The 60,948-nt window shown below is 49.7% G+C and overlaps 3 protein-coding genes and 1 pseudogene across 3 annotated transcripts; 3 read left to right on the plus strand and 1 right to left on the minus strand.

The window, feature by feature from the left end:
• The first annotated feature begins 32,554 nt into the window (after positions 1 to 32,554).
• On the plus strand, positions 32,555 to 33,531 carry LOC123181397 (probable glutathione S-transferase GSTU6). Its single transcript, XM_044593657.1, has one exon. It carries the CDS (start codon positions 32,597 to 32,599, stop codon positions 33,302 to 33,304), a length of 708 nt encoding a protein of 235 aa, XP_044449592.1. The 5' UTR covers positions 32,555 to 32,596; the 3' UTR covers positions 33,305 to 33,531.
• A 13,457-nt stretch (positions 33,532 to 46,988) lies between these two features.
• LOC123181394 (glutathione S-transferase U17) lies at positions 46,989 to 48,066 on the minus strand. Its single transcript, XM_044593653.1, has 2 exons — positions 47,684 to 48,066; positions 46,989 to 47,561 (listed from the first exon to the last, which is right to left on the minus strand). Exons 1-2 carry the CDS (start codon positions 48,005 to 48,007, stop codon positions 47,172 to 47,174), a joined length of 714 nt encoding a protein of 237 aa, XP_044449588.1. The 5' UTR covers positions 48,008 to 48,066; the 3' UTR covers positions 46,989 to 47,171.
• A 676-nt stretch (positions 48,067 to 48,742) lies between these two features.
• Positions 48,743 to 49,814, plus strand: LOC123181398 (oleosin H1-like; annotated as a pseudogene).
• A 5,290-nt stretch (positions 49,815 to 55,104) lies between these two features.
• Positions 55,105 to 56,255, plus strand: LOC123181399 (probable glutathione S-transferase GSTU6). Its single transcript, XM_044593658.1, has 2 exons — positions 55,105 to 55,474; positions 55,558 to 56,255. The coding sequence occupies exons 1-2, from the start codon at positions 55,151 to 55,153 to the stop codon at positions 55,942 to 55,944; spliced, it is 711 nt and encodes a 236-aa protein (XP_044449593.1). The 5' UTR covers positions 55,105 to 55,150; the 3' UTR covers positions 55,945 to 56,255.
• The last annotated feature ends 4,693 nt before the right edge of the window (positions 56,256 to 60,948 follow it).

The raw sequence follows: 60,948 nt of genomic DNA on the forward strand, positions 1-60,948 counted from the left end.
ATTTTTCCTTCGCACTGGTTTCTTTTTACAGGCCTGCTGCCCAGCTGTGTTTTTCTTCGTACAGGGTACCCCCAACTGGCCCAGCCCATTTTGCCCAGTAAAAATAACGAAATAGTAAAAAAAAAGCTGAGGTTACCATAGATCGAACTAGGGACTGCAACTTACCTGCGCTCCCCACTAACCAGTTGACATGTGTAGATTACGTGTCCCAAATGGAACGACAACATTAGGAAATCATCAACAGCGACAAATTAGAGACCGGTTTTTGAAACTTCAAAATATGTTTTTTTTTCTTTAGAAAAGTGAGTATTTTTAAAACACGGACCTTTTTTTAATTGTAAATACTTTGTAAAACCTCAGACATTTCATGAAAATGCAAACCTATATTATTATTATTATTATTAAATGGGAACATTTTTTTAAACATGAACATTTTTTAGAAGCATGAACATCTTTTAAAACTCCGAACAAAATTTTAAAAATACGAACATTATTGAATTTGTGTAAAAAAATAGAACCATGAACATGAACATGAGTTTTTTCCAAAATTTGCGTACATTTTCAAAACACAAGCATTTCAAAAATTGAAAACAGAAACATTTTCGTATGGATGGGTGGCTGTTTGTTTTGAGTCCTCAATGAGAGAGCCATGCTAATCTCTATCATGGTTGCACAAAAAATCATTTTACTTTCCAATAATTTGTATCAATGATTGTCTTGGAGAGAAATAAAAAAGGTTAAACTTAATATGGAGATCAAAGAGTTAGTTGCGAGTCGATGGTTGACTTGCAACTGGGACCCTCCAAACATTTGTCACCTAGTTGCGAGTCGATGGTTGACTTGCAACTGGGCCCTACAAACATTTGACCCCTAGTTGCGAGTCGATGGTTGACTTACAACTGGGCCCCTACAAACATTTGCCCCCCTAGTTGCGAGTGAATGGTTGACTTGCAACTGGGCCCCTACAAAAATATACGCCCCTCGCCCTAGTTGCGAGTCGATCATTGACTTGCAACTGGGTAACTCCAAAAAAGTGCGATGCATTCTAGTTGCAAACCGACGGTTAACTTGCAACTGGGCCCCTACAAACATACGCCCCCTTCCTACTTGCGAGTCGATAGTTGACATGCAACTAGGGCCATTACAAAAAAGTACAATGCGTCATGTGCAAGTCGATGGTTGACTTGCAACTGGGGCAACTACAAAAAAGTATGACACGTCCTAATTGCGAGTCGATGATGAACTTGCAACTAGGCCCCACAAACACACACCCCCTAGTTGTGTGTCGATGGTTGACATGCAACTGGGGCTACTACAAGAAACACTACAAAAAAATACACTTTCGTGATGATACGTGTTTGTCACAGTAGGTCGCGTTTTTTGTCATGCATGTACATCCATGACAAATTTATGACAGAATCAAGATAGTCATACCTGTGCTGTCGTAGAAGTGTTCCATGACATTACCAAAATTATCATCACGAAAGTGTCCACTTCCATGACGATAAATCGCGCGTCATAGAAGTGCTTTCGTCAAGGGTGACCGACACGTGGCATCCATCGTAACGGAACGCCGTTAAGCTATCGGGTCGGGTTTTGGATCCGATAACCCGTTAACAGCCCCGACCAATGGGGATTTTCCACGTGTAAAATCATCATTGGCTGGAGGAGACACCTGTCAGGTCCGCGTTGGCACAGGTGTCACTCATCCAATGGGTGAGACGCGCCTATGGTATGTTGACACGTGGACCGGCCCATCAAGTTTAAATGGGCCGGCCCAACTGAAGGCCCACAAGATTTTGTGGACCATAATGGGCCGGCCCAGCTAAAGGCCCACGAGATTTTGCGGACCATAATGGGCTGGCCCAGCTAAAGGCCCACAAGATTTTGCGGGCCATAATGGGCTGGCCCAGATAAAGGCCCACAAGATTTTGCGGGCCATAATGGGCCGGCCCAGGTAAAGGCTCACAAGATTTTTGTGTGCCATAATGGGCCGGCCCAGGTAAAGGCCCACAAGATTCTTGCGGATCATAATGGGCTGGCGCAGCTAAAGGCCCATGAGATTTCGCCGACATTAATGGGCCGGCCCAGCTGTAGGCCCACAAGATTTTGAGGACCCTAGTAGGCCGGCCCATTAACTGGCTGCCATGTTTTGGGCCAAATACCGGCCCATATTTGATCCGGTCCATTAATGGCCTGCCACGCTCCGGGCCTAATAGTGGCCCATATGAGATCCGGCCCGTTAAAAGCCTACCATGTTCTGGGCCAAATTACGGCCCAGAACAGGTCCGACCCTTTAAGAGGCTTTGGGCTCAATTATGGCCCATATCGGATTTGGCCCGTCAACTGGACACTATGCTTTTGGGCCCACTTGCTAAAGGCCCACTTAGTAATTCGGCCTGATATTAGTTTTGGCCTGTTAAGGGCCCGTTTAACATTTCGGCCCTATATTAATTTCGGCCTGTTAAAAGCCCATCATATAGTTGGGCCTAACTACGGCCCGGTTTGCATCCGACCTGCTCGCAGCCGATATCTGATTGGGCCAAACAAGGACCGAGACAATTTTGGCCTGTTAAAAGCCCGTGATTTGATTCGCACAATCATGGGCCGGGGTTCATTTCGGGCTGCTGCCGGCCCGTGAGCTGTTCGGCACGTTTCAGGCCCAACCTACATCGTGATTGCATGACGGCCCGATTATGTACCGTAATTTTACGGTTTGGCCGGTTTACTGCGAAGACAGGATATATATACAGTAAAATAACTGCAGCATCGTGAATAAGAAAAAACCTAGACTATACAATAAAGAAATTACGGCATATTACATCCACTGGGCATCAAAGTTCGCCACTATGATAATAAAGCACAAGCAGACAGCAGATTACATACACTGGGCATCAAAGATCGCCACCAGTGCAAATAAACACGCCGACAAAATAATATACAAAACCGACAGCACTTCAATAGAGTTCAAGAAAGGTTAGCCCTGCTGGGGAGCTGCAGCGCAAGCAGCTGAGCAAGATGATGAGACTGCGCTTGTTCAACACTTATATCTTCCTCACTCTGAAAGATAAACAAGCAGACAGATGACAGGTTTTGCACATAAAAGTATCAGTGCTGACAATTCATCACATTTCTTACTGACGAATAAAGTGACACAGTTTAAAATTGCATTAACACAATATGGTATTGTTCAGGTCAAGACATGGCAGGAAATGACATTGTGAAGGAGTTGGCAGCTTCACGACACCACTGGATTACAGATCAAGAACTCATAAGTATCAATGGTTAGTGTGCTGTCAATTTATACCATTTCAGATTGGCAAATAAAGAGACGGTTTAAATAATAGTAGAATGATATGACATTGTTCATAGTTAAGACATTGCAGAATATGACATTGTGCTGTAGTGGGTAGGTTCACCACACCACTGGATTACGGATGAAGAACAGAAGCATACATGCAGTGCAAAAGAAGATCACTTGCTCTGTATAGTTTAATTTACATGGTATGAAGAAGGAACTTGGTTGTACAACTGAAAACTTAAATTGAGAAAGGACAAACTTTTGTTTATGAACTACATAATAAACTTTAAACAAGCAATTTGATGCAAACACCAAAAATAAACAGCTGTTGCAGTCATGCCTAACCAAATATATACAACAAAGTTTGAAGGCTTGAGATGGACAAACTTACATTATTGGTGAAGACAGGCTCTATAAAGGCCTTGTCCATGCTGATGGGGGTGCAATTCAAGAAGTTTACCACAGAATCTTCTTCAAAAGCATTGCCTTTATTCTACATTTTGTTAAGAGTAAATATAGATGTGATAATATACGAAAAAATGGAGAATATTTAAGATAAGATGAAGAGTGATGCTACATAACCAAGTAGCTATAAATGTAAGTGCAGCGATACAGGCAAAAGGTACAGCCAAGAGCAATGCACAGCTAAACTTCTTCAGTACCAACCTTATGGTAAGAGTAAATATAGATCTGATGTGTAGAAAATGGAGGGCAAAGGAAAATAAGCTGCAGAGTGATGGTACATGAACAACTACCTGTCATTATAAGTACACTGATAAAGGACAGCATGTACTTACAAGAACAATGCAGAGCTAAAAAAACATTGGCATTGGATATATTCTACACTAATGTAACCATTCATACAGATCAGATAATTTGGAGCGAACAATTGATAAGCAAGCTATCATGCATACTGCTGTCACATAATGAACCAGGTATGTATGCAAGTACAGTGATACAGGACAACAGGTACTAACAAGAGCAAAGCAGCGGGCAGCATATTTGCGATATCCTGTCGTTCTTGTCAAACCGGAATTCTTCTTCGAGCAGATTTCCTGCAAAAAAGATCCGTAAGGCACATGCGGAAAAGTAGAAGTTCAAATTGTCATGTGATTTCATAGACAGTACCTCATCCTGGGAACGAGACCAGTGCATAACAAGGTTTTTCCATTCAATGTCTTCTAAATTTAGCACAGGAGACTTCACCGGAAATTCGTTTATAGACTTGCCATCAAAGTGAAGGTGCGGTACTGTTAATATCAGTGTAACTCTCAAAGGCGACACAGCTCCCCGCATTTCCTTGCTATTCTTATAGGATTCAAGTGGGCAGGCCACTACAAATCCTATTCCTATGTTTACAAGATCCTACGAATCAAAGAGGCTCAAAGTGTCCATCACAACCGACCGTATAGACCTCTACACTGCAAAATGTCCCCGCTCATCTTCAGTACAAGGAACATACTGTACTACTATCATACTCCCTCCGTTCCAAAATATAAGTCTTGGTAGAGATTTCCACTATGGATCACATACAGATGTATCCAGATACATTTTAGAGTGTAGATTCACTCATTTTGCTCCATATGTAGTCCATGGTGGAATCTATACAAAGACTTGTATTTAGGAACGGAGAGAGTACATATTAAAGAAGAACGGAAGAGGAACATGGTAAAGAAGAGCAAGCAGATTTTGGATAATAAAATGTTGGTTGCGCAGTGCCCACACATGATGAACCAGAGCGCATTAAGAATGCAACTCCCAGCTGTCTCTCGACCATTTCAGGCGGTTGGATGAAGATCCTACGTCTCCTAACCCTTCTTCTTCCTCGTCTCTGATTCTTCCCATACAGAACACCGCACGGGCCGCCGGCCGGACCACCGGCCCCCACCGCCTGTGTTCCTCCGCCACCCCACCCCCACCCCCGCCCCAACCCCCACCCGCGTCGAGTTTTCTTCGTTCGGCGAGGCCCCACAACCACCCGAGCCCCTTCGATCGCACCGGCGAACTCCGGCGAGCTCTGAAAAATCGACTGACCCAATTTTGAAATTTAGTCTACTGTGATTTAACTAGTGTGGAATATAAAAGGGGAAAACCATAAGCATTGGGAGTATAGTGTTGAGCGTGCCATGGCGGATCTGAAGGTGCAAACCGGACAAAGGCAACTTCGCAACCAAGACAAGAAATCAGAGTAAAGCAGTGGCGATCTATTTTCTTGCTGCGATAAATAAGTTGAGCAGATACGAAAGAGTACCGCCTCTGGTGCGGCGCCGTGTACGCATCTGCTGAGAATTTGACGGTGCTGCGGTAGCGATGGCTGTCGGCGGCGTGGAAGCAGATCTAGGAGGGTAGACGGTGGCGGCGGGGCGCGGTGGACGAGACGGTCGTAGGAGCGGCGCCGGCAAGGTGGACGACGGCGGGGATGAAGCGAGAGGACGGGATGCAAGGATCCCGGTCCGAAGCCGTGGATGAGAGAGGTCGATCTCTTGTAATGGACGGCGGCGTCGGGGTATCAGCTCCGGCATGGTGGAGGAGGACGGCGGTGGATGGGGTGGCGGACGGCGGCGGACGGAGGAGGGTGGGGTGGAGAGGGTGTTTTGGCGCCCACGGAGTACGAATGGGGAAAAGGGAGGTAGAGAGGAAGGGGGGAACCATGTATTCAGGGCGCGCTTGTCTCAAATGCGAGGAAATTTACAAACTTAGCCCCCGTTTCAAATTTCTACTACATCACAGCAACATTAGTCGGTTGGGGATAGGACGGTAATCTCGCATACACCGAATATTTGCCGACGAGAGTTTGTTTTTGGCGCCCACCGTGTATGAATATGAATCGGGGAGGGAGTCGATTTCGGCCGAGGACACACTGTGTTTTGGCGCCCACCGTGTATGAATCCGGGTGAGAGGCGGTTACGTCACGTTTGGGTGAAATTACAAACCTACCCCTATCGAAACCTATAGAAATCCAGCAGATAGGCTTTGCGTGGCAGGGATAGGCAGTAGTGATTTCCATCTCGCAGATTTTGGTTTCGGGCGGTTACTGCGACTTTCCCCGCTTCGTTCAAATTTTGCAGAGTGCACGTTTACCGTGCCAACTCAATTCGAATCCCGTTTGTATTCTATTTTTTTCGGGCGGGATCCATTTTCAATTGGAATTACATTCTATATACATCATTTTTTATATATACTTTCAAAAGCACAACACCATTTATACATAAATATGGTTTACAAATGGCATGATCTCAGATTCATAAGGTTGTATCCATCAATTTGGATTTTCAAATATTTGAAACCACTTTATGTTGAAATCCAATGTATGCATTCCTCGCTAACTGTCTCCAATTAATGTGTGTTTCATGCGGGTTTTTTTACTTCTCAAACATGTATAATGTGTTTCACACACGCAACATATAGTGTAATCCCGTTTAGACATTAATTGCATATAAACCATGCATTGTTTGTAATTGAAGAATCTATGGATCACCAATATTGATAAACTATATAACATTACACGTGTGCCCAAATTCAAATGAATATGCATGTTTGATACACCAATTTGCGTTATGATATTATCGATGTCGTGATCTCCAGTTTAAATATTTGAATCCCCTTTAATCCAGATATTCGTCTCATATAGCTATCACTCATGCTTATATAGGACTATCTCTCTGGACCTATACGCGTTCATCGTCTCTCAGGTATCTCTCGTGCTACCTGTATGTCGACAATGATCTTTTATCTTCGTAACACACTGACGGTACTCTCTCCCTCGACCTTCATCACTCTATCTCTCTCTAAGTATATCTCGCTCCCTGCTATGTGTCTCTAACTATGATTCTCCATGTGGAATCTCTTTCTCTCACACAAACACAAAACTTTGTCTCCCGGGGTCTCATTTCTCTCTACTATTCCCATGTGTGCCACTCGCACACCCCTCATACAGAGATGTCTTTCGCTCCTTAGATATGAGAACCTACGACTCTTCCTCTTCAATATCTCTTTCTCACACACAAACACAAACTCTGTCTCCCAGGGTCTCATATTTCTCCATTGTTCTCTTGTATGTCGCTCACACACACCCTCTCTCCCTAGAGATATCTTGCGTTCCCTCGTATGTCTCTCTAGCTATCACTCTCGTTGTGAAATATCTTTCTCTCTCGCAGACACAAAACTCCGTCTCTCTGGATCTCATTTCTCTCTGATATCTGTTTGTATGTGACTCACATGCACCCTCTCTCTATCTCTCTCACACCCACACACATAACCCAGCCTTCTGATCCACTCGACTCCTATCTCTAACGCACACTAGCTAGCATCTTTATCTTTCTATTTATCTGTTTCTCCATCAACCTTCTTTCTCGCCCTCACTCTTGATTCCTATCACGCACACTACATATGTTTCTCTCTACATGCAGTCAAGTGCCCTCTCACACACATATATAACTTCACCCTTTGAACCACCCGACGGTCATCTCCAACACCCAAACTAGCGGATGTCCCTCTAGCTAGCATCTCCATCTCTGTATCTATCTGTAGTTTCTCCGTCAACATTTCTTTCTCGCACGGAGTCTTGCTTCCTATCACCCACACTATATATGTCTCTCCATACATATGCATTTATAGGTTGGTCTCTTTTGCACAATCGTTGCGCCTCACTCCCTCTGCTCGCCATAGATGCATGCTCCAGCCCACGCCACTATCTCTTAAAGACAAAAACACATGCTCAATTGTCGGGCCTTCTTCCCTGCATTCTCACATGCATGCATATTGTCATACCGATCCGTCTCTCCCATGTCGTTGATCTTATGACTTATGTCTTCTTTCTTTTATCTCGATCATGCGCGCGCGCACACACACATCCCACGTATACATGTATACCTCTCACACATGCACGTTCAAGGTCTCTATGTCTCCATACGTAGTTAATTACCCTCAATCCTAACGCCACATCGAATCGTTCTCCTCTTTTGTGCACATAACTTCCGCCTGGATGGGTAAAACACACACTCACACTTAACAATCTCCTTCTAGCTACCCCCCCCCCCGCCTCTCACTCTTCCCCTATATCCCCGAAACCAATAAGACCATCCCTTTGTTTAATTCCCGCCTACATGCACCATCGATATATAGTAGTCTTCCTCGGTGTCTCTCGAACAAACACGTTCTCTCGATGTCGACTCCTCTCACGCGCACACACCTTCTCTTCCCTCTCTACGGGCATTTTCTCTCTCGCACCCCATCGTTGGTGGCCTCTGCCATACACATCACCTCTCTATGATGAAGCCATGCACACTTAAATTACATCCGCCACAGAGGACCCCGCGACACACACACACGCACACACACACACGCACGCACGCACCCCCCCACACACACACTAAGACTCCATCTCTCTCTCTCACACACACACAAACACACACACACACACGCACGCACGCACACCCCCCCCACACACACTAAGACTCCATCTCTCTCTCTCACACACACACACAAACTAAGACTCCATCTCTCTCTCTCTCTCTCACACACACACCCCACACACACACTAAGACTCCATCTCACACACACATGCTCTAGGCGGAGCATTTGTTCCTACCACCCTTCATCCAACCTTACCCGTATGATAAACAATCACCTTTATTTACTTGCATAACATGGACAAATTCCACTTTACTTTAGTAGTCAGCAAACTTATCATCTGTACCCTTATAAAAAAACGAGTTGGCGGTGATGGTGTGCCTGCCATCTTGTAATACAGACCGTATGATCTATATCTGAGGATAGAAAGCAAACTATGATAATTTTACAAAAGATACCCGCACCTCTCTCCACATCATTATCTCCCGCAACCTCATTGCTCAGCAATTAAAAAAGGAATAAGTCTCTGGAACAATCTAGCATGCATGGTGGCCGCTGCCGCCTGCCGGCGCCGTCCATCCCCATGCCTCCGCCCATTCCGACCACCAGTCACCACCACGCTCCACTCCTCCTCGCCTTATCTCTCATCTTTCATTTTTTCGATGACATTCTCGAGATACCAGTTTTCCGATAAAATTCTCGAGATATCATTAGTTTTTACACATGGGATTACTCCTGCATGGGTCAATCACAACAGGTGTTCTGTAAAAAAATGCATATTGATGTTCCGTGCAATGCACGAGAATCTTGCTTGTAATTATATAACGCAAATCACGAGCAGGAAGTGACATTTTTTTGACACAACCACGTTAACATGGCCACGTAAATCACTAGCTAAAGTAAATACCATTATACTTATATCCCGATGCAAAAGGTTGAGTACATGTCCGAAGAGTAGAGTCGCACACACGCACTCTGTCTCTCAGAATCTCTCTCACACACACACCAGTTACGTGACGCCCACTTAAGCAGACACGTATGTTACAATTTGTGCACCCGCGGGTACACGTGATGCTGCGCATTTATTTAAGCCGGAAGGCAAACCCAAACAGTAGCTGCATTCATTCCCCTCCCGCCGCCTCTTCTCTGGTCGCCGTCGCCCGGTAGCCACGGGCCAGCCGAAGGTAACAACATACGCCATACTCCCGCCGGAGCGGCGCTTTAATATGGAAATTTTAGTGGTCATGCATGCATCTTTTTGTGCTAGCACTCCTATATAAGGGTTGACCGGTCGCTTCCCGCGGACGTGCGCGGGCGGTGGAAGAGGAAGGAGAAGGGAAGCGGGCTGTGGAGTAACGTTTTTACCACAATTTCTTAGGAAACTGAGTGCAATAATTGAGTAGTTTTGCAAACTACCAGTACTACACCTGAAACGGTTCAAAACCTATACTCCCTTGCCAGCGCGCGCTTCCCGCGTGAAACGGTCAGCGTCGCCCTGGAGCGTCAGTGCCGCATTAATGCCCGGCCAGAGCGGAGGCGACCTCTCACTGGCGCCGGCTTTGAAGTGGCGCGACGGCCGAGAGAGCGCCGCTTCCCGGTGCACGCGACTGCTCCGCGTCGAGACTGGCCATAGGCCCTGTTTGGATCCATGGGTTAGAGTTAGTTTGAGCTAGTTGGGGCTCAAATAGCCCTAAAGTATCCAAGCATGAGGGTTTAAATTGGAGCAAGTTGCACCGAACCCACCAAAAAAAACTATCCCACCCAAGAGGTGCTAACTGGAGATAGTTCTCATTGGGACCACTGAAAAATCACTTTTCTCTCTCCATGAAGTGCATTTATTGTCAATCTAACCCTGTCACCCAAACACCTCTTTGGCTACAGTTAGTTCAGGGTTAGTCATGAGTTAGTCTAACCTCTAGCTAAGTTAGAGTATCAAACAGGAGCAGTATAGGACATGCAAGTTGCTCAAAGCATACAGGCAAATTCGTACGTGAAAGGATTTTTTTCTTTTTGAAAACGGAACGTGAAAGGAATTTTTTTTAGAATGCTCTTGGCATGTCGCTAACATGTGATAGTTAACCGACCTCAATAGACGGCAGAAACGCCAGCCCGCCGCACTTTGATAGAGACGAGGAGGGAGAAGCGATACAGGCTGCTGGATTACTAGAGATAGGTGTCGCACGGAAGCCAAGAAATATGGTGATAGCGTGGGTTAGCCATGTACTAGTATGATGTAACTACACTGGGCTGCCGTGTTTCGTACTCTTCCAGTCCACTGTGGAGATGATTGGTTAATTTTATATCGCTGAATAATATTAAATATTATGAGTGCAGACGCTCCACCACGAGGTTCCTTGCTCCTTCTCGGTCGTCCGGAATCTATGTTCTTCCACTCTATTTTTTTACGTGAGCTTTGTTCATCCTTTTGCCAACACGCGAGACATCTAGCATCAAGGTGCACGTGTTATGCAAGGATCGTTCCATCTATATGAAGAACACGTGGGACTGGAACTACGAGACGGACATGTACCCAGGAGTGGACGTACGAACCTGAGTAATGTAGCGCAGTAAGTGAAGTAGAAAGGCACAAATGGTATGAACATGCGTGGCATATAGGGTGTGTTTGGTTGCGTTCTCGTCTCAGCATAGTTGTTCCCTCTTCATGCATGCTCAACTCAACACCCCTCTTCATGCATGCTCTTCATGCATGCTTCTAGTGTATTTGTGCTAAACTAGTGTGGACTCATGCACCCTCCATACACTCTACCAAACACCCAAAAGTAGGTCGAGAAGGGAACTCTTGGGCGGCATTTGTCTCTTACTACGTACTACCACTAAATGTTGTACGTGCAATGCACGGTGATGTTATGGAGTACGTGCCTAAGTACTCTACTACTACTATATTAGTTGGAGGCACATATTAACTTTTATATTTGTTTACGTGTATGCCCCGAGACCTTCCAACTAGACGTGTCTTTCTCTCCAGGTCGCACTTTGTATCGTTCATACCACTAAGTACTACTACGTGTGGTCTCCGACCCAGAAGTGGAAGAAGTGGAGACGCTCTACCACGCTGTTTTTTTACGCTGGGCTCTACCACGCTGTTCATGTCCCACTCCTTTCGCTGACGTGTGGGACATCCAGCACGTGCCGTGTTTGGCACCCTTCGTCGTAAGAGTTGAAACGCTAGCATTCATCAGAAATAAAAAATAATTATAAATCGGCAGTGATACTATTTTTTTGCGAACCAATCAGCAGTGATACTATACCACGCGGTTTCCTTGCTCCTCGATATCGGAAAGAATACTTCCGTTCGCCAACATGTGGGACGTCGACCATCCTGGTCCACTTGCCATGCACGCAGAACTCCAAGGGAGAGTCACCCAGGTCGTCGCGCCGCAGTAACAATGACTAATGAGCCGTCAAATCACAGGCCCACTTCCCACTTTGAAGTTGCTCGGACGAAGGAACCATCATGACTTCGTTGAATTCCGCTTCTTGAAGAAAACTACTGTACCAGCAGTACTGCTAGCTACAGTAGTTACTCCAACAGAGGCCTCCTTTCGTTCATAGGATAGGAATATGAAAATCATAGGAAGTGAGATGACATGCATCTCAATTCCTATAGAGAAAGAGATGCCATTTGATGCTTAGGATAGGAATTTTTCCATTTAGTCTAGGCTAATGTACTGGTAATTTGCTCTAAAAACTACAGTAGTAACTAGTAGTATTGGTACATGCTCGTACTCAGACACAGACACACACACTAACTACTAGTACTACTACTTCTCACATGCTGGCCAGACGCCGTCGTTCTCCTTCCCGGCTTTGTCGGCGACACCCCACCGTGCTTGGATCTCCGCCGACCTCTCCGCAGCAGCGCGTGCGTCCTTTTCTTTCTTGCGGCGGCGGGCCTCTCTTTTCTTGAGTGCTTTCTGACTTTTCCGCTCCCTCTGTGCGGCTTTGGCCGCCTCTTGCTCTACCGCCCATTCGGCCTTGGCATCTTCAAATTCCTCCCACATAGTTGTGAGGTCGCGAGCGGCGATGAACTCGGCACGGCGGGATGCCATCGCTTCCCTACCATTTTGTGTGCGGTCGTGGGCGGCGAGGAACTCGGCGCGGCGGGATGCCATCGCTGCCTTACCGGTTAGTGTGCGGCGCGGTGGCATGAACGACGCTTGGTGAGAGCTCTGGGGTGGAGTGGCCGGACAACCGTATAGTGCATTGGTTTGTCAAGAGCTCAAGGACAGAAGACGAAGCAAATTTGGATTCCCCTTCAATCCTGGTCATTTATTACCGAGTAAAATGCATTGGCGGTCATCGAACTTGTCTTGATAGCTCACTTTGATCATTGTATACGAGATATGGTGATTATACGGTCACTGGCTCAGCGTATAGCTCCGTATTTGTCTGGTTGACCAGTCAAACAGTCCGCATGCGCCTCATCAGCTCGTGTTCTTTATCTATCTACGCGGGCCTACCTGTCAATGGAGAAAGAAATACTGTAAAAACCAAAATTATGCGTATGTGGGGAATCAAACCACGGACTCGTCGCTGCAACGCACCCTCGTCAGCCAAATGAAAATGAAATACTTCGCGTCAGACACTCACGCTCACGCTGTCAAAGCATGCTAATGCATGCACGTCGCCCTCTAAATCAAAGTCCTGCTCATGGCGCAACGCAAACGGCGAGCCCATCACCTGCGCGCCCCGGCGGTGCCTGACATTACTGTTTAGACGTTTGATGGAGGCCTACGCGAACGCCGAGCATGTATTCACCTGGCTCAACACCAACGGTCATACTCGGACCGCCTTGCTCATGTATATCGTCCATCACAACGACAATCTATAAAACAGCCTAAGCTAGAGAGGGTACTATGGTAGTATGGTACGGAGTATGTACTATCGTGAGCGACCGATCTTAGTGCCACTGCACACCGAAACCCCTTCCATCGCTAGCGCGCGCTTCCCGCCTGAAACGGTCACCGTCTCTCCAGAATGTCAATGCCGCATTCACCGGACTTAACTGCAGGTGCAATTGGTGTGTCACTGACATGCGGGCCAGATGCCCGTTGGGCCCACATGTCAGTAACCCAAACGCATCTGCAGTTAAGTCACTGAAGCAGCGTCCGCATTCACGCCCGACGAACCTACTCCGGCGCCAGTTGTCCATCCGTCTGCCGCGGCTCATTGCCATTCGCCCGCTATATTAACTTGAGCCCCAGCTCCCAGCCATAGCCAAAGACCCACACTTATTCTCCTCCGGTCCCTTCCTTCTGTCGGCACCACTTCAACCATGGCCTCCTGGCGCTCCGAAGCTCTCTTGGACGTACTGTCGCAGGAGCAGACGAGGGACATCGGCGGCTCCGCTCCGGGCGCGCTCCAAAGCTCTCTTCGACGTACTGTCGCAGGAGCAAACGAAGGAGATCGCCGGCACCCCCCCGGCCGCCCTCCGCCGCCACGACCACGAAGCCGGCGCGCGTGCGCGGGCGCAGCCGGCAGCGAGGAAGAGTAGTACACGGTAGGTCGCCGCCGCTCTGGAGGAGGAGGTTATCGAGGCGGATGAGGAGGAGGCAAAGGCAATGGCCGGCTTTCTCGGGTTCATGGCCGGACATGGTGGTCGGGCGCCGGCGATCGTTTAGATTAGGTTTACAGTAGGTTTTAGTACGGTTTGTGCGAAATATGTAATGAATTTCGTCCAGTTTGTAGGAAAAGTTTTCGAAATGTAATGAATTTCATCCGGTTAATTTGAAATTTGCTTTGTTTGCACGAATTTCGTCCGGTTAGTTCATATAGTTGTCGAAAGGTATGCGGGCAGCATCGGATGGCATCCATCAGTGTCCTCGGACAGATGCCGGTGTAAATTTGTGGGCCAGCGCTGGAGATGCCCTAACTATCATGCTATAATCGCTAACAATCCTCCATTATTTGGCAGGGAACAGTTATCCCTCGATCAAAATCAGATCCGCGGTGTTTCGCACTCCTCCCGCGTAAGAGTGTAAACTCTTGCTTACATAAAAATGGAGCAAGTGGACGGCACTGTAGCACGTCATATCACTCGAACTAGCCCGCCTAACGAGCGGGAAAGCACCGCCCTCGTCATTTTGTTCTGGATTTCTATCGATCGATCGCGCGAAAATGTTACGCTTCGCAAGTTCTAAAGGAAAAGGCGGCACACTTACGACTCGTACGCGTCGCAACCCCGACAGTCCGGCTCGCACGCCGCTCACCAGAGGGGACACGCGTTGTCTTGCAATTTCACTGACATGTGGGACCGTAATTGAATAAACCGTCGATAGCCGAAATCTAATCGCTCGGCGGGCGTCGGCTGAGAAGAGAGAAACGGGGGAGGGAGAAGAGATCGCCCGCCCGCCGCGCACGGACTCCAAGAAATATATGGTGATAATGTGAGGTGGGCCATGCTGGAGTCCGGACCGCTTCCGGAGCCCGCTCTCACCGCCCTGGCCCCTCAAGACGCCAGCTGCCCGCCGCATGCATGCATAGCAAGTAGTACTCCTTATGTGGAGGAGAGAGAGGCATTGACAAAGTCAAGGAGTGGGCTCTGCAAGAGCCCGTCTCTACACGTGCTCCTAGGTATAAAAAAATAATTCTAAAAAAAGGCATAAAAACAATTGTGTCTTAAAAAAGAAAGGTAAAAAACATTTGAGAGGAAATAGATAGAGAGAAAGTGAGAAAAAGCTGTAACCTGGGCATTACATGAGGAAGGAGGGAGTGGTGCACATGCCAAGTTCACTGGGCTGCCGTGTTTCACACTCCTCCGTCGTAACAGTGGAGACAATAGCTTTCATCAAAAATAAACAATGAATACTCGTTGCTCGTCCTCTATATCGGAAAGAATACTTTCATTCGCCGACATGTGGGACGTCGACCATCCTGGTCCACCTGCCATGCACAAAATTATCCTGGTCTACCCCGGTCGTATCGCAGGCCCAACCTTTCCCACTGTAAGTTGTTCGGACGAAGGAACCATCATGACTTCGTTGAATTCCGCTTCTTCAAGAAAACTTACTGTACCCGCAATACTGCTACCACACGCGAAGACTGGACGGCACTGTACCACGTCATATCACTGAAACCCACTAGGCCAAACTAGCCCGCCTAGGTCATCTACTATTTTGGAACGGAGGGAGTACGTCTCTGCACTGCTATGATTTTGTGTTGCACGTTCTCTGTACTTTTGCTACGATTTTCCTACCCTATGAACCAAATGAGGCCTGAATGTATGTCGACTATTGTCTGATCGATCGCTAAGCCTACAATTTTAGGAGCTAGGGCTATTGGTCGATCGACGAGGGATAAGTATAAGCGTACCACGAGCTCATCGGCCCCAACGTTTCTCTTCGGTGAGTGTTTTGCAAGTACTATAGCTCGCACAGTAGCTAGCCTACTAACACCAAGAATCATCAAACAAGCCCTGCTGATATGATAAACAGTTCAAACTTACATCTAAGCATGCCATATATTACATCAAAAGCTGGTGAGGATACATCTGTTTCCATAACTCGGAGAGGGTTTGCATGATTCACTATCAAACAAAAGTAGCAAGATCCGCCCACACAAGACAGTGCACTAGCCCTAAGATGGTTTGATAACACGCATCGTTCTGGTAATTAAACACAGGGCAATGCAAACTACCCTGAAGGATTAGCGCGACCAACTATTTCTTGTCATCGATCTCTCGGGCAATGACCACAGCACGGACAGCGGCATGGGAATCGATTTCTGGGGCGATGTCCACAGGACTGACCGCGACATCGGAATCGATCTCTGGGGCGATGTCCACAGGATGGACAGCGGCATCGGAATCGATCTCCGGGGCGATCTCCAGCGTCCTCAACTCTTTGGTCGGTGCTTGTTTCTTGGAGTTCTTCGTCTCCATGGGTTGGCCCGCCAACATGGTCAACTCGTTGGTCGGTGCTCGCTTCCTGGAGATCGCTATCTCTAGTGGGTTGTCCGCCGGCAACTCTTTGCCTAGTGCTCCAGGATCCATCAATGAACTGACAAACAAAAAGCAATCGAAAGGAAACCACAATTGCAATGAAAACGGGAAAAGAATAGGATGTGAGAATCGGTCGGTGCTTCGCAAAAAGAAGATTCTTGGAATGAAAATATAGCAGCATAACTGATTCGCCCACCTTTCCTTCGTCGGTACAGAAGAAAAATGGCAGAAGTGAGTAGCCTGGAGTGAGGTTTTCTTCAAGAAAGGGAAGAAAGGGCTTGAACGAGCGTTCCCATGAAATGATGGTTGTTTCGTCCAGTCCAACTTGAAGGACACCTTACCACTGCTGGTAAAGGTGTGGGTTTTGTGATATGACGGGTCATCACGGCCACACCGGGGTGACAGGTGAGTCACGACTGTAGCACCTCGCTGTGATATGGTGGATGGCACGCTGGCCCGGATGCTTTGAAATGTCCCGCATGTAGATGGAGCGGCTATTCATATAGGAGTGCTCAATATTGTGCACCGCGACCAAGGCGGAGAGGAAAACGAGGGAACTATGTAATTAATGCATGAGTTTAATTAGGGTAGTTTTGTAAAGTACGAGATACATTCCTCCAATCGCAAAATGCCTTGGTTCATGAGATTTGAGCCCTATAAACCGGAAGGGAGGGAGTACTGCACACGGTGTAGTCTAGTCACTTGTTGAAATCTCTAGAAAGGCAAATACTCCTTTCCGGTTTACAGGGTTGTACTACTCCCTCCGTCTAGGTGTGTAAGTCATCTTACGAAAACCAAATAGTCCCAAAACACTTCGGCGCGGTGCATTAACTTCTACCTTGTTTCTTGTTTCTTGACATATCAACCAATAAGAGATGAGAGGTGTGCATGCTTTTAATGACTTGCAATGGCTAGTTCATTGCATGCAATGCTATTAATTAGCAAATAAACATTGGTGACCCCATGAGGAAACGGTGCTAAGCGCGTGGACCTATGTAGAATGAGTATCAACCAATGGATAATGGAGTTTAATTGTTAAACAATAGCAATTTTGTCTCATGCAAGAGTCTGGCTAGTACTCCAAGGAACCGCACCACGCGAGCGTTCGCAACTGCCACGTTCGGGTTGCGCTTGGCTCTTCGCCTCTTCGAGAAGACGAACAATGATGTTACTCCTACTTCTACAGTATCGAATCCACTGCTGCATGTCCGTCCACCTCGTGCGGGAGGGATAGCGTGTAGTGAAAGCTTCTACTTACTGCTCCTGCCTTTGCGTCTATGACAGGTGGGCCCAACAGGTGGTTGGCCCTCCTGTCATGCAGCCAAAGGCAGGTGCAGTTAAGGCAACGGAGCTCAGTCCGCGAGGGAGAGGGCGCTGTAGGGGCTGTTTGGACTGTGACTATCTTTGCCATATGTTGCCACATGATTTTAGCCACACTTGCCTTAGTTGAGTTGCTCAAATTGTTAGCCACACTTTGGCTTGCCTAAGGGAATCTTGCCACACTTTTTGTGTCTATGACATGTGGGGTTCATTGCTCATAAAAAAATTCTTGCCTTAGGTGTGGCTAGAACCAAACACCTATCTAACTTGGTCAAAGTTGCCTAAGGTTAGGTGTGGCAAAGTGTGGCAAGGTGTGGCTAGAAACCAAACAGCACCGTAGTAATCAAATTTCTCGGTCTTGTACGAGTTGACGCGACACATCAAAGCACTGCACTCGATATAAGTCTTTTTACACATTTCAAATGGGCTACTTCGTATGTAGGAGTAGACATATTCTGCTTCGTATGTAGTCACTTGTTGCAATCTCTAAAAAGACTTATATTTGGAAACGGAGGGAGTACAACGCATGCATGCATGTCGTGACTTTCCTTTTGATACTTGCATGTGTTGATTTGATGCACCTTGCCAAATTTTGACTATAAATTTAACTAACCAAATTTTCATGCATGTCACAAAAAATTACGGGGCTGTTTGGATTGTGACTATGTTTGTCTTATGTTGCCACATTATTTTTCCCACACTTGCCACACTTGCCTAACCTGAGTTGCTCAAATTGTTAGACACACTTTGGCTTGCCTAAGGGAATCTTGCCACAATTTTTGTGTCTATGACATGTGGGGTTCACTGCTAATAAAAAAATTCTTGTCTTAGGTGTGGCTAATAAAAAAGACTTATATTTAGGAACGGAGGGAGTAGAAAATATAAATAATAATGCATGTTGGGGCAACCCACGTTTCCGCTAATTTTAGCCGTGGGCTTGTTCACAATTTTTACGAGGGGGTGGTTGTTCATTTAATGGAGGGACTTGTAGTACCAGACTTGAACGATACAAAGTGCGACCTGGCACACCGTAACACCACTTGGAACAAGCGGGTAGCTATCTCAAAAAACAATCAACAACTAAAAAAACCGCGACCTGGCATGTAGTAGTACACAATTTTAAACGATTGTTTTGATGGAGTGAAAAAGGAAAACTACCCCACTACGTATATATAGGCCGGAGCCTCCGCGCTTGCTTGCTAGGGTTGCTCTATTCACACACTCTCATCCTCTCCAGATCTAAACAAGATAGGGGTAGTAACACTGTCTTTCTCCCTTCAAAAAACACTGGCTTTCTATCCTCACCGCTGGTTACAGATCCGGACGTATCCCCCTCCGCCGGTGAAGGGGAGGAGGGGCAGCGTTTAGGCCGTCGTCGACAGCGAGGGAGGAGACCCACTGCCGGCCGCACCGTTATCTCTGGCCGAGCGCCGGCGCGGGAGGTCCTCCGATCCCTTCGTCGTTGCCTGTGGGCGGATCCGGCCTCCCGCCGCCCACCTATCCACATCCCGACGACCTTCAGGTATATCTTCGTTCGAAACCGCCTTAGCTCTACTTCCCCAGCTCGCTACATCGCTGCATGTGCATCATTTTCTACCTCTCAGCCCCTCTCGATCGGATGGTCCAACGTCACATATTTTTTCTTCTATTGTTAGAGGTAAAGCTACTTCATGGAGTCGAATCTTGTACTCCCTCCGTCCGAAAATACTTGTCATTGAAATGGATGTATCTAGATGTATTTTAGTTCTAGACACATCCATTTTGATGACAAGTAATTCCGGACGGAGGGAGTACTTGGTTCAAACAAGAAATAAAGTGGGGGTGGGGGAATTTAGTATGTACATCGGACTTGGTACAAACAGGAAGGAAAGGGGGTGAAAGTAGTACAGACTGGTCATCCAACCGGTCTCTTGGTCGAAAAGGGAAATATAGGGGTAACGCTGTACACAGTGGTATGACCAGGACTAGATTTGCTATCCACACATAGGAGTAGGTGGCTAGAGTGAACAAAAATGGGACCAACCCAGATATGTTTCTTGGATGTTTGTTTCTCGGGGCAACAAACTATGAATCACCACTTTATGCCCCTGTTTACGTACATGGTGCTGGACTGCTGGTGCACCCACTGTCCCATGCCCTTATACCAAATATTTAGGCTCCGTTCGAATAAAGGGCAGAAAACATAGGTCTTGATGAAAATAGAGGAATAGGAAAGGAATGTAGGTATAAAACTATGGAACAGCGAACCGGAGGAAACTCTCAAGAGAATGTGTTCGGATGGACTACGAAATGTACAGATTTGTTTTTTTAGAGTAGCATGCTTGGCAGTATGAGATGCTATTTGTTTATTCAGCTGCACAGTGACTACTCTTGTCCTCACCTCACGTACCACACATAGGTTGATTTTTTTATTCCGGCAACACAGCACAGCAACCTGTCTAACGCATGGCAGCGAGCGCCTGCCTCGGGCTTCCGCCCAAAAAATGAGCAGCGCGTGGATGTTTCTAATCCTATGGAATCAGTACTACCAGACCAGCTTTCCTATGAAACACTATTCACCTTTCCCGTGTTCCGAACGGTTGGAAGGGAAAGAATACCGTAGGAATTGTGTTCCTACGAAAATCCTGCACCAAACCTGTGAACCGAACGCAGCCTTAGCTGTTCTTAATCTAATGTCCCTGGTAAAAATGAAGCCATGCCACTGTTATAAGCCATGACAAGTTTAGCCAAATGTTTTTGCCTGTAATTGTTTGAGACTCTGACTGTTTCCTCTGTGCCTTTTTGTGCAAACAGGGATATCCAATTCACCTGGTTGCTGTTGTGACCTTTTGGTGCACTGCACAAAACTCTTCTTAAAAGAAGTGACTTTTGTGCTGTTTAACTGGAATGTCAGAATGGAACAGTTGGTTCATTTTGGTGGAACTGCACAAAGGGAGATCTGTGTTCCAATCCTCATCATCCATATTGGCGCCATAACCTTCCTTTAGGTAAGAATGATATTTAATGCATGTGTTCATCTCTATTTTCCGACTGCCATGAGAAAATAATGCTGTTTTTTACTAGTACACTTGTACTCCCTCACTGACAAAACCAATTCTGAATTAGAAGGCCAATCATGTACTTGGTTTCACCAACTGGTGAGGAGAAAGAGAAACAGAGCATGAAGAGGAAGAAGAAGAAGAATAAACAGTGCCAAGGCGATCTTGCTGAAGCCAGAGGCCTCAGTCGAGGCCATTCAAGGGCTCCGGCAATGACTACCTTACATGTGAGACGATCCTCCAGGGAGCCCTTCCACTTCTGCTGTCTCACTTAATTAATTAGGAGTACTTAAGTACCACTAATTTATTACTGCCTAATTTTCCTGTTGGAGTTAAACAAATCTTTAGTAGGACCCTATGCTGAATCATGTACGTGTGTATGTTTGTCTATGGAGGTGAATCATGTGGTGGAGCAGGGAGGGAATATTATTAGTGTCATGACATAATAGTGCTATTGTTTTGCATGTCAATTTATTGCCATTGGTTCAATGAGGCAATGTTTTGCGTATTGTCCATCATGAATTTGATGCTACTGTTTGAGTAATATGCTAATGTCTTCCTATCCTTTCTCACTAAGCTAATGAAGGTTTCACCTTGTTCCTACTTGTGCAAACAGGGATCATGTTGTGCCAATCATACATTTTAGTGGAACTACACAAGACAATACAATGAACTGTATCCCAGCCAGTGCTTTAACTCTGCTGGAAGTTCTTGATAATCTTTCGATATAATCTCAGCACTGGTAAACAAGAGTGATTTCAACCATACATTTGAAGTGCACAAAAATATATACTATTGTGTGATTCCAGTGAGTGCTTTATCATCTCTTATGGGACTACATGAATAAGCTTTTTTTCTCAGGTTGGTACGGGCCTAAGGCCTTCATCCATATTAGTTTGCTGTCATCTCTATTTGTATCGTGCTACTGTCATGAGAAACTCCTTTATCTTTGCACGTTAAAGTTTTGCAACCTATGATAAATGGCAATGCTTTGAGTGTTGAGTTGAGCTAATTGGCACTGATTAAATAAACTAATACCTCTCTTTAAGCAAGACTACTATGTTGCTAACTTTACCCATTAAGATAATGAGGGTGCTTCTATTTGTTAGTGTATGTTTCATCAACTAGTCCCACTATTACAGTAATCTCACTCTCTCAATATATGTGCCAACAGGGATGCTCGATTTTGGTGGAACTGCACAAAAACTTTGGGTGCTTCATTGCCTCGACAGCTTCCGTCCTTTCCTGTCAGTCGCTAATCTCCGCTTGCTTTCTTCCTTTGCTGTCAGTCGCTTGGCTTATCTCGGCTTCCAGTCAAAGGAAATAGTAATTGATATGCTACCTCACACAGGTTGGTACTGGTCTTTATCCTGATTATTGTGCCTGTCATATGTATTGGTAATTTGGTATTGTGCTACTGTTTGCCGATTTCATAAAGGAGTAATTTGGAGCCTGAACTCGCAGGCAAATCATTACATCGGGTGATTTCAGTAGAACTGCACAAAATGATCAGATGGACAGGTACTTATGCTGCTGCTATGTACTCCAAAGTTCACTCAGACAAGCATCGATGTTGACAAGAAGTGCCTATATTCATTCGAGTATCAACCGGCGTCAACCAATTGTCAAACTCCAAGTATTAGGAGAGTGAACGCCAAAAATATTGCTTGGTGCATAGCCCAGAAAAACGCAGTCCAGTCTTTGGTCCCAACTTGTGCCTTTTGGTTATCGGCACATATGGTAGCGAACTATATGGCATGGAGTCTAAAGATTCCAGACAAGTTGGTTGACGCGTATATTCATCTGGCACTTAATCAGTCTGCACGCCAAGGATGCTCCATTTCAGTTGAACTGCACAAAAAATTTGGGTGGTTCATTTTCTCAACCGCCTCCTTTCTCGTCTGCAATGTAGAATTTTGGCGAGATACAGGACCAAGATGAGCCAGTAAACTAGTTGGATGAAAGTAGTGGCCAAGTTGCTCAAACCTCCCTCGGCACGAGGCCACTATTTGAGGATAAACCTACAAGCAAAGTTCAGATTGTCTGTGCTGCCTCTTATGTACTCGAAAGTTTACTCGTACAAGAACTAATTTTAGCAAGAAGTACCTCCGATTGAACACCATTTACCAGTCTGTACCCTAGGTAATTAAAGTTCGTCCATGGATCATATTGGCTGTGATCTCAATCATTTGGATGCATAAACATACTGAACATGTGTATATCTGAATCTTTTTGTGAATTATGTATGAATATTGTCGTGTGATCTATCAATCATTTGGATGCATAGATATGCTGAGCTTGTGTATATATGAATCTTTTGAGTTGTTGATAGTGAATGTTGGCTATGAATATGAACGTGTCCTGTGAACCTGAGTTTGATATGAATGTTTACCTTTTCTGTTGTATTTGTGTGTGAACTTGTTAGTATGCCTACTGTGGGGTATAAAACGCAGGTCTCTTATAAAAGTAATGCTGTGTCCAATTTATGTTTTCCCTTCTAACCACATTATATATATTTATATTATTACTATTATCGTATATTTTATAGAGACTTATATATACATTATAAAAACATCCCACGTGTTATTAACTTATAAAAGTAAATGTTTAACGGAAGTTGGCAAGGAAAATCCTGGTTGTTTTTGACTCACAGGCAAGGAAAATCCTGGTGATTGCGTACAAAAGCTTGCGAAGATTTTAAGGACCAATTTAATAATAACGCGCTCATTTTTATTTTGAGCAATAACTCGCTAATTTCTTAATTATATATATAATGTGCCTCTCCGGTTTATTCTTTGATATTAATTGCTCCTTCTAACATAACATTATATATATAACGAGCCCACCTAATACGTGTATTTCAAGGAAGTGCAAATGGGCTGGGATTTCTTAGAAAATATAAATGGGCCTGATTGACGCGAAATTATTTGTTCACCCAGCCCAGCAAATGGACTGTACATTCTAGAAAACATGGGTTAAATATATGCCACATTTTTGCAGGCTGACATGTGGGCCAATAGGTCGAAGCCTACGCAGGGCGTTGTCAACTTGGTCAACAAATGATTGTGTCATCCACAGCCATTGGATTTATATCCAACGGCCGGCATGCACCTTCAATCTCTCGTCTTCTTCCTCCAGCGTCACCGGGACCGCCTGGTCCGGCCTCCGGCGGCTAGCGGCTCTGCTTAGCACGCATCGCTGCGAAGCGCTACCCCACCGCCGGCCAGGCTATCCCTCCACCCCTCGACACCTCCTGTTATTCTCCACAGACTACAGCCCCACGCCGCAACAGAACCAGTTATAACCCTTCTCCTCCTCTCAATCTGCGACTCCACTGCCGCGTTTTCCCATCTCCGAGTCGTTCCCGTCCGGGGCCTCGCCGTCGTCCACCGCCTCGCTGCGTTCGGTGCGGCGTGGTCAACAAACGAGAGTCATCGGAAGAGGACTGTACGTGGAGAGCCTGACGGCTGGGACCCACGAGGTCCATGGTCGCACGCAAGGAAAGTTCCTCCTTATTAAGCTGAAAAAAATGTTTCCTCCACCTGACAGCTGGGACCCACCGGCTGTATCTTCGCACGGAAGGAAGTGCCTCCTTGTTTTGCGAAAAAATTATTCATCCCGTTGACAGCTGGGACCCGTCAGATTTGGTGACTGACTTGTGGGCCTACTAAGCGGACGTGTACGCACGGCTTTGTCAACTTAATCAACAAATGATTCTAGCAGCTGGACCGTTGGATGTTAATCCAACAGCCGTGCTCCTTCTTCAACCTCTGTTCTTGCTCCTGTCTCCCGTGGGCGGCACCGCGGCTGTGCTGCCGCGCACCCAAACCAGTGAAGTTTCCCACTCTTCCCCATCTCCGGGTCGTTCCAGTCTGGGTGCGCTCGGCACGGTGTGGTCAACGTGGTCAACAACCGAGAGTCATCGGAAGATGACTGTACGTGAGAGGCTGACAGTGGGGACGCACCACGCCCATGGACGCATGCATGCAACGGAAAGCGGCGAGGTCAACGTGGTCAAGGAACGACTTCCATCGGAAGTATTCTGTACGTGGAGAGTCTCAGCTGGGTCCACGGCCGCAGCAAGTAAGTGCCTCCTTATTACGCGGAAAATAATGATTCCTCCAACTGACAGCAGGGACCCACTGGACGGGCCACCGTATTTTGCGAAAAAAATGTTTGCCCCCTGACTGCTGGGACCCACCTGACAAGTCCGAGGCGAGGCGGAGGACGCCGGTGCCGGCGTTTAGCGTGTACCGTAGATGGCGGCCGGCATCTTCTAGTTAGCTAAGAGTAAGTTAGTACTTGTACGCTACTAGAGTATTAGTGGAAGTAGATAGTTAACTTGGCTATGATGGTTGTCAACGTGGAAGTTCAGTACTCTATATGTGGATCAGACCTGTTACTTTGCTCTGAATGTTGAACTTTCCGTTTCAACATATGGAATGGGCTGTTATTTTTTAAATGGGTTGTATTTGTCCTCCACGGGTTTAGAGGCTGACTTGTGGGCCTACCAAGTTGACGCGTACACAACCAGGAGATGATTGTACGTGGAGAGGATGACAGCAGGGACCCGCCAAGGTCATGGCAGTACGCAAGCAAAGTGCCTCCTTATTTCAATCCAATAAAAAAATGGCTCCTCGTAATGGATTTCTGACATCTGGGTCCCATGCCATTGTCAACGTAGTCAATAAACGAGAGAGTTGCACAACGAGCGGCTGACATCAGGGACCCAGCAGCTCGCCCAGTTATTTTTGTTTTGGGTTAATTTGATAAATGCCACTCCAAATCTGGTGTTTCTAAGAAATGCCATTGCAATTTCCAAACTTTGAAAAATGCCATTTCATGCCATCCCCAGTGGCATTTTTCGAAGTCTGGAGTGGCGTTTTTCAAAGTTTGCAAATTGCAGTGGCGTTTTCCAAAGTTTGCAAAAATTGCAGTGGCATTTTTCAAAGTTTGGAAATTGCAGTGGCATTTTTATGAATCGCCATATTTGTTGTGGCATTTATCTAATTTGTTTTTGAGACGGAAGCAGGGTGTCAACTGGGCTGTGCGGGGCACTCTGGCATGTCTAGACAGCCTTCTCTTTTATGTTTACCACAGACCAGCCCAGTAGTTTTTTTCTTTCTGAAAATGGCTAGCCCAGTTTTTTTGTGATTTGCCAAGTAAGTCGCTTTGTCAGGCCTATTGGGCTGCAAATCTTTCAAGACGAGGAGAGCTTCATTCGGCTGGACGAGAAAATGGCCTATCAGTAATGAGAAATGGGCTGTACATTTTTAAAACACATCAAACCGGCAATTACTTTCAAATTTCTTTTTTTCATTTCAAGATTTTAAATTGCATTAATTTTTATGCGTGGACAATTTGTTGGATTTTATATTGATATACATTTATTTTTAAAATCAGTTTGAATGTGACTCGAAATTTCGGGATTAAAAACAGTTCGGACCGCACCGAAATATGCAACATTTCGTATAATTTTTTAACCGTGGCCACAATATGGGCTGTAATGCTAACAAAAAGAATATGGGCTCCAAAAAAACCTTCAGAATTAGCAAATGGGCTGTAAATTATTAGAAATAATGGCAGATGGGTTGTATGCTGTTTTCCACAGATTTGAGGCTTTCCTAAAAAAAAGGTTGACGCACAAGCAGTGACTGTTGGATGTCCATCCAACGGCCGTCGTGCTTCTTCAATCTCTGCTCTTCCTGCTCCAGCCGCTCAAACAAGCGCCGGCGGGACTGCCTGCTCCCTCCTCCCCGCGGCCGGCTGTGCTGCCGCGCAGGCTTCACCGCCCCACCGTACTCCCATCGCTGGCCTAGCCATCCCTCTACTCACCCACACCTGTTGTTATTCTCCGGCGACGGCAGACGAACCAGTAAACCCTCGTATAGTCGTACTCCCCTCCGCGTGGGAAACAACTGCCGAGTCTTCCCTGCCTCCGTGTCGTTCCCTTCCTAGGCCTCGCCGTCGTCCACCGCCCTGGTGCTCCCGGCGCGGCCTGGTCAACGTGGTCAACGACCGACATGCATCTGAAGTGGACTGTACGTGGAGAGGCTGACAGCTGGGTCCACGGCCGCACGCAAGGAAATGCCTCCTTATTACGCGCAAAATAATGATTCCTCCACCTGACATCTGGGACCGTATGATGTCAACTTAGTCAATATGCACGATTCTAGCTCCAGTGACCGTATGATGTCCATCCAACGGCCGTAGTGCTTCTTCAACCTCTGGTCTTGTTGCTCCAGCCGCCCAAAGCAGCGCCGGTCGTGCCGCATGCTCCTGCCTCCCGTGGCCGGCTGTGCTGCCGCGGAGAACTCACCGCCCCCTACTATTCCCACCGCTGGCCAGGCCCTGCGGCGACGGAAGCCTCACACTGCAGCCGAACCAGTGAACCCTCGTACTCCTCTCCACGCGGGCTTCCACTGCCGCGTCTTCCCCGGCTCCGCATCATCCCCTTCCTAGGCCTCGCCGTCGTCCACCGCCCTAGTGCTCTCGGCGCGGCGTGGTCAACGTGGTCAAGGAACGGCTTCCATCGGACATGGACTGTACATGGAGAGGCTGACAGTTGGGTCCACAGCCGCAGCAAGGAAGTGCCTCCTTATTACGCGCAAAATAATTATTCCTCCACCTGACAGCGGGGACCCACCGGACGGGCCACCGTATTTCGTGAAAAAAAACTTTTCCCCCTGACTGCGGGGACCCACCAGCTACATCTTCGCACGCAAGGAAGTGCATCCGGGCAAAAAAAACGATTCGCCCCCCTGACTGCTGGGACCCACCAGCTACATCTTCGCAGGCAAGGAAGTGCCTGACAGTCGGGACCCACCTGGTCGAAGCGTACGTAGCATTGTCATTCTGGTCGCGAACGTGTACGTACATACTGGTCGATGTAGAGGCGCGCACGTGTCGTAGTAGAGGCGCGCACGTAGCATGTACACGTACGTACAGCGGCCAGTGTGCAAGAAAGAAAATACGGCCACGTACGTACATACGGGCAGGGTCTCGAACGCCTACTCGCGCATACGTACGGCCAGGGCTCGTGTACATGGCTGGGTCGGAACGGAGAAACAGCGTCGTCGTCGTGTTCATGGGGAGCCAACCGGCTGGGTCGGAACGGAATGCGTCGTCGTGTTCATCGGGAGGGCTTGGACGGAACAGCCGATGGAAACGAGGCCTGGCGTACCGCAGAACGGAGGAAACGGCCTTGTGTTCGACCGGCCACGTTTGAAACGGGATCCTGTTCATCGGGAGGGGTCTGGCGTACCGCAAAACGGAGGAAACGGACCTCCTACGGTCGAAACGGGGGTCCTGTTGATCGGGAGGGGTGTGGCGTACCGCAAAACGGAGGAAACGGACTTGTGTTGGAGCGCTACGGTCGAAACGGGGGTCCTGTTCATCGGGAGGGGTGTGGCGTACCGCAAAACGGGACTCCACGGGATACTGTTCATCTCCACCGTCGACCCCCTCCAGCCTCCACGGGCTACTGTTCATCCACCGTCGACCTCCTCCAGCCTCCACCTGCGACTGTTCATCCACGGGCTCCTGTTCATCCAGCCTCCACCACGCGCTACTCCACCGGCTACTGTTCAACCAGCCCTCTCCACGGGCTCCTGTTCAACCACCCCTCCACGGGCTACTGTTCATCCAGCCCTCCACCGTCTACTGTTCATTCTGCCCTCCACGGGGTGGTCCTGTTCATCCTGCCCTCCACGGGGTCCTGTTCATCCAGCCCCAACCGGCTCGATCGAACGGGGTCCTGTTCATCCAGAGGCAACACCACGGGGTCCTGTTCATCCACCCCCACCGGGAACTGTTCATCCAAACCCCCCAGCAACGCTCACTGTTCATCCAGAGGCAGCATCGATCGGCTTCAGTTAGCAGCAGTAGCGAAGGAATCGCTCGATCGGGTTCAGTTAACAGCCATCGATCGATCGCTCGGGTTCAGTAACGCGTAGCCTGCAGTGCAATCACTCGGGTTTAGTTAGAGCCCAACGCCTCGCTCGGGTTCAGTTAGAGCCCAACGCCTCGCACCCACGCGCGTGCGTGTACGAGAGAAACGCCAATCGCTCGACCCCGACCACCCACCGTAACTGGGAACACCCCGATATTTTCCTCGCCCTCGCTTCTACCACGGTTTTTTCCGTCATGGACGGCCGAAAGAATGTCATGCAGCTGCGTCTCCGGCCCGCCCAGGACGAAAAGCCCATTTTCTGTCATGATTTTTTGTCATAGAAGTAGGACCCCACCACATCTATGATGATACCGGGTTTTGTCACAATTATCGTCATAGAAGTGTCATATGTATGACAGAACTTTTTTCGTTCGGCCCAAAATGTCACGGATGTGTCTTTTTTTACTAGTGAAAGGACGACGCGTCCTGGTTGTGAATTGATGGTTGACTTGCAATTGAGCCCCTACAAACATACAACCCCCTATAGTTGCGAGTCAATGGTTGGCATGCAGCTGGGGCCACTACAAAAAAGCACGAGGCATCCTAGTTGCGACTTGATGGTTGACACTCATCTGAGCCAATGCAGACATACGCCCCCTAATTGCGAGTCGGTGTTTGACATGCAACTGGGCCACTATAAAAAAATACGACACATCCTAGTTGCGAGTCGATGGTTGACTTGCAACTGGGCCCCTACAAACATACCCCCCAGTTGCGAGTCGATGGTTGAATTGCAACTGGGCCCCTACAAACATACCCCCAGTTGCGATTCGATGGTTGACTTGCAACTGGGCCCCTATAAATGTACGCCCTTTCCCCTAGTTGCGAGTTCATAGTTGACTTGCAACTAGGGTAACTACAAAAAGTATGACACGTCCAACTTGCGAGTCAATGGTTCACTTGCCACTGCCCCCCTACAAACATACACCCCTCCTAGTTGCGAGTCGATGGTTGACATGTAACTAGGGTCACTACAGAAAAGTACGATGCGTCCTAGTTGCGTGTCGATGGTTGACTTGCAACTAGGCCCCTACAAACATACGCCCCCCTAGTTGCGAGTCGATGGTTGGCATGCAAATAGGGCCACTATAAAAAAATTATGACGCGTCCTAGTTGCAAGTCGATGGTTGACATGCAACTAGGGCCACTACAAAAAATTATGACGCGTCCTACACACATACGTCCGCCCTACTTGCGAGTCGATGCTTGACTTGCAACTAGGGGCCCTACAAACATATGCCCCCTCTAGTTGCGAGCCGATGGTTGACTTACAACTGGCCCCCTCCAAACATACGTCCCTAGTTGCGAGTCGATGGTTGACATGCAATTGGGGCCACTACAAAGAAGTATGACGCATCCTAGTTGCGAGTTGATGGTCGACTTGCAACTAGGGCAAGTACAAAAAAGTATGACGCGAGTTGATGGTTCATTGGCAATTGGGTCCCCACAAACATACGCCCCCTAGTTCCGAGTCGATGGTTGACTTGCAACTGGCCCCCTACAAACATATGTAGCCCCTAGTTACGAGTCGATGGTTGACTTTTAACTAGGGTAACTACAAAAAAGTTTGACATGTCCCACTTGCGATTTGATGGTTGACTTGTAACTGGGCCCCTACAAATATACGCCCCTCCTAGTTGCGAGTCGATGGTTGACATGCAACTAGGGTCACTACAAAAAAGTACAATGCGTCCTAGTTGCGAGTCGATGGTTGACTTGCAACTTGGCCCCTAGAAACATACGCCCCCTAGTTGTGAGTCGATGGTTGACATGCAACTCGGGCCACTACAAAAAAGTACAAAGCGTCCTAATTGCGTGTTGATGGTTGACTTGCAACTAGGCCCCTAGAAACATACGCCCCTAGTTGCAAGTCTGATGGTTGACATGCAATTGGGGCAACTACAGAAAAGTATAACGCGTCCTAGTTGTGAGTCGATAGTTGACTTGCAACTGGGATCCTACTGACGTACGTCCGCCCTAGTTGCGAGTTGATGGTTGACTTACAACTAGGGGCCCTACAAACATACGCCCCCTCTAGTTGCGAGTCGATAGTTGACTTACAACTGGGCCCGTACAAACATACGTCCCTGTAGTTGCGAGTCGACGGTTGACTTGCAACTTAGGAAACTACAGAAAAATCATTTTTCGAGATGCCTACTTGCAAATGAGGCGACTACAAAAACTACAAATAGCTCTATTCTGGAGTCGAGGGGTTTACATACAAACTAAAATCAGGATTTTTTGTGTGTGTGTGAAAAAACAACTAGGCAAACACTTGCTTACGCAGTATAAAAAATGACATGGAAAAAAGAGTGCATGAAACAAATAGGGGAAAACCAAAAAACAACGTTCCTTGCCATCTCCGAGCCTCAAATCCGCCAGGTCAGGTCGTCTCCTTTGGATTCGAAACAAAACAATATAAATGGAAGAACATAAGAGGGGAGTGACGACTCGAGGGAGGCTGCCGTATCGATGTAATATTTTCTGGACTACACTCTTTGTTTTCTAAAAAAAACACAAACAAAGGCGAGGCGGCCTAAAGAAAGGAAAAAAGGCAAAACAGTCCTGCGCCGCTGTAGGCCTCCCGGCCCGACATACTCTACAACGCGGCCCAGATCGTTCATGACACGCGTGATCGCTCTAGCGCGAAAACAAAGACACATTAGATCGGATGGCTGGACATCTAGATGTGTGATCACTAAATTTCGTCTAGATGTATTTTAGCAATCCCGCTCAAAAAACTAAGAAAAAAGAAACACAAATACGGAAATGACCGAAAAACACATGGACAAGGATGCGCAGATCGCTCGTGCTGGGACAACAACAACATGTGAGCCGTGCTAAAAATATGAATATTGAAAATTGCATATATATATATATATATATATATATATAGATATAGAGAGAGAGAGAGAGAGAGAGAGGGAGAGAGAGAGAAAAAAGCAAAAAATTGAGCATCACAGCCTAAAAAACAAAAGGGAAAAAAGCCAAGCCTAAAACACACAAGAGAGGGCAAAAAAAAAACACGCCAGCAGCCCACGTAGAGATGCCAAAGAGCAGCAGCATACAGCAGGTCAACAGGGGCAACAACGGAGAAAAATGAAGAAAAAGAAAAATATAAAAAGAGCATGCAAATGAAATTTCTGCAGTGAGTGGACACACCACAAAAAATAGACAAGAAAATGAAGCTCGAAAAGAAAACAAATTGTCCAGCTATCTGACACGAACATGCACACCATGCAGTTTTTTTTTCCAACGAAACAAAAAAAGTGGCCCGCCCCTTCCCTGACGTAACAACCATAACGGGCCAACAAACAAGAATGGGCCGAAAAAAAAGAGCGACGGCTACAGCGACACAGGCAAACAAAAGATCGAGATTTTTGCACGAGATTACAACAAACAGATCCAATGGCCAGAGACTTAGATGTGACATCCTTAAATTTCATCTAGATATGAGTTAGCAATTCCGAAAAATATTTATCTCCCAAAATGTAGCTGAGCACCGTTGTGCAAGTAAACACAGGTCATGCACGAGAGCGTGACCACATGCTTAGGAGAAAAGTCGTCGGCACAAGCATCATGAATGACGCATCGATCCTTTATATATTCCACACTCCACACTAACCACAGAATACTGAATCACACGGAACCTTGAGGCACACCCACGGGAGAAAATGGCAGACACAGGAGACGAGCTGAAGCTGCTGGGCATGTGGGCGAGCCCGTACGTGGTCAGGGTGCAGCTCGCACTCCGCCTCAAGGGCGTGAGCTACGAGTACGTCGAGGAGGACCTCGCCAACAAGAGCGAGCTCTTCCTCCGCTCCAACCCGGTTCACAAGACGGTCCCGATCCTCATCCACAACGGCAAGCCCGTCTGCGAGTCCCAGGTCATCCTCCAGTACATCGACGAGGCCTTCGCCGGCGTCGGCCCGCCCCTCCTCCCCGCCGACCCCTACGAGCGCGCCGTCGCGCGCTTCTGGGCCGCCTACGTCGAGGACAAGCTGCTGGCGCCGTGGGGGAAGGTGTTCAGGGTGACCACCGACGAGGAGAGGGCCGAGTGGACGCGGCAGACGGCGGCGGCCCTGGGTCCTCTGGAGGATGGCCTCAGGGAGTGCTCCAAGGGGAAGGGGTTCTTCGGCGGCGACTGCGTCGGGTACGTCGACGTCCTGCTCGGCAGCATGGTGCCGTGGGTGCGCGCCACCGAGAGGCTCTCCGGCGACAAGTTAGTCGACGCCGGCAAGGCCCCGCTGCTGGCGGCATGGATGGACCGCATTAGCGAGCTCGACGCCGCCAAGGCGGTCTTCCAGGACGTCGACAGGGTGGTTGAGTACGCCGGGGGAATACAGACCCGGCTTTCCGCCGCGGCTGCAAGCACCCAATAAAGCGGCATGGCGACATGGTGCGTGGCTGATGCAAGGAGAAAATAGCCAAGTGTGCAATTAGCTGAAATTATTAAACTGGCCACGTTTCTGTTTCCTTTTTCCCGAATAATGGCGTCGTTTCTCAGGAACACATAACATACAAGCATGTGATATTACCAGTTTAAAAACTTGTGTGGTCATCGTGACAGCTCCTCCTCTGTTTTTAAGGGATATTTACATTTTTGTCCTTGGCTTTGTCACATTAGTGGGGTTTGTCTTTTGTTTTTTAGGTTGCTCAATTTTTCCATTGAAAGCTTATGTCTTTATGATTTGTCCTTCTTTCGTCAAGATTTTGTCCGGTGAAACGCCTCTGATCATTTCTTTGCTTCAAAATACCTCGCTGTATGTGCCTGTTAGGTAATGTCACTTACACATGGGTCCCATCCAAATGGAAAAAAGGGACCATCTCTCTTCCCAGCCAAGCCGCTTACATGTGGGACCCACCAAGTCACTTACTTCCTCCATTCTTGAAAGAGTGTACTTGTTAAACAATGTACATACGGTATATCTATAAACCGTATATGTATGCGTGCGTGTAGTTTGTTGTAACCATAGTTGGGCTGTTGAGATTGCATCTTATCCTTGATTGTGACTTGGAGATCAATCCACAGCCCAACAACCTTGTATATCCCGCGGCATTGTGCCTATATTAACATGCACGCGTCCCTGCTAAGAGCGTACGCTTTAGCCTCATTTTCTACATGGTATACAGAGCCTCTCTATTCCAACGCATCTAGTTATGTCATCCTCCTCCTCCTCTGTCGCCATGGCCTCCCCTTCCCTCGCATCGCTCGGCCACACCATCACCGAAAAGCTCACCAGGGAAAACTTTCTGGTATGGAAGGCGCAAGTCCTGCCGCATATCAAAGCGGCAGGGATGATGGGCTACCTCGACGGCTCGATCAAGGAGCCGGACGCCCTCCTCGTCTCTGAGAAGGAGATCGGAGACGGGAAGAAGGAGATCGTCACCACGCCCAACCCGGAGCACGCCATCTGGGTAACGCAGGATCAACAGGTGCTCACGATCCTGATTGCTTCTCTCTCGCGATGTTCTCATGCAAGTCTCCAACCACACCACCTCTGTTAGCATCTGGCAAGCCCTGCTCGAGAGCTTTTCACCATAGTCCAAGGCGCGCACCATCCAGCTTCGCTCCGCCCTGGGAAACACGCGCAAGGGGGACCTCTCGGCCGCAGCCTACTTCACCAAGATGAAGGGCATCGCCGATGAACTCGCAGCCGCCGGGAAGCCCCTTGGAGAAGATGACCTCGTCGACCAAATTCTCCAAGGCCTGGTGCACGAACCCGACTACAACGGCTTCGTCTCTGCTATCTCCACACGCGCCGCCATGGATCAACAGGTCAGGCTCACTGAGCTCTTCTCGTTGCTCTTGGCGGCTGAGGCCCGCATCACAGCCCAGCAGGCGGCTTTCTCCCCCAACCACTCCACCAACCTTGCATCTCGTGGTGGTGAACGCGGCGGCGGCCGTGGTGGCGGCGGACGTGGCGGCTACAACAACAACTCTGGCCCTCCCCGCCACAACGACAACTCCGGTGGTGGCTCTTCTGGTGGCGCGCCGCACAAGCAGGGTGGTGACCGCGGTGACCGCGAGCGCTGCCAGATCTACAAAGAGGAGGGGCATGGAGCGTGGCGCTGCAGAAAGCGCTACGACAGGAACTACAATAACAATGTCTGCAACCCCGCAGGTGGTGGTGGTGGCGGCAACAGTGGTGGCGGCAGTGGTGGCAATGGCGGCCAACATCGTGCTGCCAACGCTGCTCATTCATATGGCGTAGATACCAATTGGTATCTCGACACCGGTGCAACTGATCACATCACCGGCGAACTAGAAAAGCTTGCTATTCGGGACCGCTACACCGGCAACGAACAGATTCATAGTGCTAGTGGACAAGGTATGGACATTGCACACATCGGCCACTCAGTTTTATCTACTCCCTCCGGATCATTGAAACTAAACAATATTCTGCATGTTCCTAACTCTGAGCAAAGTCTACTTTCTGCCTATCAACTCATGAAAGATAATCATGTGTTTATTGAACTTCATCCTGAAACTTTTCTTGTCAAGGATCAGGCTACCCGGAGGACCATACTCCAAAACAAGAGTAGATGGCGTTTGTTTCCAGTCACCGGACGGCACAGTGCTCCCCAACGGCAAGTGCTTGGGGCAATCAAACCATCTAGATCCCGGTGGCACAAGCGTCTAGGGCATCCCTCTCTTCCGGTCGTCCAGAAAATTGTTCGAGATTTCAATCTTCCCGTGTCCAATAAACAAGATCATCTTCTAGTGTGGATGCATATCAGATGGCCAAGAGCCATCAACTCCCTTATCCTCGCTCAGTTAGTGAATCCAAAGCTCCTTTAGAGCTAATTTTCTCAGATGTTTGGGGTCCTGGACCCGTCTCTGTAGGCAGGCAAAAATACTATGTCTGTTTTATTGATGATTTCAGCAAGTTTAGTTGGATCTATTTGCTTAAGAACAAATCTGATGTGTTTGAGAAATTTCATCTTTTTCAACCTCATGTTGAACGTTTGTTTAATCGCAAAATTATTGCCATGCAAACGGATTGGGGTGGTGAGTATCAAAGTCTGAATTCTTTCTTTGAGCGCATTGGCATTACTCACCACGTCTCTTGCCCCCATGCGCATCAACAGAACGGATCCGCTGAGCGGAAACATCGCCACATAGTGGAAGTTGATCTTTCTCTTTTGGCACATGCGTTTATGCCCTTGAAGTTTTGGGATGAAGCGTTTCTCACAGCCGTGTATCTCATTAATCGTGTTCCTAGTAGAGTCATCAAAAACCAAACTCCACTAGAACGTCTCTTTGGCACTAAACCCAACTATAGCTTCCTTCGCATTTTTCATTGTGCCGTATGGCCAAACATGCATCCCTTTAATAAGCACAAACTTGAGTTCCGCTCCAAACAATGTGCTTTTTTTGGGTTATAGTACTCTCCACAAAGGATATAAATGCCTAGACATCTCCTCTGGGCGGGTCTATACCTCTCGCGATGTCGTCTTTGATGAACAAGTTTTTCCCTTTGCTAGCCTTCATCCAAATGTCGGTGCACAACTCCGCAAAGAACTTGTTTTACTACCCTCTCCTCTCCTGCCTTCACCCAATTTTATTCCAGGGGGAGTCGATGCTGCTGGTCCTGTGTCAATGGCTAATACTCTTGATGAAGGGTCTGCTGATAGTGTGCAGGAAACAGGGCCGGTCAATCATGAAGAAATTGGTGAAAATACCCATGATTTTATGCAGCAAACAGGAGACTACACAGAAGATCCGGGCGCAGCCTCCGATGCTGATTCTGGCGGGCGAATCCCCTCGGGATCCGGCGCTACAGCGGCGTCTGGCGAATCCCCCGTGTCAGGCGGGCCCGCTGTCGCTTTGTCCCCTGGTCGGGCCAACCCCGCCTCGGTGCGGGCCGGGACCCCCTCTTCTGCGGTCAAGCACGGCCCACGTGGCCGTCCTGGCGCGGGGCGCGCTGGCCTTGGTGGGTCGGGTCCCTCCCAGCCGCTAGCGCCGAGTCCGCCGCGGCCAAGTGGCGGGTCTGCACCAGGTTCTGCGGCAGGATCTCAACAGGAGTTCTCCCTCGGATCCGGTGCGGCAGACTCCGGATCTTTTGCGGATTCTGCGGCCAACTCCGACTCTGTTGTCTCTGCATCAACGAACAGGCTGCAGGTTCGGGCTGATCAACCGGCCCCGCCCTCTCCTATGCGTACTCACACCAGGTCTCAAAGTGGTATTGCTAAACCAAAAGTTTACAAAGATGGGTGTATTCGTTGAGGGTCTTTTTGTGCCGCAGGTGAACCAAGAAATTTACAAGATGCTCTTGGTGACCCAAAGTGGAAGAAGGCGATGGATGGGGAGTACTCTACTCTTTTGGATAACAAAACGTGGCGCCTAGTTCCACCTGTCAAAGGGAGGAACGTGATTGACTGCAAATGGGTGTACAAGATAAAGAGGAAGTCTGATGGCACTATTGACAGGTACAAGGCTCGGTTAGTTGCCAAAGGCTTCAAGCAAAGGTATGGTGTTGACTATGAGGACACCTTTAGCCCTGTGGTAGAAGCTTCTACTATCCGTTTAGTTCTTTCCATTGCAATCTCTCGGAATTGGTGCATGCGTCAACTAGATGTAAAGAACGTGTTTTTGCATGATGTTCTGGAAGAGGAAGTTTTTATGAGGCAACCTCCTAGGTATGAGAGCTCAGTCTCACCACGACATGTCTGCAAGCTTGATAAAGCACTTTAGGCCTGAAACAAGCACCAAGAGCCTGGTACTATCGTTTCTACTCCAAACTTCGATCTCTTGGCTTCCTGGCTTCCAAAGGAGATACCTCGTTGTTCTTCTATCATCGGCATGGAGTAACTATTTTTATGCTCATATATATATTGATGATATTATTGTTACAAGCTCCTCATCTAAAGCAGTTGCAACTCTTCTTAAGGATCTGAGTATGGATTTTGCACTCAAAGATTTAGGTGCTTTGCGTTTCTTTCTTGGTATTGAGGTGAAAAATATTGCAAGTGGAGTTCTTCTGTCACAGGAAAAATATGTGCAAGAGATACTTCAGCGGATGGGCATGACAGGATGTAAACCTTCGCCTACACCCTTGTCTACCTCCGAAAAGTTATCTCTTCATGATGGACATATCCTTACAACCGAAGACTCCACCAGGTATAGGAGCATCGTGGGAGCATTACAATACCTAACATTGACTCGGCCAGATATTGCATATGCTGTTAATAAGGTTTGTCAGTTTTTGCATGCTCCTACTACTGTTCATTGGACTGCTGTAAAAAGGATACTGAGATATCTTCAAGGAACACAGAGTCATGGGCTTAAGCTTTGCAAGTCAGACTCCATGCTTGTTAGTGCGTTTTCTGATGCAGATTGGGCAAGCTGTCCTGATGACAGGAGATCCACAGGAGGTTTTGCAGTTTTCCTTGGAGGTAACCTGGTTTCATGGAGTGCCCGTAAGCAGGCTACCGTCTCTAGGTCTAGCACAAAAGCTGAGTACAAGGCCCTAGCCAGTGCCACTACTGAAGTAATCTGGGTCTAAAACATGTTGACAGAGTTGGGTATTCATCATCCCAAGGCAGCATCATTATGGTGTGATAATTTGAGTGCCACATATTTATCTGCCAACCCTGCTTTTCATGCTAGGACAAAGCATACCGAGATACTATCACTTTGTTCGAGAACGGGTAGCCAACAAGCTGTTGAATGTTCGTTTTGTTCCTACTGGTGATCAAGTTGCAGATGGGTTTACTAAACCCCTTTCTTTGAGGCAGCTGGAGGCATTTCGACGCAACCTAAACTTAGATTAGTTGTGATTGAGGGGGAGTGTTAAACAATGTACATACGGTATATCTATAAACCGTATATGTGTTCGTATGTGTAGTTTGTTGTAACCATAGTCGGGCTGTTGAGATTGCATCTTATCCTTGATTGTGACTTGGAGATCAATCCACAGCCCAACAACCTTGTATATCCTGCGGCATTGTGCCAACATGCATGCGTCCCTGCTAAGAGCATACGCTTTAGCCTTATTTTCTACAGTACTTTCATCACCACGTATGTGTCAGGCACCACCTCCTTCGTTGCGTCGGTCTCAGCGAACCGTTTCGTCCAGGCCGCTAAGAGCGGAGTCTTGCCGGCGTTGAGGAACACCACGCCAAACATCTTACACTGTGCCTTGAGCCAGAGCAAGTGGCATCCGACTGCGAAGTCAAGGTACCCGATGAAGTCCCCGGCGAAGAAGGCCTTTCCGTTTGAGTGCTTGGCAAATGCCTCCTCAAGTTGCTCTAGCACCGCAAGTGTTTAGTGCGTGGGAAGACTTGGAAACTAATCTTCCAAATGGAAGTAATCCGTTATTTCACTAAATACTTGTATTTATTATTTTATATTATTAATAAAACAATATTATTTTTTGAGACAAATAAAACAATAAATATGTTTCCTGTTGTCCGGCTGCGGCCACGAACGAACATCGCAAGTCTCGGCCTGGTGCATGCGTGGGTTACGTGCGTGCAAGCCAAGGCCCAAGCCCAGTGGCAAGAGAACGAGGCACACTCACCTGGGGACGTCCTGATTTTTGGCGCTAAGCCCGAGTGCCTAAAACTGGCCTAAATTTAGGTAGGATATGGTAAAAACTTCGCGAATTTCAGAATCCGTCGGTTTGCTCCGTTTCATGTGATAATTAGGCCTAACTCCACCGCGCGACCCTAAACGTTCGGTTTGGCTGGATTTTGACCTTTGGGGCGGCAATGAGTTTCCCATATCCGCCTCTGTCCGTTGGGTCGTGGGTGCTTCCAACGCGCGGCTGTACCCCAAATCATGTCTGTGTTGTACGTGATTAAAAAAACATAAAACTTAAATAAAATGTCTAAAAAAGTAAATAAACGCAAATTAAAAACCCGTAAAACATAAGTTAGGGTTGGCAGCCACAAAACGGCCCAGTTTCACGTTCACATTACATTCTCATAATTAACATAAAAATAAAATAAAATAACGCCGGCCCGCGCGCTCCTGCTGTGCCCGTCGATGCCGTGGCCGACGCCGTCTTCAATGGCCGCCGGTATCGTCGTCGTCGTCGCTGACAAGGTCGACGTAGTCCGGCGGCGTCTAGAGGTGGGCCGGTGGTCCGTGGTACGCGGGGGCGGGCTGGACGGCGGCAGGTGCCTGCACCACCTCCTCCCGTGGCGGCGCGTCCCGCTCCGGTGAACGCGGCGGCGTGGGGCACCAGTACACGCCCCCACCGCGACGGCCATCGGCTCTGCCGTGCACGACCAAGTCCACCCCTGGCCCGGTGGAACGAGGCCACCGGCGCCTCCTTCATCACCTCCTCCGTCGCCACCATCTCTAGCTCAGGGATGGCGACGTCGCCGGCCACGGAGAGGGCCATCATCTCCTCGAGGCCCTCCCATTGGCGCTCATCGTGCGTGCGCATGGAGTCCTCCATGACACGCGCCATGAGAGGGGCCTCCTCCTCCGCTGTCGTGCGACGAGGTGATGGTGGCGACGGAGATGGCGAAGGCGACGGCGTGGGCGTGAGGCCGCGCACCCGCGTACGTCCGCACACCTGGGGAGCAGCCGCTCGGCGCTCTGGACGTGGCCGCCGCGGCCTCGTCGACGTTCAGCGAAGAAAGACGCCCGCCGCGTGTCGTGCTCGTCCCGGAACCTCGTGTCCCACATGTCCGAGTCGGGGGCGTACCTGGGGTCATAGTAGAGGTCGTCCGGGAGGAGGCGGCGGCGGCGCTCGATCCCCTCGCGGCGGGCACGGCGCTCACCGGGACCGGCGGGATCGGCACGCGATCGGCGGACAAGTGCCAGTTGTTGGGGAGGTGGACGTCGCTCCAGGGGAGCCGCGTCCTCGTCTCCCAATAGTGGCGACATACATCCGCGTGGATGTAGTGCCGGTCGCGCTCGCCGACGGCCGTGGGGGCGATGGAGAACGCGGGTGGCGTGGGGGGCCGACGCGGTGGTGATGCGGGCTCCTCCTTCTTCACGAAGCCGTGGCGGCGTCCCGACGAGGAGCCAGCCTCGCGGTCGTGCTTCCCCTTGCGCCCGTAGTTCCATAGCCCCATGGCTGCCAGGCGGCCAGCCGGCGAGTTCGAGGCTAGGGTTTGGGGGTTTGGGGTTGTCGGGTTTCGAGGAGGCCGCGGGGTGGAGTGGTGGAGTGTGGACGACGATCGGTCCACGGCTTCCCCATTTAAGAAGGACCGCGACTGTTCGCCTGGGCGGATGACATGCCGGGCCGGCCGCGCGTGCGCATTAATGTTAGCGGGTGGGAGGTGGGTGACCGTCTGCCACGCGGCCCCCCGCGGACGAGCGACGCGTCCGTTTGCTGTCCGCCGCGACCCAAACATGGCGTATGTTTGCGCTCGAAATGGGTCGGTCCGGACACAAAACGAATCAGATGGGTCCGGGCCGTCACGCGCTGGGCCGCCTCGTTTGTTCTTTTTGCCCTAAACGCACGAGACCGGACGAGATGAGGTCGCGCAGTGAAGTTGGGCTTATGCCAGACGCCCGGTTTCAGGGCAGTTTTCTGGCCGGCCGCCAGTTTTTCAACAAGGTGGTTGAGTACGCCGGGGGAATACAGGCCCGGCTTTCCGCCGCGCGGCCGCAAGCTCCCAATAAAACGGCATGGCGACATGGTGGGTGGCTGATACATGCAAGGAGAAAATAGCCCTGTGTGGAATTAGCTGGAACTAAAATGGCCACAATTCTTTTTCTTTTTCTAGAATGATAATGGCGCCTTTCGTGAGGAACACATCACATGCAAGCATGTGATACCAGTTTAAATGGTCGTCGTATGGTCGTCGTGAGTCCGTGACAGCTCCTCCATTTTTTTAGGAACATTTACATTTTCTGTCCTTGGTTGTGTCACATTAGTCTGGCTTGCCTTTTGTTCTTGAGGTTGCTCAATTTTGCCACTGAAAGCTTATGTTTCTATGATTTTATCCTTCTGTCACAATTTTGTTCGGTGAAGGGCCTTTGACCATTACCTTGCTCCAAAATACCTCGATGTACATGCCTGATAGGTAAAGCCACTCACACATGGGTCCCATACAAAAAGGAAAAAAAAAGGACCATCTGTCTTCCCAGCCAAGTCGTATGCACGTGGAACCCATCAAGTCATTTAGAGCAACTCTAACAGACCCCGCATCCCGCCGGCCTGCAAAACTCGTTTGCAATTCACGCAAAACAGCTTTTGCGGGCCGCCGCGGGCTTGCAGAGATGCAGACCCCTCAAACGGATGTGTAAAAAAGAATATTCGCGGAATATGCTTTTTTACGGGTCGGCTATGCGGGTTCTGCTCTTTGCGCCGCTGCAACCCCGCATATCATTAGCCCGCAAATATCAAATCCAACATAATTCAATAATCGAAAACAAACTGAATTATTCAAACATAATTTCAATGCATACAATCAATGCTACCTAGCATGCCAGGCCAACCTCTCCTCTCATTAGCTGCCATCAATTTTTTTTGTGTCATCTTCATTTGGTGCCCGAAAATACTCGGGACCAAAGACACGGACGATCACTTTCGCAAATCTACGCACAGACTCAATTGTGCTATCTTCACCAATGCGAAGATACTCATCAGCATAGTCAGCCGGAACGCCATATGCAATCACCCGCATAGCTGCGGAGATTTTCTAATATGCACTAAATCCCTCTAAGCCCGCGGCATTCCTTCTTTGAGTAAACTACCGGCAATTTGCCTCGCAAGTTTTAACAAGTTTCACAAAGAGGGATCGGCGCATTCGGTACTTCTGCGGAAGAGGTGTGCAGGATATGTAGGATTCTCCGCAAAATAATCTTGTATCAACATCTCGTTCCCAAGATGGCGATTCCGAGGAATGCACAGACGCCCGACAGTAGATCCTCGCCTCCTCTTCCGGTACTCGTCTTCATGCTCTTTCACGGCAAGCACCATGACTAATGTTTGCTGCCGAAAGGTCGCAAGCATGGTCTCCACATCCGAGTCGTCCGAGTCGGACGAATCGGATAGCAAGAACTTCTCGCACGGGGTCAACTCCATCTACACGCACACCGGCGCGTCAATCTACTACACAGCTCAAAAAAATCACAAAAAAGGGACTAACCAGTGGCGAGTGATCCCGGGCGGCGACGAGGGGGTGCGCTCGGCGGTGGTCGATCCCCAGCGGCGGCGGCGACGAGGGGCGGCTCTTCTCGCCGGATCCGGAGGGGCGATGCAGCGGCTCGGCGCGGGAGGGCGTGGGGCGGCCCCGCGGAGCGATTCCGCCCGCAGATATGGCCGGAATCGCCGGCGGCGGGTGGGCGGAAGCAAGGGCGGGCGGCGGCGGAAGGAGGGGGAAAAGAACGCGAGGCTGAAATGTCCCTCCCGCAACTGCTTCTCTGTGATGCAGGGCACCGCAGCCACGAGGGAGAAACTCGCGTTTTCCCGGGTTGGGGTCGGGAATTTGCCGCGCCCCCCAAAATTGTTTACGGGCCGGGACGGGATGCGGGGTCTGGTCGAGCAGGCTTTCCGGCCCGTACCCGCATTTTGACGGTTATTTTGCGGGTCGGGAGCGGATGCGGGGTCTGCTAGAGTTGCTCTTACATATGTTGAATTTTGAGCCAAGTACTTGAATTGGTCAATTAAACCCGTAGAACAGGTGTTTTGTGCAAGATTTTGCACAAAACATATAAACACTTTTATAATTCTTTACGGAGGGGGTACCCTATAGATTTGCTGCACAGAACAACATACACTGTTGTAATTCATTGTATTAGGTCTATCAACGTTTAGATACATTAAAGCGATTTTCTAATGGATGAGCCCCTCTTGTAAGTGCACCAGTGGCAAAGAAAATCGACCACATCAGCCAACAGGTCAAACTGAGACTTTCGATCTGTAGTTTTAGTCGGCTCCATTAAACTTCTTGAGTCGAAACTCCACACTTTAAAAAAATATCCATGGAAAATTAAGTAAATTGCACATGTACTCATTTGGACCAATGATTTGATAGATATTTGAAGTTCTATTTGTTTCATTCAAATTTTGGTCAAATTCAACATTTTCAAAAATATATGAAAAAATCTAGGAAACCATATACGTATCCAGCACTGATATGAGAATATCTCAACTCATTTGGACTACAGGTTCAATTTTTTGGTTCAAAATTTAACATTTTTAAATAATGTGAAAAAAATCCACTAAATTGTACACGTAGTCAATACTAGTTGGGGAAATTGAAACTCGATGGCAGCAAAGCTTTGAGAGATATTGACATATTTAGTTGACCGACAGTCATGGTTAGGTTTTTTTTGTCACATGTGCACTTACAAGCGAGGCCCAACCATTAAAAATTATACGAACGTACCTAAATGTTGAAATAGACCTAGCTAATGAATTACACCAATATGTGATGTTTTGGTTTGTGCAATGGAAAACTCTTGTTTTAAACCGGCTGATTACTCGCACCGATCCACCACCTTGGCAGCCAACCACGTGTCCATGTGAACACATGAGGACTGCCGCTCTTTCCCGCGGCGCGTGCACTGGCACTATATTTTAGCTAGCCTTGTTCCTACGCAGCTAGTACTGCTGCTACTGGTACTTCGACCATTGCATACTTGCATGCGTCCGCACCGAGACACCCAGGAGGACGCTCTGCTCTCTCTCTCAGCTACCCTCCACTGCCATATATTTTTATTCTTTTTTTACAAAGCTGACTACATTCTTTTGGATGTCTGATGCAACTATGGTCTGTGCTGCAAAGTGATTTTTCTGCGATATTCAGCTTGAAAAATGTGATTATATTATGGAATGGAGGGAGTAAGTGTTTGGCTCGCCATGTTATTGTGTCAACATTAATTGACGATCTCTTAGTATTTTTCTCTAATCAAATATATATTTGTTACATCGAAGAGTCGGTAGCACGGATGCTACAAAGGACGGATGGCGACACCGCATTCAAACAATGTTATAAGACGGTCTGCTGTAAAGCACGATGCGTGGCGCTGCGCGGCTTGGTGATGATGTTGCATGCAGCTTCCCGCAAGTGATGCATCGAGGTCAACGTCGTTCGCTCCGAGCGGTGCGAAGGGTGGAAAGTGCCTCTGCTGTGAACCCACCAGCGACGTGCCTTGCTCCATCAATCGCTGGCGTACCCAGTGCTGCGACACACCACCCATTGGCGCCTGTCGGTGCTGCAACAAAGCATCGCCAGCGGCCGCCGGAGCATCACCAGTGCGGCGATGAAGCTTCGTCGGGCTGGCGAAACCTCACGTGGTAATGCAATGGAGCATCGCCGGTGCTGCAACGAAGAATAACCGGTGTTGTGTTGGAGCATTTGCCGGGCCACCGGTGCATCGCCGGTGCTGCGACGAAGCATCATCGATGTTGTGTTGGAGCATTGCCGGGCCACTGGTGCATCGCCGGTGCTGCGACGAAGCATCATCGGTGTTGTGTTGGAGCATTGTCGGGGCGCCGGAGCATCGCCGGTGCTGCGATGAAGCATCATCGGTGTTGTGTTGGAGCATTGCCGGGCCGCCGGAGCATCGTCCCTGCTGCAAGGAAGCATCACCTGTGTTGTGTTGGATCATTGCCGGCCGCTGGAGCATCATCCGTGCTGCAACGAAGCATCACCGGTGTTGCGTTGGGTCATTGCCGGGCCGCCGGAGCATCGTCCATGCTGCAACGAAGCATCACCGGTGTTGTTTTGGGTCATTGCCGGGCCGCCGGAGCATCGTCCGTGCTGCAACGAAGCATCACCGGTGTTGTGTTGGAGCACTGTCGGGCCGCCGGAGCATCGTTCGTGACTCCGTGCTGCAACGAAGCAGGATGGTGGCAACGGCGTCGTTGCTGCAACCCGGCGATGCAGACGTGGCCGTGCATGGCGAGCTCGTCCGCGTTTTGCTCTGAGATGATCAGTGACGAGGCTGCTGCAACCTGGGAAACAAGGATGTTTATCACATGTCGATGGCTGGCTGGAGTCGCTGTGATGCTGTCGTCATGTCGTTCAAAGCACACCGTCGCGCCATGTCGCTCCATTGTGGACTGTCATTTGACCTCCAAAGTTCGCATGCTACTGCCATCCATTTGCTAGAAATAAAATACACCACTTCTGCTGGCATGCCATTACAAGCCGTATACGTACATGGCTGGAAGTCGCCACGCCTCGCCTAATAATGCAAGTGCAGCCGCTGAGATGCTGTCGTCGTGAGCAGGACGCTGCGTGCATGCGAACGCGCGAGTACGGCTGTGAGGCGTGAAAGAAAATGACTGCAAACGGCTACGGGCTGACGGGCTTTGCAGGGGAGCGTGCATGTGTAGATCGGACGGACGCGGTGCTCTACATCGGACGGTTGCAAAGGCGACTTACGAATCGGGATCCATCGCCCGACTTACGCCTAGCATCGCCCTTGTGCAATTCCCTCTCCTACAAATAATGCTTCCTCTGATTTTCAACCAAAAGCCCTTAGTTGAGTCGTACCCCTCATCGGCAGCCATTCGGAATCCAGTGAGAGATAGATATTTTCTTTGATTTTTATTGGTGCTTTCCACATGTGTGACTTGACTTGGGAGAGAGATAGGACACTTTCTTTCTGGATGGATCCCAAGTGTAAGGGGCATAACCTATCTAACAGTTATCGGGGATAATTTGAACTAAGGAAGTGGTTGACAACCAGATGGAATTGATACTGGACGGCAAAAGCATCGATTTTCAGGAGACAAAACTAAGTAATCTTGAAACCAAAGGCAAATCGGACAAATAGTGTGACATAATTAATGGCAGTAATGCAATTGTCCCTTTTTCTGAACCTTCTCCGGTCCTCTTAGAAGTAATCCGCTATTTCAGTATATACATTATATTTATTAATAAAGGATAATATTTCTGAAGAAATTCCTATAGTTTGAGCAGTTTTAGCATGCTTCCTCTTACCTCCTCTTTTCACATGGGAGGTAAGAGCATGTAATAGATCTGAGCCGTTTATCTCACTAATTAATGGTCTGATTAACTCGTGCTCCCACTGTCCCTAATATAAAAACGTTTTTGATACTACACTAGTGTCAAAAACGTTCTTATATTATGGGACGGAGGGAGTACCTTCTTATCTCACATGTAAAAAAAAGATAGGAGTGAGAATGTTAAAATTTGCCAATATATATAACACATTCTTATACCCCTCACAAAGCATTGTTGTTTCGAGCAAGTGTTTAGTTCTGGGAGAGACTTGGAAACTAAACTCCCAAATACATAGGTGATCATTTGCTTTCGCTATGCTTCGGTAGTCGATACTCAGTGGCACTGGTCTGAAGCGTTTCACTTGGCAGTCGCCGCCGCAGCAGCAACAGCAGCACGATAAGCCTGGCGCTTCTTGGCATACTCCATCACCATGCCTGTGTCGGGTACCACCTCCTTCGCCGCGTCGGTCTCAGCGAACCGTTTCGCCCAAGCCTCTAAGAGCGGAGTCTTGCCGGCGTCTAGAAACACCACGCCAAACATCTTGTGTTGCGCTTTGAGCCAGAGCAAGTGGCATCCGACCGCGAGGTCGAGGTACCCGATGGAGTCCCCGGCAAAGAAGGCCTTTCCGTTTGAGTTCTTGGCAAATGCCTCCTCAAGTTGCTCGAGCACTGCAAGCATCTCGCTAACCTTCTCCTCCCTCTCCACCTCTGTCGTCGCTTTATTAATGCCGACATAAGCGGAGAATAGCTGCAAGGACGACCATGTGACAATTTAACAGCGTAGGCGGGAAAGACACAAACTTAGTTGTCGATGTAGGCACAATCCAGAAGACAAGGAAGAGTGAACTACGGTATGGAAAAAGCACAAACCTTGTCATCGACGTAGGCCGCCCAGAAGCGGGCGGTGGCGCGCTCATTGGGGTCGACGGGGAGGATCGACGGGCCCATGGCGGCCCAGACTTCGTCGATGTACTGCACAATGGCTGACGAATCGAGTATGGTCTTGCCATCGTGGATGAGTACGGGCACCTTCGTCTCCACCGGGTTGGACTTGAGGAGGAGCTCACTCTTGTTGAAGAGGTCCTGTTCGATATACTCGTAGCTCAAGCCCTTCATGTGGAGCGCCATGCGAACACGAACTACGAATGGGCTCACCGACAAGCCTAGCAACTTCAGGTCTCCTTCGGCTGCCATTGTTGTCTTCCGTCTCTCTGTTCTTCTCTGGTTCTATGCGCTCAAATCGATGCGAGAACATCATCGTTTTTGGATGTTTATATAGCAGGTAGTATTCCTAGAAGGAAATGAGGAGTTTGCAGCCATGGGAAGCGTACATGTGTGTCTATGTGCATCACCGGTGACGTATTAGCAATTGGTCAACACTTCTCCACGGAATGGTGTGAGAGAAGTTGGTGGTTGCATGTCACTGATTTTCACTTTTCTTCCACGAACGGGCCCACCACCTGTCGCTGGTCCATTGTTCCTGCGATTAGCCATTGTTCCTACCCTGTGTTCCTATGGAGTTACTCCTGGGTGTTGCTTTAGCGCTCTCAACTCGGTATCGCCGGAGTACTTACTATTCCCTCTGTCCAGACTCCAGAATTATTTGTCGCTCAAACAAATGTATTTAGTTCCTCTCAAACAAAAAATAATTAAGTATATTTAATACTAAAATACGTTTAGATACAACTATTTCAGCGTAAACTAATTTCGAATAAAATGTATTACATCGTCACCAGTGACGCCGCTAACAATCCAACTGCAGACTCCAGTCAAGAATATATCAGTGGGTTGCAGATTTGGTCTTGACTCTGGGTCGTTTGTTCCAAGATATTTCTTGGCACGTATTCTATCCCTCATGCACTTTTCGTTTAACCGTCCCCGTGTCCCAGTATCAGTATTAAGCGCATTTCTAGAAGATCCCTTAAAACACACAAAACTACAAAACAAGCTCCGGTTTACAGTCTTAAATGAAGAAAACGACTTGAATATAACCTTAAACGACTACGACCTGTAATATTTTTTTAAAGGGCCCGAAAAACCCAACAAACATGTGAAAATAAGGATTTCGGAGCCAATCTAAGGGTGCCCTATATATGCGAAAGACCGTTGGCGAGAGTCCACCTGCCATCGAAACCTTCATGGCTCGCTCCCGGCCGCCGTCCGTCCATCCCCGGCCGCCGCCCTGGTCATCCGGGTAGCCGCCCCACCCGTCCGTCCCCGGTCACCGCCCTGCTCATCCGGGAAGACGCCCCACCCGTCGGGGCCGCCGCCGCCCTGCACATCCCCGCCTCTGCTCGCCAAATCAAAGCCTTATCGTCGTCTCCCTCGACCTCCACCGCCTGAGCTCGCCATGGCCACGATGGCGTCAGCGCACGCGCACCGGCAGCATGGTGGGAAGCAGCAACAGTACCCACCGCTGGGCGCATGGAGGGGCTAAGCCTGGGGTCCGCGCTCCGCATCGACCCGCGCGTCGCCACGCTGGCCGCGGCCGCGCTCCTGCTGGCCACGCTTACTGGCTTCGCGCTCGCGGCGCCTCTCGTCCTTCTCTTCAGTCCTGTGCTCGTGCCCGCAGCGTTGGCCGTCGCGGGGCTCGCCGCCGCCGGCGCGCTCGCCGTCTCGGGGGCCTCAGCGCTCGTCCGGGTCGTGGGGTACGTCTAGAGGGGCCTATCGCAGGGCGACTACGGCGGGGTGGGCGGGATTGTGGTGCAGCCGTTGGACAGCGGGAAGCGGCACGGCGGATGGGGGCGCCGGCCTTCGTCGGACATAGAGTTGTGGACGACGCACGGGACGCTCTGGGCACCACCAAAGCGCGGGACGTCGCCAGCACCTAGTGCTGCACGGATGAACGTATGTCGTTGCATGCGTTTAATTTGTCGAAATCAGATGTACGTATGAGTATTTAGACCATCTCTAGTTGACCGTGGACACGAGCGAGAGGAAGAAGGTATGTGATGGAAACAGAAGGCAAGAGTAATTGACCACACAAATGTGGGTTCCGTGTTACCTCATATATATAGACATGTTACAAGATAATCATGGAAACAAATCAATACAATCCTAACCATAATGACCCGATTTATATACAAATATAGGAGCACCAAATATGGCAGGCTATGACCAGATCGGATTGCCTAACAGCCCCCCGCGGTCACAACGGGAGATTCTCGGACGCTGAGACTGGACCGAAAATCCAAGAACAATGGCGATGGCAAGCCTTTGGTGAAGATGTCCGCGAACTGTCGGGAAGAAGGCACGTGAAGAACTCGAATGTGCGCAAGCGCAACACGATCTCGAACGAAGTGAAGATCGATCTCGATGTGCTTGGTATGCTGATGCTGAACGGGGTTCGTGGACATGTAGAGGACGCTGACATTGTCGCAAAAAACGACTGTGGCAGCAGGGAGAGGTCGGTGAAGCTCCTGGAGGAGTTGGCGAAGCCAACTTGCTTCAGCGACGGCATTAGCGATAGCTCGATACTCTGCCTCAGCGCTAGAGCGGGAGACGGTTTGCTGGTGCTTGGAGGACCACGAGACCAGGTTGTCACCAAGGAACACACAGTAGCCAGAGGTCGATCGGCGAGTGTCAGGACAACCAGCCCAGTCTGCATCAGTGTAAGCAACAAGGCGATCCGTGGATGAGGGTGTGAGCTGAAGGCCGTGGTGCATGGTACCCTTGACGTAGCGCAGAACACGCTTGACCAAGGTCAAGTGCTGGTCACGGGGATCATGCATGTGAAGACAAATCTGCTGGACGGCGTAGGCGATGTCAGGACGTGTGAACGTCAGGTACTGAAGAGCACCAGCTAGACTCGGATACTCCAAAGGATCAGCAACAGGTGAGCCGGCGGCAGCGGCCAGCTTAGGCGATGTCTCCACGGGTGTTGAGGCAGGGTGGCAGGAGCTCATGCCAGCACGCTCGAGAATCTCGAGAGCATACTGTGTCTGCGAGAGGAACATCCCACTGGAGTCACGATGGACAGCAAGGCCGAGGAAGTGGTGTAGCTCGCCCAAATCGGTCATGGCAAACTCGGCGCCGAGAGCGGTAATGACGCGCTCAAGCAGGGTCGATGTAGAAGCTGTGAGGATGATGTCGTCGACGTAGAGGAGAACATAAGCAGTCCCCATGGAGCCGTGCAGAGTGCATAGTGATGTATCCGACTTGGAGCAGGTGAAGCCGAAGGAGGTGATGAAGCTCGCAAAGCGGCGATACCACGCACGAGGGGCTTGCTTCAGGCCATAGAGTGCACGGTTGAGGCGGCACACATGGTCAGGGCGAGCGGAGTCAACAAAGCCAGTTGGCTGGTGACAAAAGACCACCTCGTTAAGACGCCCATGAAGAAAGGCGTTCTTGACGTCGAGTTGGCAAATCTTCCAGTTGGAGGAGAGGGCGACCGAGAGGATGACCCGGATGGTAGCCGGTTTAACCACCGGGCTGAAGGTCTCATCGAAGTCGATGCCGTGTTCCTGAGAGAATCCGCGCAACACCCATCGAGCTTTGTAGCGATCGAGGGTGCCATCCGGCTTGAGCTTGTGACGAAAGACCCATTTGCCGGAGATGACGTTGGTGTTGGCTGATGGAAGGACAAGTTCCCACGTGTCGTTAGCAAGGAGAGCACCGTACTCGTCAGTCATCGCTGCGAGCCAGTTCGGGTCTTTTAGAGCACCACGAACAGACTTGGGAACCGGTGATGGAGCAGCTTTGGTGTCGACGTGGAGGTTAAGACGCTCACGCGGACCGATGGTCTTGCCGGCTTGGCGGCGGGTCACCATGTGGTGAGGAGCAGCCACAGCTGGTCGACGCGTTACCGGTGGAGGAGGGACCACCACAGGTGCCGGCGGCGAACACGGCGGTGTCGTTGTCGGAGACGAACGGGGCGTGGAGGAGGCAGCGTCGAAGGCTGCGGAGCCAGAAGCCGCGGTGTTGGAGTCGGCGGCAGAGGCCACTGGAGATGGGCCGCGGTTGAGCGAGACCGATGCAGGCGAGGCCGGATGGGCCGGTGAATGGCCCGGCGTGCGCAAAGCTGGTGTGCGCGAGACCGACGTCCGCGCGGTCGAGTGGACTGGCGTGGACGGTGCCGAGTGGGCCGTCGTGCGCGAGGGTGACGAGGCCGGCTCGGAGGTTGTCGGTGAGGAGGCGAGGCGCTGTCCAGCGGACCGAGACGACCTAGCGGAGGGACGCAACCCAACATGCATGGGTGGCACGACGACCGAGTCGAGTATGTCGATCGGATCATCGTCCGAGGGCGGTGTAGAGGCGTGCTGCTGCATGTTAGAGACAGAAAAAAAGAGCAAACGAGAACCGAGTTTCGTCAAAAATCACATGGCGAGAGATGATGATGCGACGAGTTTCAAGTTCCATGCAACGATAGCCACGGTGGTTAGATGGATAGCCAAGAAAAACACATGCGACTGAATGGTGCGACAGTTTGTGAGACGTAGTGGACGCGATGTTGGGATAGCATAAACAACCAACAGTACGAAGAAGGGTGTAGTCTGGTGTTTTCCTAAAAAGAGCGAAGAAAGGGCAGGAAGCCGCAAGGGCTTTGGTGGGTAATCTATTGAGAAGATAGGTGGACGTATGGAGGGCTTCAACCCAAAATTTTGGAGGCATGCTCGCTTGAAAAAGCAAAGTACGAACTACGTCGTTGATAGTGCGAATGATGCGTTCAGCTTTACCGTTTTGTGAAGAGGTGTATGGGCATGAGAAACGTAGGAGGATCCCGTGCTGGACGGAGAGATCCTGAAGGGCGCGATTATCGAATTCGCGGCCGTTGTGGCATTGGATCGCTTGGAGAGAAAGAGAGAACTGCGTAGGGACATAAGTACGAAAGTTAGACAAAAAAGCAAAAGCTTCAGATTTTTGCCGCATGGGATATGTCCATACATAGTGAGTGAAATCATCTAAAATGACAAGATAATATTTGTAGCCAGATACACTCGCAATGGGTGAAGTCCACAAATCACAGTGAACTAACTCAAACGGTCTATCAGCTTGAGTGGTAGAAGCAAAAAAAAGGTAAACGGACATGACGGCCAAGTTGACAAGCATGGCATAAACTAGGATCCTTGTGCACTTTATTTATAGGAAGACGAGGCGCCGGAACGCGTCATGACCGGGGTGGCCGAGGCGCCGGTGCCAAAGGGTGGAGTCGACGGTGATGGCGGTGAGAGCGTGCGGCGAGGTAGTGAGCAGATAGAGGTCACCCGAGCTACTGCACCTGAGAATCAGGCGCCCTGTCCTGAGATCCTTCACAGAAAAGCCCCAAGGGTCAAATGCAACCGAGCAATAGTTGTCAGTGGTAAATTCACGAACTGAGATTAAATTCTTAACAATACGAGGAGTAACAAGGGCATCATGAAGAGTGAGATGCTGAGAGGTGGGGAGACGAACATGTCCAAAATGAGTGACAGGAATAGAAGAACCATCACCAACGATGACAGGTTGATGTGGAGGAGTTGAAGAGAGGGAGGTGAGATTACCGGCATCCGAAGACATGTGAGCGGCTGCTCCAGTGTCCATGATCCACTCCGTAGGAGCCTGGAGACTCATGGTATTGAAGTAGCTCGCGAGGGCGTACTGATCCCACGTTTGTACCGAGGAGGAGCCGTAGGCGGGTTAGCCGGTGTAGGAGTACGTCGCCTGTGGGGTTGGAGGTGACGGGGCAGGCAGGGCCATGTAGCCCTGAGCAGGAGGGCGATGCAGCGGCGCCGAGGGGCGGGGTCCCGGTCCGAGGATGCTGACGGGGCTGGCATGACCGTGCGTGGGCGCGCCAGGACCCATCATCGGGTACATGTGGATGGCACCGGTCCAGGGGTTCTGCATGTTGGGGAAGATGGGGGCGCCACCGCCCCAAGTCTTCTTCTTCTTCCCCTTGGAGCGGCCGGTACTGTACCCGGTGGGAGCACCGTATGGCGCCGGAGCACCGAGACCGGCCGGTTGTGGTGGTGGAGGCGCAGATCCCCCGCGAGGCCCATCGTTGGCGGGAGCGGAGTAGAAGACCGCGGGCGACGTAGAGCTCGGGGAGGACGGCTTAAGTTCCTGGAGAAGAAGCATGTTGCGAAATTCAAGGAACGTGGGGAACGGCTTGATGAGAGGCGCGAGGTTGCCGATTTCCTTGTAGTGGTCATTGAGGCCCTTGATGGTGTTCCACACCAGAGCGTCGTCGGAGACCGAGGCATTGACGTCGGCGAGAGCATCAGCGACCGTCTTTTGCTCGAGGCAGTAGGCGGTGACGGTCTTATCGCCTTGGACGATGTCGCGGAACTTCTGGCCGAGATAGCCCGCATGCGCATGTTGGTTGTCGCGGAAGAGGGAGGTGATGCCGACGAAGACAGCGGCAGCCGTGGTACCGGCTGCCATGACCATGTCGGCGATGTCGGGGTTGATGGAGCCGTACAACCACCGAAGGACGGTGGAGTCCATCCGCAGCCACTCCGCGTCAGCTGGAGGGGGGTGCCGGTTCAAGATGATCGGCGAGGGCGAACTGGTTGACGGCTATGGTGAGGAAGTTGCGCCACTTGGAGAAGTTGGACGCCTTGAGGTCGAGGGTGACTGGGATGAGGCTCTTGATGTTCTGGATGGAGTTGGCTTGCGCCCATAGGGCAACATGGGGATGGAGAGGGCCGGCGTCGGGCATGACGGCGGCGACTGGAGGTGGAGAGGAGGGGCGGCGCGGCACCCTTGGGCGGCGGCGGAAGTGGATGGGGATGGAAGAGAATCGTTTGGCTGATACCATGATGGAAACAGAAGGCAAGAGTACTTGACCACACAAATGTGGATTCCGTGTTACCTCATATATATAGACAGGTTACAAGATAATCATGAAAACAAATCAATACAATCCTAACCATAATGGTCCGATTTATATGCAAATATAGGAGCACTAAATATGGCAGGCTATGACCAGATCGGATTGCCTAACAGTATGGGGAAAATATAAGGAAATATTCGATTTTACAGTTTAAATTTGAAGAGTCTGTTCGGACGCAGTTTAAATCAATTCTTAAAATGCGTTTTCCGTTAACTGGAAAATGCACCGAATTCAGTTACGCGGTGTAAGGGGTTGCTAGAGATGCTCTAATCTGGAGTCGTGGACAAACCGACAGGGCCGGCAACAAGTTGCACCACGCGTGCGAGAAGAATCTCGAGGTGCACGGAAATGCTGAGCGTAAATAATATGTCACCGTCATCTCATGGAAAAAAGGTGGACTAACTACTGTACTTTGACTGCCAACTGCGTCACTGGTGACGCACGTAGGTATACAAACCTGAACAATACGGTGTCTGTCAGTGTTGCACAGACAGAGCAAGGGAGAAAAACAGACGGAGAACCAAACAATGGCAGCCGAAGGAGGTCTGAAGCTGCTCGGCTTGACGGTGAGCCCGTTCGTCATCCGCGTACGCATGGCGCTGCAGATGAAAGGCATCGGCTACGAGTACATGGAGCAGGACCTGTTCACCAAGGGCGAGCTCCTCCGCAAGTCCAACCCGGTGCACATGAAGGTCCCGGTGCTCATCCGCGACGGCAGACCCATCTGCGAGTCGCTGGCCATCGTGCAGTACGTCGACGAGGCCTGGGCGGCCACGGGCCCCTCGATCCTCCCCGCCGACCCCTACGACCGCGCCGCCGCTCGCTTCTGGGCCGCCTACGCCGACAGCAAGGTGCTTGCGCGTGTGTTGCCTCAACTTTTCCCTGCCGTGATGTTTGAGTTTGAGCCGGGTCTCATGGTCGCGGTGTCTTGCAGCTCTTGCCTGCGTGGGTAGGCATCATGTGGGCGGCGACGGAGGAGGAGAGGGCGGAGAAGGTCGGCGACACGCTCGCGGCTATGGGCCAGTTGGAGGAGGCGTTCGGCAAGTGCTCGAAGGGAAAGGCCTTCTTCGCCGGCGATTCCGTCGGGTACCTCGATCTCGTCGTCGGCTCGCAGTTGCTCTGGTTCGAGGCGCTGCGGAAGATGTTCGGCGTCGTGGTCATCGAGGTCGGCAGAGCTCCACTCTTGGCCGCGTGGGTGGAGCGGTTTGGGGAGACTGATACGGCCAAGGAGGTGGTGCCGGACGTTGACACGGCGGTGGAGTACCTGAAGAAGCTTCAGTCTCATCGGGCTGGTGCCACTGTTGCCCAGTTGCTGTCGTGACAAAAGTACATTTCGTCCGGTTAGCAAGAACAGCGATTTTTCTGTTTAGGCCAGCTCTATAGTCATGTCTTGCAAGGATGCAAAGAATGAACTGGTTTCCATCCTGACACCACGTAGCTACTTCTCCAAAGAGGACGACAAATCGTTTGTAAGAAATCATAAGTGTATTCTTTGTCGTGGATATAATCCTGACAATACTACAGGGGTGTGAATGTAGATACAATCATATCTACCGATCAGTGTGGGATAAGAGTACGCTCAAGGAATTATATAAATTTAGGGCCTCGATGGGGGAGGTAATACATTACTCATGTGTGTTGTTCTTGCTCTTTGGCGTAGGTTACAATATAAGAGAGTTTAATTCTCAGCCTGTTGCCCTACTCTCGGCTTACATACAGTGTGCCAGGAGCCATAATGGGCTGATATAAGTGATATTGATAGTAGCCATAATGGGCTGATATAAGTGATATTGATAGTCACATGCAAGACCGACTGTTGATGAATATTATTACCCCCTTCATTTCAAAATATAGTACGCCCGTGCTTTCCGAGGTCCAATTTTGACCATAAATTTAATCAACGAGACCAATTGCGGCAGGAGAAAAAATTATATAATTGAAAACTTTTTTGAATACAAATTCACTGGTATAACTTTTGCTTCCGCCGCAGTCGGTGTCGTTGATTAAATTTATGGTCAAAGTTGAAGCACGGGAATAGAGAAAGCACTATATTTTGAAAACGGAGGGAGTACTATCGGTAATTGCCATATTTAATTAGATTATGTCACGGTTGATTAATGGCAGTAATGAATTCATTGTGGGGTCCCGATATCTTAGGACGCTGCCAACTGCAAGGTAAGTGACTGCACCTGTCATGATGACGATCCACAGGTATTGTCCAGCATGGGGTGTGCGATTCAAGTATAGACATGTGGCTCATTAATGGGTAGCGAGTATTCCCCTCAAATGGGTCTGGTGTTTTGCCCCTTGACCCATTGTCCTATCTTTGATTGGCTAGGCCTTGGCCAGTCCATATGTATCCCTGGGCCAGCCGCTTAGGTTTAATCCCGTCACTCAAAACAAAAACTAGCCTTCGAGTCTGTCAAGACCTCGCTGTAGAAATCGACTGTGTGCCGTCAGAGAGAATTCCAACTGATCGACGGACCCGAAGCGCTTCCTATTGGTTAGCCAACAGTCGTCGGTGGACTCTTATCTTGCAGGCGAAGGGCGAGCAAAGCGGAAAAAAACTTTATAATCCCCATTTTCAATCTTTTCAGAACCTGGCACCCATGCTATACTCAAGGGTGCCAAGGCAAACGAGATCTACACGAACGGTCACGGAGGTACTTACAAATCACTCGTGGGCGGCGGACATTGGGCCTGAGCTTACGACCGACATGCTCCACCAGTTCTTGGGCTTATGGCAGCGAGTGGAGGACGTGGCCCTGCATGAGGATGCACAAGACAAGATACATTGGGCGTGGGAGAAGGATGGCATGTTTTCGGCAAGATCGGCATACGCGGCCAAGTTCGCGGGCCTAGAGGGCCATCCACATCCAAGGTGCTCAAGAGCATTGAACGCGAAGTCAGGGCATGGAAGCAGGCAGGATTACTACGAGGGGAAGTCGAGGCGTTTGTGCTGGGCCTTGCATTGTGGGAGAATAGTGAGTAGTCCTTAAGCTGAGTAGTCGGGTGGGATGGCCGAGGGCTTCCTGTAAATAACAATGTAATTTCATGTGTGGAGGGTTTCTACCCTTTTCTTCTATAATATATGATACGCACACTCCTGCATATTCGAGAAAAAAAACCTGACTATAGATGTATCATCAAATTTCGAGTTGTGTCTAGGACTCCTGGGCCCTCGACTTTACCTTGACCACAGTTTCTATTCTAATTATTGCTTTGCTCTCCTGCCCTTCGGGTGTTTTCTTCTTCTTCTTCTTCTTCTTCTTCTTTTGCCAAGACATGTTAGGCCGAGACATGTTTCTCTAATTCGTCATAGATGACGAGTTCCATCATATATAGTATGATTGAGGACTCTCGTAGTCTCACAGATATATTTTCTTTTTCTAAATTTGTTAGATATGACGCTCCATCAACATTTAGGTGACAAACACATATAGAGTACGTCCAGAAAAAGCACTAGGTAGGCGAGGAATCGGATTGAACGGTCTTTAACTTGTGTAGACTCCAATATGTCAAACTGGTCTTCACGTATCAAGAAAATTTTATGTTAAAATAGGTCTAGCGTGTCGTGTACACGTACTCTGTACGTATGTAATTATATATATTGATTGTTATATATAGAAAGATGTGAAGAGGCTTTGCCCCACGGGAAACCCTAAACCCTATTCTCAAACTTGGTTTCAGAGCCTATCCTAGCCGTCGCCGCCTCTCCTCCCACCGCCGCCGCCGCAGGTCCTCGCGGCTGCCGCGATGTCCACCGCGCCGGCACGCACGATGACTCCTTCCTCCGCGCTCACGCTCACCACCCTCTCCGTGCCCGCCCCGATCGCCCCCGTCATCGCCCCACCCGCCGCGTCGGCTCCCACCCCCGTCCTTCCGCCCATCACGGTCTCGCTCGACTGCAGCAACTTCATGCTATGGAGGGCCCTTGCCCTTCCCAACTTCGCCGGCGTTTGCCTCCACGGCTTCCTCGACGGCTCGGCCAAGGCGCCGGCGCCGACCGTGACGACAGGCACCGGCGAGGCCGCCCGCACGGTGTCCAACCCTGAGTACGAGCAGTGGTGGACGCTGGATCAGAAGGTTCTCGGGCATCTCCTCGGTTCGATGAACGTGGAGATCTCCGCGCAACTCATCGGCTGCAGGACGGCGGCCGTCGCCTGGACGGCCGTCCACACCATGTTCGCCGCCGAGAACAGCGCCGGCGTGCGTAACCTCCGGCGCCAGATCCAGGCGCTGCGGAAGGGTGATCGCCCCGCCGGAGAGTACATGCAGAAGGTCAAGGCCCTCACTGATGCGATGGCCGGCGCCGGCCCTCCTCTTCGCGATGATGAGATCATCGACTACATGCTGACCGGGCTCGGTTCGGCGTTCAACCCCATCGCTGCTTCGATGAACTTCGCGGGTGTACCTATCACGTTTCCCGCGTTCTACTCCAGTGTTCTTCACTACGAGGCCCTTCAGCAGCAGCAATCAGAGCTTGAGGATTGGCAGTCCTCCGCCAATGCCGCGTCCCGGCCGGTCTACCACAACAACTCCGGCCGCGTCCCCGACTCTGGCCGCCCGAGCAGCGGCCGTCCCTCCGCTGGCTCTCTCTCGCCCGGCTCCGGAGGCTACGGCCCCAGCCAGGGCAATGCTCCTAGCCGCAACAACAACAACGGCGGCAATAGCCGCAACGGAGGAGGAAACGGAGGAGGTAACAGGGGCGGCCGCAATCGGCGCAGGCGTCCCCACTGCCAGATATGCAAGAACTGGGGTCACGAGGCCGGCGACTGTCGCAGCCGCTATGATCATGACCACCGCTCCGCCAACTCCGCGTCCACATCCTCCTCCCATGAGCCGCCACACTGGATCCTGGACACCGATGCGACGGACCACCTGACGAATGAACTCGATCGTCTCCACTTCCACGAGTGCTATGGCGGGAAGGATCAAGTGCAAGTAGCAAATGGTGCAGGTTTGTCTATTTCGCATATTGGTCATTCCACTATACCCGGTTCATCTCTCCGTTTACGCAATATTCTTCGTCTTCCACATATTCATCAACATCTTCTCTCCGTTTACCGTCTCGTCCTTGATAATGATGTTTTTGTGGAATTTCAACGTTTTTGTTTCCTTGTTAAGGACACGGCAACGAAGAAAATCCTTCTTCACGGTAGATGTCATGGCGGACTCTACCCCATCCCGTTTAGTCACGCGTCGTCCTCTTTGATACGTCTCCAACGTATCTATAATTTTTGATTGCTCCATGCTATTGTTGGGGAACGTAGTAATTTCAAAAAAGTTCTACGCACACGCAAGATCATGGTGATGCATAGCAACGAGAGGGGAGAGCGTTGTCCACGTACCCTCGTAGACCGAAAGCGGAAGCGTTAGCACAACGCGGTTGATGTAGTCGTACGTCTTCATGATCCGGCCGATCCAAGTACCGAACCTACGGCACCTCCGAGTTCAGCACACGTTCAGCTCGATGATGTCCCTCGAACTCCGATCCAGCCGAGCTTTGAGGGAGAGTTCCGTCAGCACGACGGCGTGGTGACGACGATGATGTTCTACCGACGCAGAGCTTCGCCTAAGCACCGCTACGATATTATCGAGGTGGATTATGGTGGAGGGGGGCACCGCACATGGTTAAGAGATCAAGAGATCAATTGTTGTGTCTTTGGGGTGCCCCCTGCCCCCGTATATAAAGGAGCAAGGGGGGAGGCGGCCGGCCTAGGAGGAGGGCGTGCCAGGGGGGGGAGTCCTACTCCCGCCGGGAGTAGGACTCCTCCTTTCCTTGTTGGAGTAGGAGAAGGGAAGGGAGAAGGAGAAGGAAGGAAGGGGGCGCCCCCCCTCCCTAGTCCAATTCGGACTAGTCCATGGGGAGGGGTGCGGCCAACCTTTGGGGCCTTTCTCTCCTTTCCCGTATGGCCCATTAAGGCCCAATACGAATTCACGTAACTCTTCGGTACTCCGAAAAATACCCGAATCACTCGGAACCTTTCCGATGTCCGAATATAGTTGTCCAATATATCGATCTTTACGTCTCGACCATTTCGAGACTCCTCGTCATGTCCCTGATCTCATCCGGGACTCCGAACTCCTTCGGTACATCAAAACACATAAACTCATAATATAACCGTCATCTAACTTTAAGCGTGCGGACCCTACGGGTTCGAGAACTATGTAGACATGACCGAGACACGTCTCCGGTCAATAACCAATAGAGGAACTTGGATGCTCATATTGGCTCCCACATATTCTATGAAGATCTTTATCGGTCAAACCGCATAAGAACATACGTTGTTCCCTTTGTCATCGGTATGTTACTTGCCCGAGA

Source organism: Triticum aestivum, chromosome 1D (genome assembly GCF_018294505.1).
Source record: "Triticum aestivum cultivar Chinese Spring chromosome 1D, IWGSC CS RefSeq v2.1, whole genome shotgun sequence".
Taxonomy (NCBI): Eukaryota; Viridiplantae; Streptophyta; class Magnoliopsida; order Poales; family Poaceae; genus Triticum; species Triticum aestivum.

Excerpts from the sequence above, each read along its gene's own strand:
- LOC123181399 (XM_044593658.1), top strand. The coding sequence starts at position 55,151 with ATGGCAGCCGAAGGAGGTCTGAAGCTGCTCGGCTTGACGGTGAGCCCG. Across the intron at positions 55,475-55,557 it reads CCGCCTACGCCGACAGCAAG|CTCTTGCCTGCGTGGGTAGG; the intron begins GTGCTTGCGCGT and ends GGTGTCTTGCAG.
- LOC123181394 (XM_044593653.1), bottom strand. The coding sequence starts at position 48,007 with ATGGCAGCCGAAGGAGACCTGAAGTTGCTAGGCTTGTCGGTGAGCCCA. Across the intron at positions 47,562-47,683 it reads CGGCCTACGTCGATGACAAG|CTATTCTCCGCTTATGTCGG; the intron begins GTTTGTGCTTTT and ends TCGTCCTTGCAG.
- LOC123181397 (XM_044593657.1), top strand. The coding sequence starts at position 32,597 with ATGGCAGACACAGGAGACGAGCTGAAGCTGCTGGGCATGTGGGCGAGC.